The sequence below is a fragment of the Hibiscus syriacus genome, unplaced genomic scaffold, assembly GCF_006381635.1.
Source record: "Hibiscus syriacus cultivar Baekdansim isolate YM2019G1 unplaced genomic scaffold, ASM638163v2 tig00006570_pilon, whole genome shotgun sequence".
Taxonomy (NCBI): Eukaryota; Viridiplantae; Streptophyta; class Magnoliopsida; order Malvales; family Malvaceae; genus Hibiscus; species Hibiscus syriacus.
The window spans coordinates 499,351-556,512 of NW_024062102.1; the positions used below are offsets into that span (position 1 = coordinate 499,351).

Genomic DNA, 57,162 nt, shown 5'->3' on the forward strand with positions numbered 1-57,162 from the left:
AGGCCAATCATTTGAATGGACTGAAGCGGCTCAAAGTGCCATGGACCATTTGAAATCACGCATTTGTTCTGCTCCAATACTTGGGCTGCCATAGTTTGACAAAGAATTCCAGGTCGAAACTGATGTTTCAGGGACAGGTATAGGAGCGGTTCTAACTCAAGAGGGTAAGTCGTTAGCCTATTTCAAAAGCTCATATCCAATCAAAATGCATTCCACGGATGCAAAGTGCTTCTACTTAAAATCGAGAAATGTTCGCCATTACTCAAGCAATGGGGAAGTGGCGTCAATATTTGGTGGGTCGTAAATTTGTCATTATCACTGATCAACGCTCAATGCGTGAATTAAACCAACAAACTATTCAAACCCCGGAACAACAACGATGGTTATCAAAATTGATTGGGTATGATTTCAAGATCCATTATCGATCTGGAAAACTCAACAATGTTGCTGATGCGCTATCCAGAGAATCTGCAATTACTCTTATGGCTTTTTCTCGACCATTGTTTGGTATTTTTTATGATATTCGGGCAGCAAGTAGAACAGATGTTAGATTCAACATATTCGAGCAAGTATTCAGCAAGGACAAACTAATTTTGATGGGTATGAAGAGCAAGATGGGTTACTGTTAAGGCGAGGGAAAATTATGGTACCTCAAGAATCTGCACTAAAATCACTATTGTTACGAGAATTTCATAGCTCGTTGATGGGAGGACATGCTGGTATTACACGCACTTTTCAACGATTAGCTGCAAAATTTTTGGAAATGTATGCGAAAAGAGGTTCAATAATTTGTCAGTGAATGTGAGGTTTGTCAACGAATGAAAAGTGTTAGCTTGGCCCCGGCAGGGCTTCTTCAACCACTTCCGATTCCGGATAAGGTATTTGAAGACATCTCATTAGATTTTATTGGAGGTTTATCGAAATCTAATGGGAAAGAGACAATATTGGTTGTGGTCGATCGTCTCACAAAGTACGGTCATTTTTTGCACTTCCGAAGCATTTTGATAGTAAATATATAACCAAGATTATGGTCCAAGGGATTGTGAAACTTCATGGGATACCGAGATCTATTGTCAGTGATAGAGACCGGATTTTTGTTAGTGAATTATGGACTGAGATAACCAAACTACAAGGGACTGAATTATGTTTCAGTTCAGCCTACCATCCACAGATTGATGGACAAACTGAAGCTTTAAATCGATGTCTCGAGATGTATCTTCGTTGTATGGCAGCGGATGATCCGAGCAAGTGGGAGCAATACTTAGCATGGGCAGAATATTGGTATAATACAGCATATTAGACATCAGCAGGAATGACCCCTTTTCGAGCATTGTATGGGCGTGATCCACCCACCATTCTCAACTACTTAGAGGGTAGTTCTTCCAATGCTCAAGTAGATCATGATTTACAGAAACGTGATGCATTATTACGAATATTAAAAAGCAATTTAGTTCAAGCGCAGGTCCGTATGAAAAACCAGGCTGACAAACATCAACGCGAAGTAGAACTCGAGGAGGGTAGTTGGGCTTTTGTGCGTTTACAACCTTACCAACAACTATCACACGTCTAAGGAGACATCAGAAGCTTGGGCCACGTTTCTTTGGTCCTTATCCCATTCTGCAACGTATCGGTCGAGTGGCTTATAAGCTAGAATTACCAGAGTCCACGCGCATTCATCTAGTTTTTCATGTGTCTCAACTCAAGCCATGCAAGGGTCATCATCTTCAACAAATTACACCTTTGCTATTGATGATGGATGAGTTTCTTCCATCTACACCTGCTACGAACCTTGAGGACAAGGTCCTTTCAGGAGGGGGTAATGTCAAGGAAAGGGTAGAGTTAGCCGATACAGGGAATGAGAGCGTTACTACAGAGGGAGTTGGCAACCAAGAAACGACCACCAAGGATAACCGAATATTGCGCATAAGCTTGAGAGAAAAAAGGACGCCCCAAGCCTTAACCGATTTTTTCCGGTTCTAAGGAATCTAAGGATTAAAATTATAAATAAGAGAGCATGTGAAACGTGAAAGATATCTGTAATCCTGAAATATTTAAAAAAAGGCTTCTTAATCTACTGCCTATTCTTCTTTTCTATTCCTATATTCTCTTTCTAGTTACTGATACATAACAGCTTCTCTATATATGGAGAATTTGTAGAGAGAATTTTCTCTCTAACCCTACGCCAGATATATCGCCACCATAGAGAATTGCTACAGTGCCGCGACACATCTGGCGCGGTACTGTAGCTCGCACTACATTTGTTTTTTTAAATTAAAGTATATTAAATTATAATATAGATAAAAATATTGAAATTAGATAAATAATCATACTAATTTTTTGTAATTTTTCTGATTTTTTGTATTTTTTCTAATTTTTTTAAATTAAAGTAGATTAAATTGTAAGATAGATAAAAATACATTGAAATTAGATAAATAAACATACTAATTTTTTTGTAATTTTTCTGATTTTTTTAAATTCAAATAGATTAAATTGTAAGATAAAATATATAATTATGTAACTTATTTTTTTTTGCATTATTATTATGAATTGTAATTTTCTTATTTATTTGTATTTTCGTAAAATTATTTATGAATGTTTTATTTTTGATTTTTATCTTGATATTTATTAGAAATGTATATGTTTTATTTTATATTTGCAAAATTAATATTATAATAGTTAAATATTGTGAATAAAGTAGAGTTGATGGTAATATAGAAATAGTGCTGGAGATAAATTAATGTTTTATCTTTAGAGTAGAGATAATGATACTGTAGAGTACAGATGATGACTGGAGATGGTTTAATCTCTCAACTGGAAATTTACTTTAATTATTTTTTTAGTATAATTAACTTTTTGAGAATCCGATGCAATCTTGAGGTAAGCAGCAGAGAACAATTACGAGGGTGTAAGCAATTCAATAGTTAGACAAGAAAATAGAAGTACTTTTTATTTAAATATACTTCATTTCGAAATAATTTATCATTTTAATATCCATTTTAAATTATTTCCCAATCTAGTATCCTTTTATGTCATACTAAGGAAGACACTTTCTGTAAGAAAACATCTTTTGCTTGCGTGACACAAAAAAAAAATTAAAACTTTCTAAGTTGAGTTGAAATAAAAAAAATCAATATTAAAATATAAAAAAATTATACGAATTTCATTTAAAAGAAATAAACATGTACGATATATGTTCAAGACACGTAATTATATAAGTATAAACACGAGTTGAATCGAGCGATCACGACGATGCATGTGTATTAATCTATATTGTCGTTGCTCAGCTTGCTTCGTTCTCGTAGTCGTGTAATAACATTTTCCTGACAAACACCGTGTGCTTGTTTTTTTTAATTTAAAAATCACATATATTTATTTTTTCATTTTTCTTTTTAATTTCAGTCCAAATTCATCGAAATCAACAAAGGTACCGTCTGCCACTGTCACATCAGCATAAAACACTTTCTACATAACACTCCTATACCTACATAACAGAAAAGGAAGCTAATTCAAGAATTAATCATATTGGTATTAAATGCAAAATAATTTTCTACCGGGTGATATTTGAATACTAAAACCGCAAACTTCCTCTACCCCGTTGGGATGAAAAATTACAAATTTTCTTTTCTATCCATCTTTTCATTCAAACAAACAGAAATTATTTCATCTTCTAAAACAAGATTTGTAATTGGTCCTAATAATGTAATATCAAGTTGTTGATTAATTTTCAGAAATATATTCAACCAAATGAGTGCTTGAACTAGTCCAACCAAACACAAACCAATCCATTTCAACATATAAAATATGAAGGCCAGAAATTTATTTCTCTGAAATGCAGAAGAAACAATAGACCCAAGTCCACACACTTGTCACAAAAATACCATTCCACTCCTTTATGCATACACTATGTTTCACCACATTAAATTCAACAAAACGATGTTAGCTCTTACAAAAAAACACTTCAAACATCTTTAGCTAAACCTGACAAATCGATATGCCCGGATTCGTCTCGTTTAGGAGAAGCTTTCTTCTGAGGATAATCTTCAACAGGTATTCCTCGCCTTGTAGATGGTAGTGATGAAGATCCCCTGCCATAAAAGTCTCCGAATGCATCAAAGAAACTGTTTCTCATCTCCTCAGCAGCATCAAAGAAACGATTAACCCCACCAAAGAACTCACGTTCGATTGCCTCCAAGTCACTGTGTATCCCGGGAAATTCAAATGTGCCTTCCCCATGTGATCCAGATGAGAAATTCCCTTTTAACATTTGCTCTGTGACATCCTCCTCGGTATACTCTTTGTTGGACTGCAATACCTCAACGGACCTAGTTCAAACATACACAAAGATGTCGTAAGAAATCACACACTATGATTAAAGATAAAGAGTGAATGAAAAAATTGCAGCGAACTCTATAAATCCCTGTATCTAATTCCAAATGTAAACGACAAGATAGACCCATCCAAAGAGAAGAGATATTATCCATTTCCGCCGATGCTCTGCAGCAGTCTCTAAAGAGAATAATTAATTTTGCAAATAATACTAAATCATTCCATGAATCATGTAAGAACATGAGAAGGGGAAAAACACAGTGCACACAAACTAATAGCATAAATGGTGATGCAGGAACTTTTTTAATTATTTTTTTATTTCAGTGATATTAGTTAATTATATGGATGACAAAGGCAATCTAGCGCTACGATTATAAGATATCTTAGGGCTTAAGTCTAAGTCTAGGATTAACACTTAATTTGTAACCCTACTATAAATAAGAAGTAAAATATTACAGCCACAACATTTTTAAATATGTTCTTTGGATTAATAAAGAAACTATAGATTTTTATTGTTTCTAGTGTCTTCCCCCAAAACCATACCATATTGTCATCAATAAACAAGTTAAATAAGCCAATAAAGGAATTATATATATATATATATATATATATATATATGTCTGTATGTATGTATTTAGTCTATCTTGAAGTAATACTAATTTGGTGGAGACACATATGCAGTTACCACTAATGTCAATTAAGCTAGGATCTTATTCCATTTTCTAGTGACAAAAACAGCACAAGCTATTTGACATAAAATATACCGATATTTAGCATATCCTTTGTAATCAAACCATCACTAAAATTTCTACAAAACTTCACCAACATGTCATATACTTCAAATTTCATCATTTTTATTGTTGCACTTCTTACCATTTCTTATAGATGATGAAGCATAAAATCTTTTAGATAGTTTGTTAAGACCAAATTTAGCTAGAATTTTCACAATCTCAAAGCCGAAGTTCAAATAACAAATATGAAAAGAAGAAACAAAGTTCTAAAAAAAAAGCTACAAGCACAATTTTTACACAATTCCACGAGTTCAATCAATAATCTCTCAAAAAGTTCCACATACGCAATGTTATAATCTATAAAAAGGCCACCATCTCTCTAGGCCAACAAAATTAAAATGAAATTGAAGCAAAAATGTCTTAAATGCATTTGTGCCCTATGATTGGAAATGTGAAATGAAAATATAGATTTGAATTTCATTGGCTCAATGAAACATGCAATGTACATATCAGGTATAATTAGCTAAATTCAATATTATTATATATTTTGGCACTGTAAGAACTTGTATCTCAAAACAAAAATATTTATAAAACACTAAATTCACCACTGAATATAAAAATTCATGATTCATTAATGTTCTATTTATTTATCACACAGAAATATTATTTTTAAAATCTAAGTTCTCCAAGGAAGCCTTATACAACTAAATCAAGTTCAAGTTAGTCAATTTTTGGAAGCCAAACAATTTAATCGAATGCAAGCTTTCTAAACTAAAAGCAGCTAACTTTGCAGCGAGTTACGATTTTTTAGTTCTATTCCAAAGCTAAAATAGAGCCAGAAATTCAATATAAAAATTAAGGTAAATTAGGGTTCATCTCTGATGAGATGACTACAACAGATTATGGATATCAACATTGAAAAAAATTCAAAAATTATCAAAAAGAAAAAATTTTAAAAAGAAAAAAGGCTAAATGTTCGATGAAGTTACCTCCCAACGCATTCTCTGAGAACTTCTTCGGTTTTCTCGCACTTTCGAACGAATTTTCCAGACTCGATTTCTTCCGTCTTGCATTTCGATCGCACCACCTACCTGGTAGAGAATCGATCGCCTTCGCGAGCGGTTACTTGTACGGAGTCGTCTGGTTCTTTTCCACACCCAACCCATTTTAATTTTTTCTTCTTCTTTGCGATTCTGTTCTAGGTGTGTGTATATATATATATATCTATACTTGGCTGTCACGTTTCTCTGCGCAAGGTATGGGCCACACGTAAGGCCCAATAACACGAATGGTGAGATTTAGACAAAGGCATTTGCCCAAATATTTTATGTAAAATTTATATTTAGTAAAATTTATTCATCTATAATTATAAGTAGAGCAGTAAAAAGTTATACATAAATCTTATATATATGCGTTTAATTCTTAAAAGTAATTATATTGATTAAATTCAAAGTAAAATAGTTTTATAATTTCCAAATGAATTAGTGTTAAATTAACTGATAACAATTTTTAAAATAATTATTTCATATTTTAACAATTTAATAAACTAAATTAGATGAATTGAAAAATAACACAAAAAGAACCCATGAAAGATATTCTTTAAAATTAAAAAAAACAATTAAAAGACTATCAAGCAAAATATATATTGTAAATTGATCATACACAAAAAATTATATAAATATAAATATAAAATAAATTATTAAAAATAAAAACAATATAAATACAAAACACACTTTTCTCTCTCTCCCAATTCCTTTTTACCTATTTTTTTCTCTTTATATTTCTTTCCAAACATTAGTGACTGTTGTAGTTTATTCTTACTTTTATAAACGTTATTTATTAAACATTTATCCGAACTCCTACTTGGAATAAATGGATATTTCAATTTCGAAATAACCAGGTTAAAAGTTTAGGCGATTTTCCCGATATCACCGGTGAACAGTATATTTCCCGATCTAACATCGGTCAGATTATATTTCTCGATCTAACACTCTTAGCAGCAAAGCGCGCCCCCTGCACCGCGCTATACGATGATTTGGCGCCACGTGGGGTATAACACGCCTCCTGCACCGCGCTATACGGTGATCTGTCATACACGTGGGTATAGCACGACCCCTGCAGTGCGCTATACCTAGATATCTGACACGTGGGGTATAGCGCGGTGCAGGGGCGCGCTATACCCCTAATTACCCACCCCACCCCCTATAAATACCCCCATCCTCAATCACTTTTATCACACCAAATTCTCTCAAATTCTCTCTATTTAAGGTATTTTATAATATTTTTACTATTATGTTTTACTTTATTAATATTTACTAATATAAATCTTTTGCAGATATAATGGAAGGCGGTCTACTTCGCTCGGATGGAAATCATATATCTCTACACTTTGCTGATACGGTAACATTTTAACGTTTTAATTTAATTTAAATTATTAGTAATATTTAGTTATTTATTTAATGCATGATTATTAGATTAAGAATTAAATATCTCGACACTTTGCTGATACGGTAACATTTTAACGTTTTAATTTAAATTATTAGTAATAATTAGTTGATTCATTTAATGCATGATTATTAGATTAAGATTAAATTTTGTAATTATTTATTTTTAAGAGAAGGACCGTGTATTAGATCATTTTATTAGGAATCTTAAGTTAGTGATACCCAGCCGTGTCTTGCCGTATTTAGTAGAGACTGGATTCGGTTACATAGGTAGATATCAGGGTCACTGTAAGATAAAGCAGACCTGATTTCTGCCTTAGTAGAGTGGTGGAGGCCGGAGACCCACACATTCCATCTTCCGTGCGGAGAGTGCACGATCACGCTTGAGGATGTTTCTATGCACCTGGGGCTTCTGGTGGATGGAGATGTGATATCGGGATAGCTTTCGGTTCTTGGACTACTTGTGTCGGATAGTCTAGGACGTGTCCCGAAAAATTTTATTGGAGGTAGGATACCGTTAAATTGGTTAGATGCCAATTTTCGAGAGTTGAGCGCAGAAGCCTCTGAGGATGAGGTTAAGATGTATGCACGGGCATGCATACTGTAGTTGATAGGAGGGTTGCTGATGCCGGACAAATCGCACAACCTAGTTCACTGTATGTGGTTGCGACATCTTAGCGACTTTCGCCTCGCCAGATCATTCAGTTGGGGCTCGACAGTTTTGGCTTTGCTGTACAGGGAGATGTGTGGAGCCACTGACTACAGGCGTAATGCTATCGGCGGATGTCTCCTGCTGCTGCAGTCTTGGGTATGGTATCGATTGCCCTTTTTATGTCCCGTTGTGAAGAACCCATTCGTATTTCCACTACTTCTGAGGTAATTATAAACTGATTTTGTATATTAATAATTTTATATAGCGTATAACAAATTTTTGTCCTTGAATAGGTGGTCTACTAATAGGAAAAATTATCAGGAGCTACCTAATGATTTAGAAAAGATTAGGGTGCTAATCGATCAGAAGGCTGGCACACAGGTATGAATTTTAATGTTTAAAATCGATTTTAGATTATAGTTATATAATTAGATTATTATTTTGATAAAAATTATATATATTTGTTTTAGTTTGAATTGGTGTCATTAGATGTTTGGATGGCGATGGTCCCTCTGATCTGTTATGCGATCGTCGAGTGGCACTCCACTGATCGCGTGCTCCGACAGTTTTGTTGTTTTCAACCGATTCCGGAAGCACCTCGCAATATGGACGAGTTGCATAGCTTAGATAGACGCGTCAAGACAGATATAGATTGGCTGTTGAGGCATCATGGGTGGGTCGTGTTGTGGGAGGATCGACATCGGCGCCTTCCCCGTAGAGAGCCCATTTTTGATGACCTCTTGATATATGCTGAGGATTATTATGAGTGGTTCAACAGAGACGTTCACCAACACAGCACCATCGTCCCCCGACTCGTGGACGGAGAGCAGATGCTTCCGGTTCATCCTCAGCTGTACAAGCAGGACCTTCCCAGCAGCCACCGCAGTCATATATGATGCCGCAACCATATATGATGCCGCCATCGCCTTTCCATTACCAAATGTTGCCGCCGTCGCCTTCACCTGGTTTTATGACCCCGCTACCGCCACCGTCACAGATGACCCCTCCTGGAGGCTATTATGGGTCTATGTTTGCAGATCCAACATGGGGTTCATATGATGGATATTTGACGGGTTCAGCCTCATCACCCATGGCCGCAGCACAGACACCGCCTCCTGTACAGTTTTCACACTCAGCGATGTCTGGGTTTTATGAGTTTTCCCAGTTTTCGCAGGCCGGTGAGATAGTCAGTTATACACCTCCAAGGTCTTTATTCTACGGAGGTGCTTCATCGTCATCAGCTCCTCATCAACCTAATGTACCTGCGCAAGACGACGACGACGACGATGGTGATGATGATGATAGCGAGGAGTCAGAACCAGTGATACGAAGAAATCCTCCTCGAGACCGATAGTCACCGCCCTGCGGAACACATTTGCGTCGCAGGCATCGATAGATTTTGTTTTTTATTATATTTGTATTTACTTTATTTGTTAAATTGTAATTTTTTTATTTCTCATTTAATACTTACTTTATTTTGTTAAATTTGTTGGACTTTTTTAATGTATTTCAGTTCGTTTTGTTTATTACCATTTAATATCAGTTATTGTAATTTGGTTATCATTGCACACTCCATTCAAGACTGCACACTCCACCGTTGACGATTTGAATGTACCAACAATTGCTATAAATCTGCTGTGAATAAATTCTTGTTTAACTTCAAACACATCTTCATTCCACATGCATAATAATCCTCCTCCAGCGCCCATAGCTAGAGAAAAATTAAAGCCTTTTAACCGTGACCCCTAGTCTTCTTCTTAACTCTTGCTGAAATTGTTCACACTTGGTCTCCTGTATCAACAAAATAATGGGGCTGCTCTTTTCACAAGTCTAGCTACTGCTCTGCATTTTTCATGTCTACCTAAATCCCTAATATTCCATGATATCAAGCTAATTTTTGACATTTAATTATCTGAGACATTTTGCACATCCCAACAGAAAAAAGAGAAAGCCTAAAACTTCTTCAAAACCCTCTTCATCTATAGCTTCTCGATCTCCTCCTCTAATAATTGTTGACCACCTTTAAACGTGATCCCTAACATATTACAAACCTCCCGAGTTGCTGCAACTTCCTCTTTTGCTTTAATAGATGAATGGGAGGACATTGGAGAATTCAATTCTTGTTCCAAAGACTCCCTGACAATACTTCTGTAATTCATCCTATAAATCCTATCAAAAAAGCTTATAGACTTATCACCCTATTGATCTTCAATAAGTTAACACCACCTCAAACCAAGGGAATCATATAGTCAAATACATGTCCTTTTACAATAATGAAAAAAATAAGAAATTCTGATCTTTTTGCATAAAGGAGTCATCGACAAACAAAACCATGACAAATTGAAAAGAACAAGTGAGCATTACCAACTGTTGAAAATACTGATACAAAAGCGTTGAGATACTTGCAAAATGTGATCTCCACAATCTCTGATAACTAGGCAGCTCACCTGCATAAATATGACAAGTACTTTTTTCATACTCGAATTAAATTCTCTACTCATACAAAGAAGCACAAAAAAATATGCAATTGGCATCTCTTCAGACGAACCTGCTAGTAGCTTCCTTGAAGTGGAAATTCCCTATACATGGAAAACAAAAAACAACTTATTCAATGATACAAAAACATGAAAATAAGAGTAAGTGAAATTTTTGTGAAAAGATTGAGATGAAAATCCAAATATTTCAGAACCAAATAAGAAGATATTGGATATACAACTGCCTTTGGATCAGGATAAGAACACAAGATAAGAAATTTTGTTCATAACGTTGTAACATTGTTGAATTTTTGTTTTTTATCAGTTAGAAGCATCTTATTGATCTTCAATAAGTTGATACCACCTAAAACCAAGGGAATCGTATAGTCAAATGCAGGTCCTTCTACAACAATGAACAAATAAGAAACTCTGATCTTTTTTGCAGAAAGGAGCCATCGACAAATTGAAAAGAACAAGTTTGCATTACCCACTGTTGAAAATATTGATACAAAGGCGTTGAGATATTTGCAGAAGGTGATCTCTACAATCTCTGATAACTAGGCAACTCAAATAAATATATCAAGTATTTTTTTTCATACTTGAATTCAATTCCCTACTCACACAAAGAAGCACAAAAAATAGGAAGTATCAAAAATATTTTTTTCTCAATCAAAACTTTAAATTAAACTTTAACTTCACACAGGCACACATATAAAAAAAGATACTAATCAAAAAATTAACCAAATAAAGGAAAATGATCTTGTTCGTGAAACAAGTTAAATCGAACGGAGTATTAATAAGTAAGTGACTTAAAATTCAGCTTTTTTACATAAAATAAAAAATACCCATTTTTCTTTTTCAAACTCAAATTTAACCTTAAGATTACCCAATAAAAAGAAGAAAGAGAGAAGAAAAGAAATTAACCACGTAAAGCATGAGAGTTTAAGCGAGAACTAGAAAAAGAGTAGTTGACAGAGTGAGTATAGTTATGTTTTAATCTTCTTCCAACTTGAAGAAGAGCACATTGTAAATGTCTCTGTCACCCCAATATGTTTAAAAGATTTTCTCTTTTAGGACTTTCGTCAAAACCCAACAAACAAAATGCATTATTAGAAATGATAATTAAAAACACATTTAATATATATATATATGTTTAAAGATCAAATGTAAAAGAATTAATAAAAAAATTGAAACTTAAAAGAAATGAGATTGGAAGAGAGATAGCAAACATATTTGTTTGATGTTGTACGAAGATAAGAATGAGAGTGCGGAGTCGGATTTGAGAATATGGTGAACGGGGAACTTTACCAGAAATAAAAACCTTCTGCAAGTATCTCAACGCCTTAGTATCAGTATTTTCAATAATTGGTAATGCCAAATTGTTCTTTTCAATTTGTCATGGTTTTGTTAATTGATGGCTCCTTTCTGCAAAAAGATTAGAATTTCTTATTTGTCTGCATTTGGCTATACGATTCCCTTGGTTTGAGGTGGTGTCAACTTATTGAAGATAAATAGAATGCTTCTAACTGATAAAATACAAAATTTCAACAATGTTATGAACAAAATTTCTTATATTGTGTTCTTATCCTGATCCAAAGGCAGTTGTATATCCAATATCTTCTTCTTTGGTTCTGAAATATTTGGATTTTCATCTCAAGCTTTTCACAAAAATTTCACTTAGGGGCTTTTTGTTTGCCTCTTAATGGAACCATTCAGCGCTGAATGCTGAACCGTTCAACATTCAGCGCGTTTTTTTCGCACCTCTGAATGATTCAGTGCTGACTGATTCAGTAAAACAGTGCTGAATCATTCAACACAGAAGTACATTCTGAATCATTCAGAGCCGCTTATTAAACAACATGTCACATTCAGAGTCAAACCATTCAGAGCCTCTGAATCATTCAGCATTTGAATCATTCAACGCTTAATCATTCTAAAGTAAACAAACAACCCCTTACTCTTATTTTCATGTTTTTGTATCCATGAATAAGTTGTCTTTTGTTTTTCATGCATAGGAAATTTCCACTTCAAGGAAGCTACTAGCAGGTTCGTCTGAAAAGACGCCAATTATATGTTTTTTTTTTTTTTTTGTGAGTAGGGAATTGAATTTTGCTTTTTTTATAAGCGAATATTGTAGCCTGGAATGAAATTTTGAAAGCATGCAGGCTGAAACTCATTAAAATTTGTCAATTGAATCATGAGTTGATTGATACCAATTTCAAACTAAATAATTTTCATACAAAAAATTAGAGAAAATATTACCGATCTAGCACCTTTTGCTAAAACCTTATGCTTTTTATAAAAAAAAAACTTACGCTAATATGGCGCCACGTATGCAAAGGCACGGATGATTCGTGCCTTACGCCAGCTGGCGTCACATCAACGTAAAGCGTGTATCATCATCCGCACCTTTCTGCCAGCCTGACACACGTGCTAGAAAAACGCGGATGATGATCTACGCCTTTCATAATTGTATCTAAATTTCTCGGCTTTTATACTTTCCCCTCGGCTATAAATAAGGCCCTCTCAACCCGGAAACATCACCCATCAATTCATCTTATCTTTGCTTCACAAGTTCGTTCGATATTTCGTTGTAAGATAATTTTTTTAATATATAATAATTTTTATATGATTATTTGAAAAAAATTATTGTACTAATTATTTTCTTCTAATTTTTGTAGTTGTATCATTAGAAAGCTAGATCATACGTCGAAACATTTTTATTGATACGGTAATAATATTAAATTATAGTATTTAAATTATTTACGTTTATTTTAATTATTTTATTTCGTTATATTTTAATTCATATATTATTTATTTAATTAGGCTTATTTCAGCTTTTTTTTTTTTTTTTTTGCAAATATAAGATTGTTTACTTTTCAAGAATGACGCGAATTTCAGCAATTATTTACTATGATGGAGAAATTCGGAAAGATGAAACCGGAGTTGTGTTCGTATCAAATCATTCTGTTAAAATATCCTTCAAGAAAAACATAACTCTTGAGGAGATGATAACGAAGATTTCAAGAAAGGTTCATGTTGAAAGTACTAGAAGACTGTTATCGCTTCAGTACAAATTTTCAACATCAGTGTTTCAGTTAACTTATACAGTGTTCGAACTATCGAATGATGATGATGTTGAAATGATTGTTGATTCTCAAAATCATTATTCATACGTCGATACGGAGATATATGCAAAGTTTGTTGAAGTACATGTTCTGGGTATGTCATTAAACTCCCACTATGGGTTGGCTAAACAAGCTGATCAAGTTGACAGCCCAACGATAATAATGTGTATTGATTTTAATGTCATAATGGGAAATACGCATAATGATATCATCCCATAAAGTTCAATGGGAAGACATTAATCAGCAACTCTTTACGATCTGTACCGATATGGATCCATAAACAATCCGTATGACAACATTGCGTCCACTTCAAGGGAAGGCATTCATCTGCCAATTTCTGACCTAAACATAAAGATGTCATCGACGCAACAATCTGGGTAGTTTCCATTTGACACGATGGCTTCAAGCTCTAGGGGGAGACATTCTACTGCGAGCTTATTTGATCTCAATGTCGAGATGTCTTCAAATTCAAGGGGAAGGCATGCAAGTACCAGATTGTTCGACCTAAATGTGGACAATGTGAAGGAACTCTCATCTCCACCAAAAAAATCTCTTCGTGAACCAGGTGCAGATGGTGTTGAGACTGGACTATTTGTTCACTCACAATCACTGCAGTTCAACATAGACTCCGATGATGATGATAATGATGATATAGATGAAGTTCTCTCCAATGTGCTACACACTAAACCTCCAACACACATGAATGAAATTGACTATGGTGCAATGTACATGTCAGAATTTTCGGATATGTCAAATCTAGGTGACTATGGATTTAACTCATCAATAATTAATGGGTATTTTTTGTTTTATGTAAAAAAAATGAATTTTAAATCACTTTATTAATACACCGTTTGATTTAGCTTGTTTCATGAAAAGATCTTTTTCTTGTATTTGGTTAATTTTTTTATTAGAATATTTTGTGTGTCTGTGTGAAGTTAAAGTTCAATTTGAAGTTATGATTGAGAAAAGAGCATTTTTTATACTTCCTGTTTTTTTTGTGCTTCTTTGTGCGAGTCGGGAATTGAATTTGAGTATAAAAAAAGTACTTGATATATTTATATAGGAAAGCTGCTTAGTTATCAAAGATTGTGGAGATTGAGAACTCTTTGTCATACCCGAGACTGAATCTGATTTAGAGCTTGTGAATTTGGAGCCTCTTCTACAGCTTCCCAGACTTCCATAATCTGTGTAAATAGAAACTCAGAACTCGGAAACATGGATCATTTAAAAAAAACCACCGAGGAAAAATTAAGCATCTAAAGAAAGAATAATTTTTAAAAAGTTTCAATTACAACAGTGAGCAACTCTGGATCTGCAACTGTCTGTTCTTCATCAACATCTACTCCTTCAAGCCTCAACTAATGAAACAACAAATATCAAATTCACAAAAATATTCAAATACCAATTTTTTTTCTGTTTGAAAAGGCAAATACTGGAAAATCAACATACAACAAAGGGGGAAAGAGACAATGAAATAGAAGGGTTTGAAAGAAAACATGATCAAGAAAATCTACTAGCACAATTCAAATCAATTGGACCATGAAACAAATTCTTTAATGTCAATTGACCTATTAGTGTTATAAAAAAAAGTAAGACTCAACAACAAGCACATTTTATCTTAGGTTGTATTCTAAAGCCATTTCTCAATTACACTGATAATATTCAATCTAAATCACCTCAATTATATTTACTATGCAAAACAATCACTTCAAGTAAATTAAAATATCATGACTACAAGTGCAAACAAAACTTCAGAAACTACATATCCAAAAAAAACTTCAGAAACCATATAACTGTACCTTACTTAAGATTTAAAGTAACACTTACAATGTATACCGCCCTAGACAACGGCTTGCTAAGTGTGCGATCCGCATCGATAAAACGTCCAGATTGTTCAGCAGCATATTCTCTCTTTCTAACAATTACAAAAAAAAATATAATTCTAAAAACAGATATGAATCCGAAACCAAATTATTTGTTTGGAATGACCAAACCTCCGATTTTGAATGAACAATGTCAGGATTCAGTTCTTCTGACAATCCTTGTACCTCCTCTCTAACCCATAAACCTCAATTTCATACTTTTTCAATCTGTTAATAGTTTTAAAAATTACCGAACAACATGGAAATAGAAGCAATAATTAGGGGGGAAATGAAACTAGCGGGAAAATGCACTTACAGTCCAAAAATTTGAAAGTAATCGATGGATAAATCAACAGGCTGAATGCTCCGGCAGGAATCACAATACAAGAACGGCGCCGAGCCAGGAGCGTCGGCAACGCAGTTCCAGCACCGTCGTTGTAGAATCGAAATTTGCGGCGGATTGCGAAGAGAAACTTGGAAGGGAAATTTTTGAATCAGGGAAAATTTCAAGGCGTAGGGGAGCCCTAGAAGAAGATTGGAGGTGAGAGGATAAAGATGGAATTTGTGAATTTGCAGAGAAAGGAGCCAAACGACATGTCGTCGGAAGAAGTCTGCGGAAAACGGCGGAGAGAGGAGACCAAAGCTGCTTCGTCTTGTACATCTTTCCTTCCGCTTCTACTTCTAAACCCTAAAAGTTGGTAAAGAAATTATTGACCTTTTTTTTCTCTAAATTGCGTTCGGTTTACGTAATTTAAGTTGGTTGGCAGTAATATAAGAGCATCATTTTTAATTAAAAGAATAAAAAATTATTGTAATATATATTTAATTAAATTTTTTTATTATATATTTATTTTTTAATAAATTAAAAATATTTATATATTTTTTTAAAATTTTAAAATAATAAAATTTATATATATATATATATATATATATATATATATATATATATTTTATAAAATTAAAAATATAAAAAGATTTAATGAATGGGTAAAATTTTATTTTAACCCCTGAACTTCATATAAAATTTTAATTATAATTTTTTTTTGTAAATCTAAAATAGTTTAAAGATAAATTTATAATTTAACCTTCGTATAATTTTTATTATTCAATGATAAAAGAATGATATTTTTGAAAGAAATAAATTAAGGATATTTTAGTCCAAAACGCTGGTAATCCAACAATACTCAAGAAAATAGAGGTAATGACATTCCAGTAATATGTCCCAAAAAATCTACTATTAATAATAAAACATTACCGGGAATGAGATTCCTGACCAACCAAACATGGGAATATGAATTTCATTCCCATGAGAATCCCACATTCCTTGATCCAAACACCTCCTAAAGGCTTTAAAGTTTTACATATTGAATTAGAATGTCTATTTAATTTACTCAGATTTAGGAGGATTTTTTCAATAAGGATAACAATTTTTTATTTAGTCTATTAAGGTATTGATTTTGAGATCTATGGTATTTTTTACAGAGTTATTAAAATTTGTTATTTTGAAGTGATGAATTCTAATAAAATATAAATATTTTATTCTTCCAATATTCTCTCTTTTTTCTCAAGAAATAACGGATAATGAAAGGGGGGAACAGCCCAAAATTCAACATCTTAAAACTCATTTCCGGCCACTGAAAACTATATCGTAGCACCCATTTCCAGAGCTTTACTTTTCTACAAAGTTAAACAAATAAAGACTACAATCTCATGCAGCCCTGCCATTTGGTTCCCGGTTGCTGCCTTTGCGATTCCAAATAGGAGTGGTTTCAATAAGCTCATGGGGTACAAGTCGTTTTTCGCGCTTAGTAAGCTTGCGGAATTTTCTTACCCTTAGCCTGGCTATCTCGGCCTCCTCTTCTGGGGTCGTTTCCCTCACTACTATGGTTAGCCGGCACTCGGGTTTCTCTCTAATTCCGGATCGCCCTTTACCATGATAGGAAACTCTCTTCAAAAATAACCCCTTTCCGACAAATGCCTCCTCTGTTTAACATTGAAACGAAATGAAGAATGAATACAAGCACAAGAATTCAAAGTGATACAAGCATGCTCATTTCCACTTCTTACCAACTAGCAGACGCTCAGGAACCAATCCATGATTATGGGTAGCATTTGCTTTAGCCGAGTGAATAACCTGCATTGCAAGGTGTTATATAATTATAAAAAATGTTAGAACTCTATTGTTCGCCGACAATGCAAAAGTATTTTCCTTCTAAACAATACCAAAAATATAGTTGGAGCAGTACAAATTTCGGATTCTTTTCCAATTTTCTTTTTCCGGATTTCCTTTGGGGGTAAATAGCTATAGCTTCTTACTAAGATGAGTTTAAAGTAGATCAAGTGCAGAAATTTCAACGATAAACAACACAAATACTTCAAAAAAGAACTATAGCTCAGCAATAGGGTCGAGCTGTTGAATTACCTGATAGACAGTTTCAGCAGCTCGCTTTACTGTCACTTGCAACTGCAACAAAGCATCCTCAACTCTCATACCACGAACTAATGCAGCAACCAAGTTGACCTTCTTAGGACTCTAAAACAAGCAAGTCAGCCAAAGTTAATTCTACTAGATAGGAACATCAGGAGCATGGCAATACAGCATAACAACGGTAGTACAAGGTCCCATATTAGTTAAGTAATCATTTTTTCCCCTTTTTTGGTTAGCTCTGAGTACACCATTATTTACAAGTAGGGTCAACTGATTTAATGCTAAAATTTCACCAGCTTTATCATTGGGAACTAACTTGAATGCAGGAAAGACATGGCTAATTTACCCCAAGCAGAATTTAGGCAAGTGGTTGTAATATTGGAAATTCAGAAACTAGCCTCCATCAGTTTTAGTAAAGATATATTAACAAGTAGTTGAATGGACGTTCTATGATATGTTCTCAAGCATGATATCACAAACAGAAGTTAGCAACAAGTCTGTTTAAGCGGAATTTCTCTCTAAATCTCCTAAAGCTTGAGAGCAAATGCATCTATTTCACTAATAGCTTTAGATCCCAAGAAAGATCCCATCCGCTTGACTATGTCCTATAGAAATTTTATGCAAAGTTCATCGACTAAAGGACTCATAATATAATTTATTTCAACTGATCAAAAATAAGATTTATGTTCAGAAGTGTAAACCGAATATGGTGTTTTCCATATATTAAGCTAAAAAACTCAAATAAAGATGGAGACGAGCCTTTTTCTTAGCATGCTTATGTAAATTTTCCAAATTGAAAACGTCTCATGTAATAGGGTTTTCTTGTTATTTAAGATTGGCAACTATTACATGTAGAGGATCATGCATCCCTAAAATTATAAAATTTTATCATATCTCTGTATTTTCATTACATAAAACTGATATTTTATAGCTCCCAAGTAGTCCCTACCAATTAAATTACCTGCCTCTTTTCTTACCTTCAAGTAAACCGCCTTCAAATATTGAAATAAGCAAAAAGTTCAAAACAATAAATTCTGGGTTACTGTTCAGGAGGTAACCTGTTTTATCTTCTTTAACACTGCTTGAACTTTTGTGCGATTGGGAGCAACTTTCTTCTCTTCAGTCTTTCCACTATTTATTGCCAAAACAGGAGTTAATGGTGATGCAATTGCCGTCTCTTCAGACGAACCTGCTAGTAGCTCCCTTGAAGTGGAAATTCCCTATGCATGGACAACAAAAGACAACTTATTCAAGGATACAAAAATATGAAAATAAGAGTAAGTGAAATTTTTGTGAAAAGCTTGAGATGAAAATCCAAATATTTCAGAACCAAATAAGAAGATATTGGATATACAATTGCCTTTAGATCAGGATAAGAACACAAGATAAGAAATTTTGTTCATAACACTGTAAAATTGTTGAAATTTTGCTTTTTATCAGTTAGAAGCATTCTATTGATCTTCAATAAGTTGAGACCACCTCAAACCAAGGGAATCATATAGTCAAATGCAAGTCCTTTTCCAACAATGAACAAATAAGAAACTCTGATCTTTTTGCAGAAAGAACCCATCGACAAGCAAAATTATGACAAATTGAAAAGAACAAGTTGGCATTACCGATTGTTGAAAATACTGATACAAAGGCGTTGAGATACTTGCAGAAGGTGATCTCCACAATCTCTGATAACTAGGCAGCTCACCTGCATAAATATATCAAGTACTTTTTTCATACTCGAATTCAATTTCCTAGGTTGTTGTTTGTTTTTATATTATTGGTATATCGGAATGATTTGGAAATGGTATATGTTTGTAACTAGGTGATTAACCTAGGAGGTAGTTTTTGTGTAGGGTATTATCATATACATGTCGGTAGTGTTGTTTAGCGCTGTGTTGAGTGCGCTACCATCATTTTTGGGTGGTAGTGTGATCTTATTGTATTTGGTTTTTAACGAGGCCTTCCTTTTTATCAAAAAAAATTCCCTACTCACACAAAGAATCACAAAAAAAATGCAATTGGTGTCTCTTTCAGACGAACCTGCTAGTAGCTTCCTTGATGTGGAAATTCCCTATGCATGGAAAACAAAAGACAACTTATTCAAGGATACAAAAACATGAAAATAAGAGCAAGTGAATTTTTTGTGAAATTCCCTATGCAGGTCCTTTTACAACAATGAACAAATAAGAAACTCTGATCTTTTTGCAGAAAGGAGCCATTGACAAACAAAACCATGACAAATTGAAAAGAACAAGTTGGCATTACCAACTGTTGAAAATACTGATACAAAGTCGTTGAGATACTTGCAGAAGGTGATCAAGAAATATACTAGCACAATTCAAATCAATTGGACCATGAAACAAATTATTTCACGTCAATTGACCTATCAGTGTTAACAAAAAAAAGTAAGATTCAACAACAAGCACATTTGATCTAAGGTTGTATTCTAAAGCCATTTCTCAATTAAACTAACAGTATTCACTCTAAATCACCTCAATTATATTTACTAAGCAAAACAATCACTTCAAGTAAATTAAAATATCATGACTACAAGTGCAAAAAAACTTCAGAAATCATACAACTGTACATTACTTATGATTTAAAGGAACGCTTACAATGTATACCGCCCTAGACAACGGCTTGCTAAGTGTGCGATACACATCAATAACACGGCCAGATTGTTCAGCAGCATATTCTCTCTCTTTCTAGCAATTCCAAAAAAATAATTATAATTCTAAAAACAGATATGAATCCGAAACCAAATTATTTGTTTGGAATGACCAAACCTCCGATTTTGAATGAACAATGTCAGGATGCAGTTTCTTCTGCCAATCCTTGTACCTCCTCTCTAACCCATCAACCTCAATTTCATGTTTTTTCTCTCTGTTACTAGTTTTAAAAATTACGGAACAAACAAGGAAATAGAAGCAATAATTGGGGGGTGAAACTAGAGGGAAAATGCACTTACAGTCCAAAAATTTGAAAGTAATCGATGGATAAATCAACAGGCTGAATGCTCCGGCAGGAATCACAATACAAGAACGGCGTCGAGCCAGGAGCGTTGGCGATGCAGTTCCAGCACGGTTTCGTTGTAGAATCGAGATTTGCGGCGGATTGCGAACAGAAACTTAGAAGGGAAATTTTTGAATCAGGGAAAATTTCAGGGCGTAAAGGAGCCCTAGAAGAAGATCGGAGGTGAGAGGATAAAGATGGAATTTTTGAATTTGCAGAGAAAGGAGCCAAACGACATGTCGTCGGAAGAAGTCTGCGGAAAGCGGCGGAGAGAGGAGACCATAGCTGCTTCGTCTTGTACATCTTTCCTTCCGCTTTTACTTAGAAACCCTAAAAGTAAGTAAAGAGAAAACTGACCTTTTTTCCCTGAAGGATTTAAATTCTATTTAATGTACTCCGATTTACTTGAAATGAATATATTTTCAAATTGAATTAAATATTTTTACAAAAATTATTAGATATTAGTTTATGATTTAATAAAAAATTAATTTTAAAAAATATTCTTAACCTTAGGATGATAACCTGTTATAGATTTAATTTTTTTTAAATTTTTTTTATAAAAATACACATCATTATTTTAAAATCATTTATGAAATTATTATTTATTTTATTGGTGGTGTACCAAACGATAACCTAATTTTTTATATGAAATTATTTAGTTTGAAATTGGTATCAATCAACTCATGATTCAATTGACAAATATTAATGAGTTTCAACCTGCATGCTTCCAAAATTTCATACCAGACTACAATATTCGCTTATCAAAAAAGCAAAATTCAATTCCCTAGCCACACAAAAAAGTAAAAAAAAAAAAACATGTAATTGGCGTCTCTATAGACGAACCTGTTAATATCTTCCTTGAAATGGAAATTCCTTATGCATGGAAAACAAATGACAACTTATTCAGGGATACAAAAACATAAAAATAAGAGTAAGTGAAATTTTTGTGAAAAGCTTGAGATGAAAATCCAAATATTTTAGAACCAAAGAAGAAGATATTGGATATACAACTGTCTTTGGACCAGGATAAGAAATTTTGTTCATAACAATGTAACATTGTTGAAATTTTGTTTTTTATCCGTTAGAAGCAATCTATTGATCTTCAATAAGTTGACACCATCTCAAACCAAGGGAATCGTATAGTCAAATGCATGTCCTTTTACAACAATGAACAAATAAGAAACTTTGATCTTTTTGCAGAAATGAGCCATCAACAAATTGAAAAGAACAAGTTGGCATTACCAACTGTTGAAAATACTGATATAAAGGTGTTGAGATATTTGCAGAAGTTGATCTCCACAATCTATGATAACTAGGCATCTCACATGCATAAATAAGTACTTTTTTCATACTCAAATTCAATTTCCTACTCACACAAAGAAGCACAAAAAAAAACATAAAGTATAAAAAATATTCTTTTCTCAATTATAACTTCAAATTGAACTTTAACTTCATACAAACACACACATAAAAAATATACTAATAAAAAAATTAACCAAATACAAGAAAATGATCTTATTCATGAAACAAGCTAAATCGAACGGAGTATTAATAGTCAAATGATTTAAATTTCATTTTTTTATATAAAACAAAAAATACCCATCTTTTCTTTCTCGAACTCAATCTCAAATTTAACCTTAAGATTACCCAATAAAAAGAAGAAAGAGGGAAGGAAATAAATTAACCAGGTAAAGCAGGGGAGTTTAAGCGAAAAATATAATAAGATTATTTGGCAGAATGAGTATTGTTATGTTCTAATCATCTTCCAACTTGACGAATAGCACAATGTAAATCTCTCTGCCACCCCACCGTGTTCAAAAGATCTTCTCTTTTAGGCCTTTCGTCGAAATCCTAACAAAAAACAACAAACAAAATACATTAGTAGAAATGAGAATTAAGAACCCATTATATATATATATATATATATATATATATATATATATATATATATATATGAAGATTAAATGCAAAAGAATTAATAAAAAGTTGAAATTTAAAAGAAATGAGATTGGAAGAGAGAGCTAACATACTTGTTTGATGTCGTATGAAGCTAAAAATGAGTGTACGGAGTCGGATTTAAAAGTGTGGTGAACGGTAAAAACCCTAAAAAAGGTTTTGCATTGAAGGTGAGAGGGTAAACCCGATTGAACATGGAGCAGATTCTTGGGTCTGGATAGTAATCAAAGAAGAAGGAAATTTTAATTTTTTGAGTAAACTACACCCATGGTCAGTTAATTATGGGTTTGTTGATGAATAAGACACTTTATATATACATATATAAGGTTACAAACATGTTACATAATTAAAATATTGTTATAAATAAGTTATTTTAACATTGAAATTGAAACATATGGCTAGTGTGGTATGATATATTAATATTTTTAATCTTTAAAACATGTATATTTTATTAATTTTGTCTTAATTTAAAATAATCTTATAAATTTAACATTTTATATTTAGAAATTTCATCAATTTAGTCTTTTTTACGTATTAATAAACCAAGTGAGTCTATCGGATTAATGCAGTACTTGGATATGTCTAATGTGATATGATATAATTGTATTTTTAATCTTTAAAACATGTACATTCTATCAATTTTGTCCTAATTGAAATAATCTAATAAATTTAACTTTTTATATTTAAAAAATCTATCAATTTAATCTTTTTTAAATATTGATAAACTAAGTGAGTTCATCGGATCAAAGTAGTAGCTGAAAAATTATATGTTGTCATAAAAAATAACAAATTATTGTCAAATTGTTAGAATACTAAGAAAGTAATTTAACATTTCTAGTATTATTTTGAACTTATTTTAATTTATATTACGTATAAAATTGCTTGATTTTTGTAAGAATGTTTTACAATTATTATGGATATTGAAATTTTGGTATTAGTTAATAAATTGACGTCTTGATCATGAGAAGATAAAAAAATTTAAATAATGATCACTTCAATGTCCAATATAATATACTAGGTTCATCCTGTAACGTATTAAGTTTAAGATATTACATAAAAGATAGAGATACAAATTTACAACATAAAAATAAATGACTCGTGTCTTAAACCCTTAGGGGCATTTGGTTAAGGTCATATTGGATTACCAGGGGAATAGAATGTCATTCCCCCGTTTGGTTGGTAAACATTCTCAATTCCGGTAATAAGTTATTCTCAACAGTGGTATTTTGGAGTATATTATCGGAAATGTGATTACCCCTTCCCTTAGGTATTGTTACATTTTAGACTAAAATGCCCTTAATTTTTTTTTCAAAAATATCCTGTCGTTGAATAAAAAAATTCTACAAAGATTAAATTACAAATTTATCCTTAAACTATTTTAGCTTTACAAAAAGTCTATAATTAGAATTTTATATGAAGTTCAGGTGTTAAAATAAAATTTTACTATTTCATTAAACCTATTTATCTTTTTAATTTTGTAAAAAAATTATATAAATTTTATGAATTTAAAATTTTTAAAGAAAACATATAAATTAAGTATAATAAAATTAGAGTAGAATTCAACTTGTTAAAAAATAAATATATAATAAGGACAATTTGGTAAAATATACATTCCAATAATATTTTTTTTCTTTAACCAAACACTGCAATATTATATTCCTGCTAAACGAACCAAACACAACAATGCAGCATTCCCAGTAATCTTATTCCCGCCGGTAATCCTATTCCCACCGGTAATATTATATTTCGTGAACCAAACGCACCCTTAATTAACTTAAAGATACTCTTATGAAGAAATAATGAATTTGTTATAGATCTTTAGGGATGATAGGAAAATATATATTGCATTTCCAAAATTGATTTGCTTTGATTCACAAAACTAATTTCTTCTCAGCAAATGCTCTAAGCCTGAATGATGGAGAGAAAGCGGACGAAATGAAAAAATAGAGCTAGGGGAAAGAGGATGACACCATCACCATGCCTAATTACCTTTTAAACCCTAAGTCTACACTCAACAATTGAAAGAGTAAATTAGATTTGATTTCCCTCAAGGGGCATATTACACTTTTGGTCCTTTCTTTTTTACTCGCAATTTTAAAATCTTATTCTTAATATCAATTAGATTTGATTTTTATTCGATTATACTCAAATCTTGATTAACAAATTCAATATTTTATATTAATTATCAACATTTTAATTGAGTCAATGTCAAAATATTGACTCCAAATTTTGAATCGATACAAAAATAAATTTTATTATATAAATATTTTTTATCAAAAAAATCTCATAAATTAAATAAAAAACATATTTATGGGCGGATGTAGGCATGGACCTATCCAGGCGGCCAAGCCATGACATCTTAAATAAAGAGATAATCTCGGATATCTATCCTCTTTTGACGAGGTAAAAGTTTTGGTTGAGGTTCAGCAGATGTCGATAATCCCGGATCGTCTTGGGTTGATGGTGAATGGTCATTCTTAAACGATTAAAATGAGATCGGAAGTGTATGAGGGGGATCGACAGTTTATTGACGGGATCTTTTGCTACACAAACGAGGAGTTTCACGTGGTGCATGGGGTGGAGGGATTCCAATGTAATGATGAGGTGCATACTATTGCTATGAGGATCGAGGAAAATATGGATAATGGAATTCAATTTTGCCTGGTCGGGGTGACAAAGTTGGAGCCGTTCAATCTTTGTTGATTCCCGAGGATAACTATTGTCATGGATAATTGATGGAGACCAACTGTAATATTTTGCATGATGTGCCTGCTATTTCTGATAGTGAGAGTTTGGGTGATGGTCTTGGGCTGAAGCGTGGTAAAATCAAAGATGATAGTGATGCGTATATGAACCCATTTTTTTCTAGGCATAATGCAAACAAATTCTCCTAACGTTTGACCATATATGCAATTGTGCCCAAATCATTTTTTTTGAAGCATTTGATCTCCCCACGTTTCATTTTTGGTCAAAAATCACCCTTGTTGGATGAAAACCGTAAGTCAACTGACGGTCAACAGTTCCAGCTGACTAAGCAAGTACATGTGGACAACAATGATGATGTGGCGTGTCCACGTCACCAATATATACTGACATGGAATTGACACGTCAACAATTTTTTTTTTGTTTAAAAAATTAATTTCAATTAGAATTTTGCACCGATAAGGAGAGTGTAACTCTCCTATTGGTGCGTATTAGCAAGCATAAATTAAAGGTTGCTATTTGCGTGAAAGAGGATTTGAACCTGGGGCAAAGGCATGATATAGGATTACCCTTGCCACCAGGCCAAGCATGCTATTTAATTTTGTAATGAAACAAAAGCTTATTTAACCCATATTAAATCTTCAGTTTAATTAAACCAAATAAAACACGTTTCAACTATCTCAGAGGATCTTCAAACCTAAAACCAAGTATCTCCAAATTCAAATTGATCTAAAACCCTAATTTCATATCCCCTTTCAATTCCATCTCCATCAAATTCGAAAAGAACAAATTTTGAATCTTTTCCCCTTTCAATGAGTCCATCTCAAATGCAATAGAAGGTGAGTTTAGTTTTTAAAGAAAAACCTTGAATATTTGGGTTTGTTTAGGATTAATGGGTTTGGCTAAATGATTTGGTTTATGCCTTTGTATCTAATCATTTGTTAAATATTTGGGTTTTCTAACTTGTGGGTTGTTAATAACCGTACAAATTGATGTGAAAATTTGTTATGGTTATTTTTTTCGAATTGGGTTTTGTTTGGGTTTTGCACGAAAGGGTATATATTTGGGTTTGTGCATCTATTATTTGAGTTTCCAGTAATGAATCGAAGGTGAAAATCATAATTTTGATGCATATATCATCGGTGGGGATTGCATTTTGTAGGGTATATGAGTGGTGGGGACTGCATATTTGGTTTTTTTATATTGGGAAAGTGGTCCCTCCATGTTCATGCATCCATTGTTTGTTTTTTTATTGCGAAATGCAAGGCAAGCCAACTATCTTTCTTGGGTTCGGTTTTTTCAGATGATGATGATTTCTGGGTTTTTGTTTGATTCAGTGTTGTTTCATAGTTTTATGATAGATCAGTTCCTTTATATGATTAGTTTTAGATACTAGTGTTTTTTGGTATTTAAATATATAGATTCTCGTTCGAGCTTGTTTGCTTAATAGTTTTGGAGAATTGAAGACCCGATTTTGCATTTAGTCAAGCAGTTCAAAATATGTATTTTGTTTTTCATTTTTTCCCATTGTGGTTTGCTGAGGAATGCTTCGAATTGAACATACATTTCCCAATGAAGTTTTTGATTTGGATAGTTCAGTGTCAACTCTTGATTTAACTCACAATAGATTAGGTATGACCTTTCTCAACTTTAATTTTTAATAATTACACTCTTAAACAGCTTAGTGAATCCTTAGTTTTCCCCTTTATCTTTTCATTCCATGCAGTTGAAATTCTTGTGGATATGCAACATTTGGTAAGAAATATGCAAGTTTTGTTTGCAATATTTATAGCTTCTTTTGACTCGTAAATGTTGAATAATGTTGTTCTGATGTAAAGACTTCATTATTTTTGGCCACTTTTTGTACATTCGTAAGTTTTTGGGACACTAAATGTGTTGTTATGTTTGGAAAATGCATTTGATTAAAATATTTTATCGAGCATTTGTATGTCCTTATTAGCATATTGGCTTTTTGTGATGGATGAAGTGATTTTATTTCTTTTCCTAAAATAAAAGATGGTGAAAGCTTAGCTACCTTTTAAAGTATCTCTTCCTTTTTCCCTGCACAGATTTTAGCCACTAATCTTATTGAGCGACTATCAATTAATCTTGGGAAGCTTCAGTCTCTGAAAGTTATGATACTTGATGGGAATCAAATTACTACCTTGCCAGATGAATGTAATACCCTTTCCTAGATAAGTAAGAAAGATCTAATATATACCCATTTCTTTGCCTCATGACAATGTCTGCAATCTTCGTGGTTTAATTAAATTGAAGATTTAACATGGGTTAAATAATCTTTTGTTTTATTACATAACCAAATAGCATGCTTGGCCTGGTGGCAAGAACAATCTCGTTTCACAACTTTGCCCTAGGTTTGAATCCCTTTTCATGCAAATAACAACCTTCTCTTATTGGTACAAAATTCTAATTGAAATTAAAATTTTAAACCAAAAAAATTGTTGACGTGTCAATTCCACGTCAGCATATATTAGTGATGTGGACACACCACGTCATCATTGTTGTCCACCTGTGTTTGCTTAGTCAGCTAGAGCCGTTGACCGTCAGTTGACTAACGGTTTTTATCCAATGAGGGTGATTTTTGACTCAAAATGAAACGTGGGGAGGTCAAATGATCCAAAAAAAAAATGATTTGGGCACAATTGCATATATGGTCAAACGTTAGTGTATTTGTTTGCCTTATGCCTTTTTTCTATTGGGTCTAGTTTCTTAGAAGTACCCATTTCGATTGCCCTCAACGTGGGCCTTATCTCTTCCTTTGTTAATCGGGATGAGACTATAAATAAGCAAGTAGTGGGTCTTCCTTCAGCCAATCAGGTTATTAGTCCTAGCATGGAATTTCCTAGAGCAGGTGTCCTCGCCTCCAACTAAGAGAAATAATAAAAAGTCCAAATCAGTCATTAAAAGCAAAAAGAAAGTTAGGTCTAGAGAAGAATATTGTAGTGTTTCAGTTGATGGAGTTGGACGAGAAAATTCGTGCCTGGTAGCTGTCAATGGTTTATCCTCTGAAGCAATGGCCACTTTTGAAGTCGGTTCCAGTTTGGGCATCGAGTTCAATGCCACAGATCGAGTGGTAATGGCCAGATTCGAGAAAATAGAGAATGATCCCGAGCGCTAAACCATATCCAGGTTGAGTTTCAAGGTACCTTCTGTGCATTTTTTACTGATTCATGGTTTTACCTATATTTATCTGGATATTAGGAATAAGCAAAAAAGTTAGAGCCAATAAAAGTGCTATTTCACAGTGCAAAGCTAATGTTATTCTACTGAAAGAAACGAAAATGAAAGAAGAAAAATTGATGATTCTGAATCGGCTTAAAGGTAGTTCGTTTGATGAGTCTGCATTTGTTCTGTCTATCAGATCTGCTGGTGGGTTGCTATATTTATGGAATTCTAAATGTTTCTAAGTGCAAAGAAAGATTCTGCAAAACATTTTTGGTACTGGTTGGCAGATGTAGCAAGTACAATCTGGATTTCAGGGTGATTAATGTGTATGCCCCCAACGATTAAGCTGAAAGAAGAGATTTTTTTTCTCTCATTTGAAGCTACTCCAAATAGGTTCTAGGGTGGTTTTTTAATGAAACCTTCCGGTATGTCCGGTTTTTGTATGTTTCTCTTATTTTAAATTATACGAAACCACCCTTTTGAAAAATAATAATATTTTTATTAAACTTAAAATTTAGCTGCAATCATATTTTATTAAATTAATTTAAATACAGTCCTACTTCTAATTTAATTTTGCCTGAATCCTTATAAAGCTTGAATATTTATCTTTCACTTATTTTGGATTTTTAGCATTCTTTCATTGGAATTTATTATTATTTTTGAACTTTTATGCTTTATTTTTTGTTTCGCTTCTTAAGTTCTTGTGAATTTGTAGTGTTGTTAGCACTCAGCAATTTTTATACGTTCAAGATTACAATAAAAATCTAAAAGGTATTTTTCATATCGTATTTTATTCACTCAATTTTTTTATTTATATCTTATTTTATTCATTATTTCTTCAAGTGCTTTATCATATTAGATAAATATATATTGTTAATCTGTTATTACTAATGAAATTATGACACTTTTCTTATGCTAAAATAATAAGAGGAAAATAATAAATTCTTACTTTTTAAAATTAAAACTTACATCATAATTAAACGATGAAAATGCACACCGTAACATTCCTATTGAAACATTTGTCGGTACAAGTCAAGAGGCATCTACTCAAATTTTATATGAAGAATCTTCGAATACATGTAGAGAAAAGTCTACCACTAACATCAATTTTCGATAACACTCTTTCTGTACGCGATCTAATTTTGCGCAAGTCAATTAGTTACTCATTAAGAAAACGAGATGTTTTAAAATATTTAATTAGTTGAAGTATTCATCGACTATTACTTTTTTTTTATTTATATTAATTCAGTTGATAATATTTTTTTCGGATTCGCCGTATAGCATATTGATTTTTTAAGTTTAGTTATTGTGCACGTAAGTTGAGCACCTCAATTTAATTCTTACAAGTCTTATCATATGTAATAACTTATAAGCAAACATTTCATGCTTTTATTAACAAATGAGAAAGTAAATTATTTTGAAATATATCAATTTTTCTAACAGTATTTTAAGGAATTGTTTATATATACACACTTACCCATCATGCATTAAGGACAAACAATATATGGTTAAACCAAAATGACATTGGCCTATTACCATATGAAAGAAATACGTACAAGTGGGCATTGCATCCACTGCAAATCTACGTGGCTAAGATTGAATGGCATCCAATGACTAAAAAGATTGAATCTCTTTTCTCGATTTTTTTATTAATTTTGGGTGAATATAAAATACTATTTTTTTAAAATATCTTAATCATTTGACATTAAACGCTCATATGCTTATGTACATGTAGTTCTCTAATCCGAAACCTCAATAAATAAGAACAATTCATTAACCAATAAGATCGCTTGGGTCATGTTGGTTCAATATTTTAAATATATGAATTAAGAGAAACCTAATGTCAAGTGTTTAGTTATAACTAATTTTGAAAATGAACCCTAAATATTAAGCACGATCTAAACTTTTATAATCACCACCAATGGCCATACAATACACATTTAAAATTTCCATTTTTGAAGTTAGGAGATGTTGAACCCTCAACATCAAATCATTTGCCCACCAACCTCATTGCTCTACAAAACTCCAAGAATTTTGCAAAAGCCAAACTGTCTAGCCAAACCATTTATCTCATTAGTTAAATAACACGTAATCTAAGTGGTAAAAAAATTATTATCCCTTTAGAATATATAAATTTAAATAGTTACGTTATTTGTATGGTATGTATATGTTTTCCACAAGTTAATTTTTTTTTTTCTAAAAATATATTATATTATAAGCACTTCATACTATTAAAAATTTAAATTTAATTTTTTTAAATAATTACATTATAATATTCAAACACACTTTAAATTCAAATTAACTTAAATTTTTTTATTCTATTCATAATTTTATGACTAAATTTCGAGTCCTGATAAGAAAAAAGCATGAATGCTTGGTTTTTTCAATTTCATGGTTGAATTATATGTATGTACGTAAACATTTTCTCTAGTTGTTCGGAAAGCTATATAAGAAACAGCTTAATTATTTTAATAAGTTTCAATGAATTAAAATCTATTTTTGAAGAAGTGCATTCAGAAAATAACAGCGTAATAATAAATTAATAAGATCCAGGTAGTATTTAATCAAGTATTAATTAATTTGAATCCATCCCCTAACTAAAATTAAAAGTTGAATGGCATGAGTATATATTTGAATTAAAATTAACTTTAAATAATAATATTAAATTTGTTATAATCTTATAATCTGCGACTTGGATTCGAATTTCGAAATCTTATTATTAATTTTGTAAAACTAAATTTCTATAATAAAAAAGATTAACTTTATTTCCCGTAAGAACTGTTGCGGAAGACGGCTATCGGATAGAGCAAAATCGCAACTGATAATTTGAGAAAATAAAAATGAAGATAAAAAGAGACACAAAATTTACGTGGAAAACCCTAAATAATATAGGGTAAAAACCACGGGCAACGGTAGAAGAATTTCACTATGAGAAAATAGGAATTACAACCTCTCTCGATCTACCAAGGAGAAAACAATGATAATTCTCTCTTGATAAAAAGGAGAAAACAACTCTCAAGAAACTCTCTAAATTCTCTCTAGTATTGGAAGAAAGCTAAAATGATTTGAGATGGTTTTGAAGCTAAATGAGCTAGGGTATTTATAGTTGAAACTTAAGGACTAATTTGTAAATACCTTAACTTACAATGGCTAAAATTAAGGTTCTACCATTGTTGAAAAATCAACAATTTCTGCAGCCCTTTCTAAATGTCAACAAATGCTGCCACCAAATAATTTCCACCGAAAGTTTGGTTTACTTTCGGTGATGCCACTTATTTTCAACAATCTCCCACTTGAATATTTGATTGGAACAATCATATCTTCACACAATTCTTTCTACCTTGTACCATTATGTTGCTTACGTCTCTGACAGGCCACAAGAAGATCGACACCAGGTAAATTTATCAGCATTGATCGCCTTTGTCATGAAATCTGCTATATTGTCTTTGGTATGGATCTTCTGCATATCTACCGTCCCTTCTTCCACCTTTTCACGAATTAAATGGTATTGAACTCGTATGTGTTTTGTCCTTGAATGAAATGCTGGATTCCTTGCTAGATGCAAGGCGCTTTGACTGTCACAAAACAGAGAGACATACTCTTGATTGTGCCCAAGCTCCTCCGATAGCATCTTCAACCAAATTGCTTCTTTACTGGCTTGTGTAGCTGCTACATATTCTTCTTCTGTTGTGGATGTAGCCACAACTGACTGTAATTTTGAAACCCAGCTTACAGCTCCACCAGCAACTTTAAACACATATCCTGTAGTAGATTTGCTTTTATCCAAATCGTCTGCATAGTCAGAATCTACATACCCATTGATTAGTAAGTTTGATCCTCCGTAACATAATGCAACATTTGAGGTCCCTTTGATGTATCTCAGGATCCTCTTTACTGTATTCCAATGCTCTTTGCCTGGATTCGCCATGTACCGACTAACCACTCCCACTGCTTGTGCAATGTCTGGTATTGTGCATATCATAGCGAACATCAAACTTCCCACTGCTGATGCATACGGTACTCGAGACATCTCCATCCTCTATTCTTCACTGCTAGGACTCATACTGGAGGATAATTTGAAGTTAATAGGAAGAGGGGTAGAAATTGGCTTACAATCTTGCATGTTGAATCGTGACAAGATTTTCTTCAAGTAATTCTTTTGTGAAAGCCAAATCTTCCTATTACTTCTGTCTCGGTGAATTTGCATCCCTAGAATCTTGTTTGCTGATCCCAAGTCCTTCATTTCAAATTCCCTAGCCAGTTGTGCCTTCAATTCTTCAATATGATCTTTGTTGGGTCCTACAACCAACATGTCATCTACATACAACAACAATATAACAAAATCGTTATCACCAGACCTCTTGAAATAAGCACAAGGGTCTGCATTAAGTATGTTGTATCCAAGGCACATAATGAAGGAATCAAATCTCTTATACCAACACCTCGGCGCCTGCTTTAGACCGTATAGAGATTTGTTCAACCTGCAAACCAAGTTCTTCTTTTCTTTTTCTTCAAAACCTTCAGGCTGGAGCATATAAATTTCTTCTTCAAGATTTCCATGAAGAAAAGTTGTTTTAGCATCTAGCTGCTCTAGATGTAAATTCAATGTAGCACACATTGTCAAAACTACTCGAACTGTTGTTCGTCGAACCACAGGAGAAAATATTTCATTGAAATCAATACCTTCTTTTTGAGCATATCCTTTGACTACCAGTCTTACACGATACCTCTCAACTTAATCGTCACCATTTCGCTTGATTTTGAAGACCCATTTGTTACCAATTGGCTTCCTTCCTTGTGGTAGTGGCACAAGGTCCCATGTATTATTTTTATGAAGGGCTTTGATTTCTTCTTGCATCGCCATCATCCAAAGTGAAGCATCTGAGCTGTTTATTGCCTCCTGGTATGTTGATGGCTCACCGTCCTCTGTTAAAAGGCAGTATGCAACATTTCCTTCTATAATATAATCTGAGTGCCAATTGGGACGTCTTCTCACACGATCTGATAGACGAGTTGTTGGAGCTTCAGAACTCCCTGGTTCTTGTTCATCATGTGCTGGTTCTGCTTCAGAAGAATCTCCTTGTTCAACCTCATTTTTCATATGTATCTGTGTAGTCTCTGACTTTTCAGCGCTATCATCATCTTATTTTCTTTGTAACTTATCTTCTACAAAGATAACATCCCTGCTAATGATCACTTTGCGGGCAGTAGGATCCCACAAGAGATACCCCTTTACACCATAAACATACCCCAAGAATTTGCATTTCCTGGATTTTGGATCCAGCTTTGAAATTTCTTGGGAGTTGTACATCACATACACAATACTTCCAAATACATGGAGGTTTGAATAATCAGCTGGTTTACCAGTCCACATCTCTATTGGTGTCTTCAACTCTATTGCAGTTGATGGAGCTCGATTCACCAAATAACAGGCGGTATTGACTGCTTCTGCCCAGAATGATTTTTCTAGGCCTGCATCCCTCAACATTGCTCTTGTTCTTTCTAACAAGGTTCTGTTCATCCGCTCTGCCAGTCCATTTTGTTGAGGAGTATTCGCCACTGTGAACTGTCATTTGATGCCTTCTTTCCTGCAAAAGTCATCAAATTCTTCACTTGTGTATTCTCCTCCATTATCTGTTTTGAAACACTTGATTTTATTTCCAGAATCAAGTTCCACCCGCGCTTTGAAGTTTTTGAAAGTTGAAAACACATCGGACTTCTTCTTAATAGGGTACACCCAACATCTCCTAGAGCAGTCATCAATAAATGAGACAAAATATTTTGCTCCGCCTAGGGATGTAACTGGTGCTTGCCATACGTCAGAGTGAACCAGTTCTAGAACACTTTTGCCTCTAGAATTTGATGTGTTGAATTTCAACCGGTGCTTGTTATGCAATGCTCACATAAAGTAAGTGATACCTTTGTTAAGCCTGGAAGTAGCTTTTGCTCCACAAAGACTTTCATTCCTTGTTCTGACATGTGTCCAAGTTTCTTATGCCACAGCATTGTAGAATCTGAACTACATGAGGCAACAGAGGCTTCTGCTTCTAGCAATGTCTCTCCCTTAAGCATGTACAAGTTTGCAGCTATCTTTTCACCTTTCAGCACCACAAGCGCTCCACAGAACACCTTCATGATTTATTTCCGTGTTTCAATCTTGCTAGCATTATTATCCAACAATCCGTAGGATAATAAATTTTTCTTCAGACCTTTCACGTGCCGCACATCTCGAACAACTTTAATTGTTCCATCATACATCTTCAATTTGATGGTTCCCACGCCAACGATCTCTAAGGCATGATCATTGCAACTATACACAGATCCTCCTGAGACAGGTTCATAATGATGGAACCATTCTCTTCTTGAGGTCATGTGATATGTTGCTCCCGAATCAATGAGCCATATATCTGTAAATCATTTTCTGCCTTCCACGGTGGTTGACGCTTCACAACATAGAACATCTCCATCATCTGAAGTGTTTACGGTATTGCCTTGTGGATTAGAGTTTTTATTTAGACTCCAACAATCATTCTTCAAGTGACCCTTCTTTCCACAATTGTAGCACTTTAAATTCTTCTTGCTCCTCGACTTCGATCTACCATGTTTGTGATTGCTGCTTTGGCCACGTTCTGTTGATCTCCATCTCATCGTTGTCATCGTTGTCAATGCTTCTGCTTGTTGCATATTTACTTGCCTGTCTTCCTTGTTCTTGTGCCGATTTTCTTCTTGTAGAACAGCAGATGCAACGTCATCGAAGACTAGACTAGTGACATTACTGTTTGTCAAGTTGATGATGAGTTGATCATACGAATCCGGTAGACTTTGAAGTAGAAGTTCAGCACGTTCTTGTTCTCCTATTTTACAACTTAAGGATGTAAGCTGAGAAAATAAAGTGTTCAGTGTATTTAAGTGCTCCGTCACTGAAGTAGATTCTGGCATGCGGAGAGTGTACAATTTTCTCTTAAGAAAAATTTTATTGTGCAACGATGTGGCCTCGTACAATTTGGTGAGATGATCCCATATCTCCTTAGCTGTCTTCTTCTCCTCGATGCTTGACAATACTTCATCTGCTAATGCTAGATGAAAGTTTGCCATAGGATTCCCGTCCATCTCGTTCCATTTGATGTCATATACGAAATCCACCGGCCTTTCATTGATAGCCGCTAGACACCCGTCTTTCCTTAGGATGGCCTTCATCTTCAATTCCCACAATGAGAAATTTCTCCCATTGAATTTTTCAATATCAAATTTCGTTGCCATAGCTTCTTTTACGGATAGCTCCCACTATTTCACTATCGTGAATAGTTCTCTGGAACCTTCAAAGAATGAGTAATAACTTCTTATTTTCTTATGTGTGGAGGATCCACCTTTTTGTGGCAACCATAAAGACAATAAGCAGATATTACACACTCTAATCTAGCTCTGATACCAATTGTTGCGGAAGACGGCTATCAGATAGAGTAAAATCGCAACTGATAATTTGAGAAAATAAAAATGAAGATAAAAAGAGACACAAAATTTACGTGGAAAACTCCTAAATAATATAGGGTAAAAACCACGGGCAACGATAGAAGAATTTCACTATGAGAAAATAGGAATTACAACCTCTCTCGATCTACCAAGGAGAAAACAATGATAATTCTCTCTTGATAAAAAGGAGAAAACAACTCTCAAGAAACTCTCTAAATTCTCTCTAGTATTGGAAGAAAGCTAGAATGATTTGGGATGATTTTGAAACTAAATGAGCTAGGGTATTTATAGATGAAACTTAAGGACTAATTTATAAATACCTTAACTTACAATGGCTAAAATTAAGGTTCTACCATTGTTGAAAAATCAATAATTTCTACGGCCCTTTCTAAATGTCAACAAATGATGCCATCAAATAATTTCCACCGAAAGTTTGGTTTACTTTCGGTGATGCCACTTATTTTCAATAAGAACTGACCGAAAAAATTCCCGTGAGAAGTGCAAATAAATTAAAACATCAATATAAAAATATTATTAATTAGGATTTGAAAAAATAATTATTTTTAATTGAGCTGATATTTAATTATTTATAATTTAATCATGAATTTTATAAAAACTGAGACGAAGATAATTATAATTCTATATTTAATAATTTACTAAATTATCATATATTTAAACGGATAAAAATGAGAATGGATAAAACGGAAGTCAACTAAATCCCGTTTCATCTGGATCCCGTTGATCTCTCTCTTCTCTTTCTCTTTCTGTTTCTCTGGGTCGCTTCAAGTTTAACCCTTTTGTCTTCGTTTGTCTCCAACTCTTAACCCTACTTCTTAGCCTTTTTAACGCACGAGTCGCAACATTCTCTCTTTTTCCTTCAACTTTCTTCATTCATCAGAACTCTCTCTCTTTTAATTATATAAAGGGACCCATTCCCTTCTGTATCTGTCCCCCAAGAGTTATTTTTCCCCTTCAAAATCCAATCAGCTTAGCCATTTTTCTCTCTCTTTCAACTAGCTGTTTCTTTTCCTTCTATATTTTGATTCAAGAATCCCAAGATTGTTTTGTTTTTGGTATTTTGGGTCTTATATTTCAATACATCCAGGGAGGTTTCATATAAAATTTCTGGGTGGTTTGGGTTTTCCCAGAAAAATTAGCGATTCGAGGAGTTTAAGGTTGTTTCTTCTCGGTTTTCCTTTTCCGGGTTTGGACAATGGTGGCGAAGATGATGAGGTGGCGACCGTGGCCGCCTCTGGTTTCAAAGAAGTACGAGGTGAAGTTAATTGTAAAGAGTTTAGAAGGGTGGGATCTGAAAGGGGAAGGCGAGGAGAAGCTGGATAAATTAACGGTGGAGATTCGATGGAAAGGTCCAAAGGCTTCCCTTGGTTCTTTAAGACGAACGGTTAAGAGGAATTTCACTAAAGAAGTCGAAGGCATTTGTCAGAATGGCGTCGTTGTGTGGGATGAAGAGTTTCAGTCCCTTTGTAGCTTATCGGCTTATAAAGAGAACGTGTTTCATCCATGGGAAATCGTTTTCTCTGTCTTGAATGTAAGTCTCAAAAGAACAGATTCTTTTATTTTCTGGGTTTTATGGAACCAATTTTTTCTTTATCTTCAAAGAAATGATAAATTGTTTAGAGTTTTAGGGGACTTGAATGTTTTAATTTTATATTTCCTGCATTTTGTTTGGTATGTTCTTTTGATTGGTCTGGAATTTAAATGAGGAATTTATGATCTGAACTATATTTTTCTTTTATACAAATCCATAGGATTGAATTTAGCTTAGAACAACTTTTTTACGAATAATTCGGTTGTCTTGTTCCCGCATGACAGTCGACTATAGGAGAGTTTGACACGTTTCGAAAAATTGCTAATTCTATTCCATAGAAAACATCCGAAACAGCTGTTTCCATCCTTGTTTTTCATGTTTGACTTATTCTTCTGTCTGAATTTCTTGATCCGTTGAAACTATGCTAGGTTAGGTCTTTCTTTTATCACCATATTGTTGTCAACATTGTACTGGATTTCGTTTCAACAAGCTATCTTTCTTGACGCAGGGCTTGAACCAGGGACCGAAGAACAAGGTTACAGTTGTTGGGACTGCATTTTTGAATCTCGCTGAATATGCATCTGCTGCTGAAGATAAAGAGTTTGAGCTAAAAGTACCTCTCACGCTCTTGCTCGGTGTTGCCAAGCCTGGTCCCCAACTCTGTGTATGCGCCTCTTTAAAAGTTAAACTCTTATATGTTTGAATTCTAGGTTTCTTTTATGTTTTCTGATATTCCAATTATTAAGTTATCTGTCATCACGTAGATATCACTTAGCCTTTTGGAACTAAGATCTGCTCAAGAAACCACTGAGCCAGAACAGAGAGCTGTAGTGCCGATTGCATTGCCTTTCCAGTCTGGAGAAAGTGTCACAATGGAAAAGGATGAGCTTTCTGCGATTAAAGCTGGTCTTAGAAAAGTGAAATTTTTTACGGAGTATGTTTCTACCAGGAGAGCAGAAAAGGCTTGTCGAGAGGATGATTGCAGTGAAGGAAAGTGTTCTGCTCGAAGTGATGATGGTGAGTATCCACTGGACACGGATTCACTTGATGATTTTGAGGAAGGAGAATCAGATGAGGTGAAAGATGACACAACCATAAGGAAGTCATTTAGTTATGGTACTCTTGCACATGCAAATTATGCTGGGGGATCATTTTACTCCTGCACGGGAACCAGTGAGGATTGGGTGTACTACAGCCATCGGAAATCAGATGTAGGCTGCTCAAACTTTGAGGATTCTGCTACATTCATGTCAGAGGTATCCCTTCTGCAGACTTCAAAGCGCAGCATTTTGCCTTGGAGAAAAAGGAAGCTGAGTTTCAGGTCTCCTAAAGTGAAAGGGGAACCACTGTTAAAGAAAGCCAATGGAGAAGAAGGTGGAGATGACATTGATTTTGACCGCCGTCAGCTTAGTTCTAATGAATCATTTGGGGTAAGAATATTTTTTTATTTAATTCACATTTAATCTTTCTGAACATCTTCGAATTGCTTAGATGAATATTTCTTTCTATTATTAATCTTGTAAGTTTTCTATTTATCACGTTGTTTTCTCACGAATTCATGCATATGTGAAGATGCTATTTTTTCTGTATCAAATTGGGGATTTGGATATCTTTCGTTGACATAACAGCTCATATCTTTAGAATCTCTTCTAGTTTGGAAGGTTCCCTTTCTTCATTGACTTAATACATTTTGAAGGTCATCGTTGGGTTCTATGTTAAGAAATAATGTAGTATTATCAACTCCAATTGTTTGTTCTTGCACAACTGTTACTGGATTGAAGTGCATTAGGATCTAAATAGAAGTTCGTTTGTTTTGGCAGTGGCACAAAACTGATGAGGATTTAGCAAATCGTTCATCAATTTCTGAATTCGGGGATGACAATTTTGCCATTGGCAGCTGGGAACACAAAGAATTGGTAAGCCGTGATGGACACTTGAAGCTTCAAGCCCAAGTCTTTTTCGCGTCTATTGATCAACGGAGTGAACGAGCAGCTGGTGAAAGTGCATGTACGACCCTTGTTGCTGTTATTTCTGATTGGTTTCAGAAAAACCGTGATTTGATGCCTATTAAGTCTCAATTTGATAGTTTGATTAGAGAAGGCTCATTGGAATGGAGGAACCTCTGTGAGAATGAAATCTACAGGGAGCGGTTCCCTGACAAGCACTTTGATCTCGAGACAGTTCTCCAAGCTGAAATACGTCCTCTTTCTGTAGTGCCAAAAAAGTCCTTTATCGGGTTTTTCCATCCTGAAGGTATGGACGAGGGAAGATTTGACTTTTTGCATGGTGCAATGTCTTTCGATAACATCTGGGATGAGATTAGTCATGCAGAATGTCCGAACAGTGCTGAACCTCAGGTTTACATAGTTAGTTGGAATGATCATTTTTTTATCCTGAAGGTTGAACTAGAAGCTTATTATATCATTGATACTTTAGGAGAGAGGCTTTATGAGGGATGCAATCAAGCTTACATCTTGAAATTTGATCGCAATACTGTAATGCACAAGCTACCGAATGTTGCTCAATCATCAGATGACAAGTCAAATGGCAACCAGTTCATAACAGCAGCTGCTGCTGAACCAAAAAATCCACAGGTTCAACAGGTCAATGCTAAGGAGGGTTCCATGTCAGAGGCTGTAGTTACCAAACCCGAGGAATCGCTCAAGAGCGAAGGTACCGATGAGGTTGTTTGCAGAGGTAAGGAATCCTGCAAGGAGTACATAAAGAGCTTCTTGGCTGCTATACCTATTAGGGAGTTGCAAGCAGATATCAAGAAGGGTTTAATGGCATCTACACCGCTACATCATCGACTACAGATTGAATTTCACTACACCAAGTTCTTGCAACCACTGCCGGGGACTTCTGCTATTCAAACCACAACCACCTTGCCACTCTCAGATGTTCCATTCTCCGAAGTTGCTGCATAGGAATTACTGTAAATTCTAGGAGAAAGTGTGATTACTCTAACTTGTTCTTTTTTTTTTTCTGTGAGAATCTTATGATGCGAATTGGGTTTAACAAAGAGGAACCGATTTTAGCCTTTTGTTGGGTTTGTCCCAAGTTTGCTGGAAATAGAACATTAACCTTTCTGGTATTTTGGAGACGATTTTCTTTTTTCTCATATGATTAAGCTGTTGATCAGGGGTGAATATTTGATCTAGTCGAGTTAAAAAAATTTGAGTTATTCGAATTTGATTAATCATATTTTATGACTCAACACGAAATAAGATTTTGACTTGTTCTTGTCAACGTTCTAGCTTCGTTGGTTTGACTTTTAAAATCAAAGCATGTAAACCTCAGAGCTAAATTCCACAGAAAGGAAGACAATGAGGGGCGCAAAGTCTTTGATTAAAAAAGATTTGATGTGTTTCGTCTTTTATCAAGATCCCATGGTTTTAAGATATTATGAACATATTTTTAGTGTAAAATTTGCAGCTATATTGAGTAGGGTGTAATTGAGTTAAGCGTAAGAAGTTTGAGTTAGAGATGTACTTGAAGCTTAAGCTATGTTTTCATAATGCACGTTGAAAGGGGAATATAATTCATCTATAAATTAGTTTGCAGTCCCACCTGTTTATTTGTATAGGAGAGGGTTGATTTTACCTCATGATTTTATCAGTGTACTCGTGTATTTCCAAAATAAAATTATAAAAATTTATTAAAAAATAATTTAGCAAAATATAATTTTAGATAATTTTTTTATTCCTTCTACCAAACATCGTAATTCATATATATATGACAAATTCTGGGCATACTTGCACCAAGTAGACAAGAATCAGATTTAAGTTGTAGAAATCGGTCGTTTTCTCAACCGCAACATCTCTCGAAAAGTCAGTATCCAAAGAATCTAGGATGAAATCGCCACCAAGATCATCATCACTATGAAAGGCTAGAGTCTTATATCTACCCTCTTGACTATGATTTGATTACCAAACATAGTGAAGAACTCTACAAGAGAAAAAATACAAGAAAAAATTATCAAATACAATCTTGGATGAGTACAACTTAAACTTACGAGTTTGTATTCAACAGACATATTTTTATGACCACTAGATTATCTATAATCAACTCAACCTAAGTTCTGATACCGTTAAATGTGACACTTAATTTTGATTCGGTTAAATTCGATGGATCTAAGGGCCACACAAAATTACTAAAGTGATTAACCATTTTTGTTTTGAGAACTTCTTTACTTAAAAATCTTTAAAACATAATCTTTTCGTTATATAACTATATCTAGTTTTTGATACCACTAAATGTAATACCTTAATCCCGATTCGGTTAAATTTAAAGGATACGAGTGTCACACAAAATCACTAAAATGATTAATCAATTTTGTTTTGAAAAATTCTTTACTTAAAATATTTAAAACATAATATTCTCGTTATATAAATATCATAAGTATTAAATAAATTATACAAAATACGACGCTCTATAATTTTAAAATTGTGTATATCAGAATAATAGAGTTACTAATTATTAACAAAATACATAAGATCTTGTGAATATATAGCACAAATAATTATTAAGGTATTGTACTCTAAAAGAGGCTTGATGCTGAAATCTCTCTATGATGAAACTCCACGGATAGTATTCAGTCTAGCCACCTACGAATGAAAACATCTGAATGTTGTGTTTGACAAGCTCAATAACACACAACTACACTACAATAATCTATGCAATCCATAATATAAGCATGCGATACAAGTATAAACATATAGATACAAGTAACAAGTATGAATCATCTCAACATACATCTCATGATAATAAACCTATCATACATCACTATTAATATAAACATCACACAACACATTATAAAAGTAGTTGGATCAAAGATTTTGGACAACACAACATCAAACCAATGATCAAATCCGATGCTTGAATCACACAATATCAAGCGTTAGAATGTATGGTGTCTGAACCACACAACATCAAATTAAAGAGCAATGTGGCTTCCGAGCCATACAACATCAGACCATGTGTAGCATCGCAATGGCGCATGTGTGATATGATATTCATCTAGTGTAGGCAATTTTAACTTTAAATCCTCCATCATGATAAGAAATCTGAGAGGATCAACTATTTCGAAAGAAATTTAAAAGAAATATTTGAAACAAACGAAAAAAATAAAGAATTTTCTTTTATGATCAAAACGTTTATTTAAAAATTTTAATAATAGAGTAAATATGTTTGACTGATTAGTTAAATTGCTCATCTTTGTTCTCTCGTATTTTCTTAGGTCATGGGTTATAAACATATTAGGAGCACTCATCTTCCTTCTCATAGAGTCCTCTAAATATGATTAATATCGAATTTAGAATTTGTCAAAAAAAAGTGAAGAGGGTTTTTTTCCTTTAAAAAATAGAGAGTAAATATATATGTTTAGACTTCATTAATGAATAACGAACGAGATTATAGAATTAATGTAATTTGTGAGTTTACTTCGATATTTAAGGTCCCGCTTTGGTGTTTGCTTATTGCGCTGAAGCGAATGCGATTATAGTAAAACCATAGTTGACTAAAATTGAGAAAACAATTAAATTAGTACGAGATTAAATCACACTTACTGAAAATAAATTATGCTTGTAGCAAGTAGTAAAAGGGACAACAAAACATTGCTTATGTCAAATTTTTTCTTAACAAGTCAAATCATGAATTCGGAGCATTACCTTATCTTGGGAAGTCACAGACTTGTAATTCTATCACATGAATATGATATAATGTCTGAAAGATTTGGAATTTTCAGGACTCAGTTGGTGGGTATATGGTTGCATTTGCTGGTCGAAAATATGCTGCAAGGTCCCTGCCTGCTTTTGTTGCAAATGGAACCTACACTGTAACAAGCTTCACTCTTGTAAGGAGCTAGGAAGAAACACTTTTCTTTATCTATGGTATTGATCTTATACCTTGGTTGAGGTCTTCAGAAACTGATGGTGGTTTCGTTTATGCAGGTCCTTGAGTTTAAGAAAGGCAGGCTGCAAAACTTGTTTTTGGAAAAGGGATGGTTGTGCACAATGTTCGGGGAAATGAAATTTTGTGTGCCTAAACAAACAAGATTGTGCAATTAACACAAACAACTGCAAAAACCGTGGAGGTTCCGTTGATTGCAGTATTGGTATACAGCTAGCATTTTCTGGAACAGATAAGCACCTTTCTGCCCTGAATTCATGGTATGAAGTTGAGAACATTCGGCAGTACTCACTGTTCGGCCTTTATTCTAATCTCAGAGATTCTCTCACTACCCAATATAACAAGATCTTTTAACGGTGCTTTTGATAGTTAGTTGCATTTTCTCTTAGGTGGCGTTTGGTTGGCATGAATCCCTTGGAATTAGGGAAATTGAAATCTAATTCCACCATTTTCCCATGTTTGGTTCAAATTTTACAAGGGAATTGGAATTCCTCATGGCTTCAACTTTCCATCAAATGAGAGAAAGTGAATTCCATCCAAGAATGGAGGGAATTGAAATTTGACCATACTACCCTCATCAGTCTTTTGGTAACATATTCATATATTGAATAAAAATATTTTTTAATTATTTCGGGTCGGGTTTCTTATTCATATATTCGGGTCGGGTGAAATTTTATTTTGGTCGGGTCGGGTCGGTTTTTTTTAAGTGTGATATTCGGGTCGGGTCGAGTTCGGGTTTAGGGTGAAAAATACCTGACCCGAAAATATATATAAATTTACCTTATATATTTAGGAATAATTACAATAATAGCCCTCTATATATAATTTTTTTCAATTAAGTCACTGTTTTTATTGAATAAAAATAATTTTTTTATTATTTCGGGTCGGGTCGGATTTCTAATTCATATATTCGGGTCGGGTCGGGTGAAATTTTATTTTGGTCGGGTCGGGTCGGTTTTTTTTAAGTGTGATATTCAGGTCGGGTTCGGGTTTAGGGTGAAATATACCCGACTCGACCCAAAAAATATATAATTTTACCTTATATATTTAGGAATAATTACAATAATACCCCTCTCTCTATATATTTTTTCCAATTAAGTAATTGTTTTTATTAAATAAAAATATTTTTTTATTATTCGAGTTTCTAATTCATATATTCGGGTCGGGTCGGGTGAAATTTTATTTTGGTCGGGTCGGGTCTCGGATGGAGGTTCTCTTGTTCTCGGGTCGGGTTGGGTGGACCAAAAACCCGACCCATGACCATCCCTAATTGGGATGGTTTTAACTTATGATGTTTATTAGCATGATTTTTATAATTTATTGAAATGAATAATCAATCAATAAAATTACTTTTTTTAAATTTTTATAATATATTACTACATGTAATTTATAAAACAAACTAAAATTAAGCAAAAAAATAAGAAGGACAATCCTGTCATTTTACATTACTGAAATCAAATTCATCTGATATGTCTGCGAACCAAACAGAATATGGAATTGGATTCCAATTCAATTTCCTGCCAACCAAACAAAATATGGAATTGGATTCCAATTCCTGACAGATTCTATTTCATTCACAGATTTCAATTCTCTCAGAAACATTCCAGCGAACCAAACGTCACCTTAGTTATTCGTATGCTGTAATTCTTTTCCCTCGTGCTTTTCAATTGATGTTATGTCTACATCTATCATTGCCTCTATTCCTTTCTGGTGAAACTGCTGCTCTTACAGTTCAAAGAGAGTTATGTGGGTATATTATGTACAATTGTGTTTTCTTTTTGTTTGTAATTACAAATCTGATTCGTATGGATGCTTTGTTCTTCATGCTATCTAGCTTTTAACTTTTGATATTGTTAATGTTAGCTAACTTCTTGAAAGATTTTTTCTGTTGGTTGGATTTTGATATTCTGTTATTAACTGATTTTGCAATTAGCCTATATGAAGCTGCTCTTTTCACAAAGCTAGCATTACCTTTTTTGTTTTATCTGTATCTGTTTTCTCCCTTGTTCAACGTGGACATTTGCAATAGGTTTCATCTTTTTATATGAGCAGCTGTGGGCGCTGGTCTCTCTTCTTGTCAGCTTATTTTTTACCATTCATTTTTTCATTCCTTTTCTCCCAAAATCATTACACTGTGAGTTTTATCTTGCCATCTAATTCTCGCCAGAGCTCAGTTATAAAGTTTAACCCCCTCGGGCCCCCGTCTCTCGCTTTCCTTCCTCTTCTTTAAGTAAAAGGGACCTGCCTAAGCTTCTCACCCACAATTCAAGGTAAATGGTAATAAATACTAATAGCACCAGTAGTATTTTACATTCTGGAGAATACAAACAGTAGTATTTTACATCCGAGGACAATACAAAAACTTCTAGTTTACATTGCATTAGAATACAAGCACAACTGGTATTTCACATTCTAGGACTACAAAAGTTAGTATTTTACAGCGCTGGAGAACAAGAGCAGTAGTGGCATGTTACATCCTAGGAGAAGAGAATAAAAGGGAACTTTGCATAAGTACTCGTTCATCTAACCTGGTTAAGGTTTTGTCTCTCTCCTTCTCTTTAGTTTTATTTTGCAACGTGCTTTAAAGTTCTATAGAAATCTCAAGAAGTCTATGGTTGTGGGTTCTTTCTCTTGCATAGAAGTTGGTTGCAGAGTCAATCCCAAGTCCGAGTCTAGACTGGGTGTTTCAATATTGTAGCACCATATATCTTGAGTATGGCTGTGGAAAGTTGGTGTTCGCTTCTTGTCAATGCTGGAGCAAGTTGCAGCTGTCGTACACCTGGTCACTGTTGGTTCCAGAGTCAATTCTAAACTCAAACTCAGTCTAGGCCTTTTTGTCATGTATCCTGCTATATCCTGGGAAGTGCTATGGGTGGCTGTTATGTGCTCCTTCTCGATCCTGGACGTTGTAGTTTCAGTGGTTTGAATTAGTTCATGGTTTAGGACATCTGCGGAATGATCCTCAGAAGGATGGAAGGTAGCCGTTGACTCATTGGAACTGTTGTGGCTGGTTGAACCCTTGTTTCCATCAAGGTTTCGGTACATAAAAGGAGACCAACGAGCTTCATAAGGACTGGTACGTTTCTTCACTTTAATCCTGAGCTGCATCGAACCTGTTTCATCTTGCTCTTCATAGATGATCACTCTGTCACCCACACAAAGCTCCTTGCTTTGAGCAAATAGAATCCATTCTTTGATGAGAACAGGCTTAGGATGTTTTGGCCGATCCAAGTCGTCTCCAATATTACGTATAGAGCAGCAAAGGCTCCAATGACGTCCGCTCTCATCTTTGACATCAAAATCCACCCGAGGATTGCCTTCTAAACTTGGCCTTGGCCTTGGGAAACCTTCCATTTTGTAGTACTTCATCGGAACTGCACATCTCCTGCAGATATCCGTCACGCTGAGCATTTTCGAGAATATTATCATTTCTAAAGAGATATCTCGGACTTCACTGCAAAGCTTCCTTTTGAATTAGAAAGATGCAGTAAATACTTTATTTATAGAATTTGGATGGCCATCATTAAGAGGTACTGTTGTAGTTGCGCGAGTGAGGCTTGCTGGGCATTTCTTTATTTCCAAACCATAGCAAAAACATATGAAGACTACTTTCAAAAACACTCGAGAGTGTGGTTTTCAATTGTTTCTCCCCCTTGTACTGGCGCGCGCACCCATCACTGGCGTGATTTTCTGATATATTCCCGTTTACACACTATTATAAATTTATAATTCTTGAACCAATTAAGCGACTTCAGTAGTTCAAGAAAATATTTCTTTTTATATGTTTTGAATTCAATCAGTTATATTTTTAGGACGTGTACGTATTGTCAAAAACTGGAAAAAATCTAAACAAATATAATCTTATAATTATTTCATATTTTTTTAAAATAAACCTATAATACTCTGTAAACAGTGTCAATATATCCCTGGATGACGTGTATTGGGCTCGAGTGTCGTGTTGTAAGAATTTCAGATTGCTTGTTTCTTTATTATTTCTTCTTTTTAAGTTTTGGTCACACATAAAAGAGATTTTTCATTTTCTTTTGGGTCGCGCGGCTTTTCAGTGATTAGCGTCTGGATCAGTAGAGCGGTGGTGCCGCATCGACCTTAATCGTGCGGTTTGCATTGCATTTCGAACGCTTGTTGCAGCATTAGAGTTAGTCAATTCAACTCCAGTATGTGCAGATTTTGGAGATAATATGATTTTAGTAGAATAGATATATGTTGACACTATATAATCATTTAATACAATTTTGTGTGTTCTCTCTCTCTCTCTCTCATAGTTTACTGACATTGTGGTTTTTTCATTATAATTAACTTAATTGATTTAAGAGTAAGTTACATGATTAATCACTTTTGTTTAAGTTTTGTATATTTTTCTCACCGAATTCACAAAAACATAATATTTGATCACTTTTGTTTTATTTAATTAAGGTGTGGTCATTGAAGGTTAACTGTCGTTAGACCTTTAACGAATTATTGACATGACACAATGAATATATAAAATTTAAAAGATAACTTATACAAATGATCACTAATATTTGAATAAATTTTTATTTTCTCTACTGAAATTTTAAAAATAATAAATTGATCATTAAATCGACCCCACAAAATGTATAACTGTGTAAAACCACTCTCGATGACCTCTGCTCTTACCCCACAAACTGGGTATCGAGGGGATTCAATATTTTTTCCGTAAAACATCAGCAGTTCGTACTTGGCCTTGGGTTCTTCGAATGATTGGAAAATTCCAGGATGGTTAACAAGCCGAGTCTTCAGCATCATCTTCATCAATTGCTCAGAACATAAATTCGAGACCGAATAGGGAATATTCTCATTTCCATTTTCAGGAAAATGGAGTAGGGGCCTTTTCATCAAGCTTCCCCATTTGGATTCTGCTCCTGTGAGCATAAAAATAGAAATAAACACAAAGATAAGCATCCAAAAATGTTGTTCACCACAATATTACAAACAGAAGCTCACCAGAAAATCCAGGATATAATGGTCGCTTGAGACCTGATGTTAAATAAAGAGGCTTTCTGGAGTTTCGATTTCCCATGCGCTCATCCTATTCTGCTTATGGCTACATCCAGGTTCATCCCATTCAACCTGTTTCGAGAATGAATCCGAGATGTTCCATGTTTAAACCATCCTGCTAGAAAATCCAGCTTTTCCATTCCAAATTACGTTTGAAAACATATTTATGTTTTTACCCTTATGTCACGTAGTTCCATTCATTTATAATGTCTAAAATGGTCATTTACCTACTTAAAAGTATTTTTTAATAGTAACCTCAAACACTCAAAATTTTAAACTAAACAAACAAAAATACTTCTAAAAATATTTTTTCACCATATTTTTCAAAAACTATACCAGACTCTCCCTTAATCGGTCAGCGCATTTCAAGATTTTAACTCCGCTGAAAGAATGGACAATTAATTGCGAATCTCTCAAAATTAAATTAAAAAGTATTGTCATCTGGGTTTCATACAAGGATTTACCTTTATTTCCCTAATAGTAAAAATATGAGATAATTGAATTCATAAAGTAATTTTAGTGATAAATGAAATGTTAATTTTTCAGGAAATGTTAATTTTCTTAGAAATTTTAAATTCTAATAACGGCATCTCGAGGGTGAATGCGCATTGTCAATTAATTTAAAAAATTATAAACAAATATTATGCATGCATTTATATTGTCCATGATTTATACTCCTATTTATGTTGAGATTGAAAGATCATTTGTATTGATTGGTGGGAATTTTACCAAAGAACGTGTGACAATGGGTTCCTTCAATTGTGATTAGACATCATGATTATGGTGACATCGGGTGCTATCATTGTGTCGTGTGATGTTTGTGTATTGAATAGGATGATGCATGGTTAGAGACTAAGGATCCGTTTGATAAGCGTAATTTTTTTTTAGGAGTTTATTTTCCTATTTTATCATGTTTGATAAGATGAAAATGTGTCAGCCAACACATTTTATTTTTCAAGTCAAACTTTTAGCTTTTACATTCTCTCGTAAAATATTTTACCATCTTAACTTTGGTAAAACACTTTTCCTTTTCTTTAACTTTTACTTCTCCCATTTTCTTCAACCTTGAACCCTTAACTTTCTGATCTTCTTGCGACACCAACATTCTCCCATCGACGACGACGACAAGGTGAGTATATATATTCAGTTTATTTCTTTGTGACTTTTTCTTTTCTTTTCTTGTTCACTCATGTCTTGTATAAATTTCTTTCAAAATTTTTTTTTGGTTTTCATACTCTTATAGGTCTGAAAACTCAAGTAGCTTGTATTTATCTCTATTTCTTTGGTACCGTTTTTCTTTTCTTTTTGTTACTGTTATAGAGGAAAATATTTTACACAACATCAACCAAATACCGAAAAATTATTTTTGAAATTTTTTTTCTTCCATAAATGTAATTTATTTTTCAAAATTCATTTTTTGGAAAATATTTTCAGTCTATCAAACAGACCCTACACATATTTATATGTTTATGACTAGGCCCTTAGTTAAAGGTTAGAAAAGCATGAGACTATTTCCTATATTGATAGAACTGTTGAACCTTAAGAATGTAACATTTGATTATGATCATGCATGTACTTATTGCATATTACCATATCTACTAGCATACTTATGTTTATGAGATTCATCATGCTGCTCTAGATTAACAATTATACTATTGAGTTTTGTAAGCTCAGCGTTTAGATATTTCCGTTCACATGTTGTAGCTTGAGTCGTTCGAGGAGCACCATCCAACAAGATTTTCAGTATTTTTCAGAGTATTGTACAGTTACTTTTGGCGGGCATATGTATTCATATGATCCTTACTCATGTATTGAGTTTGTAAATTTTGATATTGTATTATTTTAATTTAAACTGTGTCGCCGAATTTTGATTTATAAAAGGTATTTTTATAACTGTTATAAATGTCTATTTTAGTACACATATAAAGTTTTGAAATGAAAATGAAAAATGTTTTAACTTTTAACCGATATCTCAATAATTTAATGTGACACTTTAAGCCTATTCAGAGGCAGGATTTTATAAAGAACGAGCTACACTCATTCAAAACCATATCAAAAGAACGAAAAACAATTGATATCATATTAACTTTTGCTTATAAAACAGCTCTACCTTTCGATTCACATCACATAAATATATATAGCACAAGCCATGCTATGAGTACACAGTTACATGGTTATGATAACCCTAGCTCTATTTTGCACCAGCTCATAATTAACTAACCTACCAACCTTATACATTAATATTCTAGCACGGAATCATGGCTAATCCGACCACGGCTGTTTACCCTTCCGTTACTAATGCAATTCCCATTTGATATCGCAAAACTGTTTTTAAATATAAACTAGATGTATTCCTGTACGTTGTCTTATAATGCTAATGTTGAGCTATGAATAATATGATGATGGTAAAAGAAGAACTGAAATGATTCGCAATTTACAGTGAGACTTCCTTTTCCAAGCAAATTTATACAATTTTGAGGTGGTTATGGTCTAATTTTATTTTGAATAGTCTGATAAGAATTCTTAATTTATTGACAATACACACATATCCTACATACACAGTTACTTGAACTCGGATTCTCTAAAAAGAACATTATTCCCTTCTATCACTGATGTCACTCAATGAGTTATAAATTAAACAAACTCATAGCATAGTCCAATGGTTAACTCTCTAGTATCAACAGTCGTTTTATTTTCTCTTGAATTTATGTGTTTAATAAGATGATGACACATATCACATCTTATTAATCGGATAAAATTAAGCTTATATGTCCGATTAATAATCAAAATAGAAAAAAATAATATTAATTTAGGACTAAGGTTGTAGTTTACCCTATTTTTATTGATTTGCATTCATTTATATCTCCTTAATTCAACCCGTTAACACATTAAGCAAGCCAACTATCCTAACTTGCTTTATTGGCCTCTCAAATAACAAAGAAACTATCTCCTATTCTAATAAAGTTGGAGAAGATTCAACTCTAGATTTTTTAAACTAATTAATTAAAATTAGCCATCATGTTTAATTAAGATTTAATCTCACCACTAACTTGGAAAAGCTAATCCATGATTTTCTTAGTGGTAATCCCATTTACTCCACCATTTTAACTTCTCCAAAAAGCGCAGGAAAAGCCTTTACCATTTCCCACTTTTAATAATTGAAGCCATTAATCTCGTTCATTGAGCTTTTAATTATTTCTAAGTACATTTTATTATGTCATAATCGTGTTTGAAGTATTTTAGATCCATAAAATAACTATATTAATTGTTACTATTATTTAAATTATGATTTATCTATGTTGTATTTATTTGATTTTTTATTATATCATTTTTAATTAATTTTTTATAGTATATAATTATGTCATATTCTATTTACTAGGTTTGGGCATTCGTCAAACTTTCTACCTTACGGTTTTAATTTTTTATTTATTAACAAGAGGATTATATGTGACTCACTCCTCATTTCTAGTTTGCAAACTAGCAAAACCCACCGCATGGTAAAATCTTAATTGTATTTGTTACTAAGAATTCTTTTACTGCAAAAGCGGTAACTTTGGACGACAAAGTAAATGGTAAGATTCAAAAGTTAAATTTACGCAATATCTTAAAACAATATAATGAAGGATGAATTATATGGATGATCACTTAATTATTTAAATGATATCAATCAAATTATAAGTTGTTAATATTTGATGGAAAAACTGATATGGTAATAGAAAATAATATAATTACACGTTTGATTCTTATTGCTTAGATATTTTATCTATTTCGTCGTAATTTTAATTTTAATTTAATTTAATAAGTTTAATCTCATAATCAGATGATGACATGTGTCACTATTAATATAATCATTAAATTTAATATTTTTAACTTAATTAATAATTTTTTTCTCAAAAAATAAAATGTATTGTTCATTTATATTTTGATTACTTTTTTTTATCAAATTGTATAATTCGAAATGCGTAATTTAAGTTATAACAATAAAATGATTAAAATTGATGGTAGGAGAATGAGAAATAATTCTCAAAGAACCTTTTAATAGTAAAACTAATTAAGATTCAAAATATAAATTTATTTTATCATTTGAGTTGTGTTTGTGAATTTAGGTTTGCTAAATAATTTTTTTAAATATAATTTCATATATATATATATATAATCATTGAATTATAAATGTAAAAAAATAGATTTAATTTAAAAATATAAAAATCTTAAACACATTTTTATTTTAAATCTTACATTAACTACAATTTAAAATATATATGAAATGTATTCAATTATAAACCAACTATTAAATTTGTTTCATTGGCTTAGGTGCTACCATATTGACTTAAGTTTGAGTCTACATTTGGGCATATATATATATATATTTGGTTTTAAATATTGTAATTCAAATACCAAACATAGGATGCGACCCAATGGTTAGGGTGTGCCCCATCCTCTCAAACTCCCAATGTTGATTCTCCCCGATAAGCATTCTCCTTCAATTTATTTTCTTTTAATTAGATGGTGATACGTGTAAATTTATTTAATTAAATTAAAATTAGATCAAATTAATATTATATGTTATTAATAAAGATAAAATGTGTAATTATATCAATTCTTTTAACTACAATATCAATTCCTCCATTAATTATTAACTATATATGACTTGATCAGCTTAATTTTTAATTGAGAAATAATAATAAATCAGGAATCATATTAAAATTCATCCATAATTGACCCTCCATAGTTAAAAATTAAATTTTAAATTGTAAAATTACTTCGATCTATATTTATGTCAATGATAGTTGTCTAGTGAAGACACGTGATTGAGGTCTAGAGAAGCACTAATTAAACTTTGTAAGGTTAACCATGAGATCATTGTATTCAAGTTGATGATTGAAAATTGATAAACAATTGCACTTGTACTAATAACATCAGCTACCATATTGAAGGTGCACATCTTTTTTTTTTTTTGCAAGCTTGCTTCTTTTTGTTTCTCTAGTAAATAAACATGCAATGAAGGGGGAAACAACCATTTTTTCACATATTGACAATGAGCCCCCAAGTTTATAATATATCACAAACAAAGTGCAAAAAAGCATCTGATGTGGAATGCAAAATCTAAAGGAGGAAAAGTACTTTGCTTTTTCTATGAGCACTTTGGGGTAGTTCTGCTATGCGGCGCTTAAAAACGGCTAATATACAGCGTGATCGGTTAAACAAGTAACCGGTTAAAATTTAGATCGGTTATGTTATATTATTTAACCGGAAATATTATCAAGTACAATAACATATTAGGTAACGCTTATATAATGTAATAGATAGCGCTTATATAATAAAATAGGTATTTAACCGGAAATATTATCAAGTACAATAACATATTAGGTAGCGCTTATATAATGTAATAGGTAGCGCTTATATTGACCTATTTTATAAGTAAATCGGTATATTTATACCGGTAACATTGCAAATTTACCTATTACATTATAATTATCGGTTTCGATATTTTTTGGATCGATACTTTTTATAAATGTATCGACACTATATGCATTCACCTTTTGTCATTTATAGATCGGTTTTATCATATTTTTACATGTTATATTATTATGGATCGATACATTTTTATAAAGTATCGACACTTTATTGGCGCTATAACTTCTTCTCTTTTAAATTCCAAAAGTGTCGACACTTTCAACATATCCGGTAGCGCTTTACCTGTTTTGTCATTTCGAGACCGGTTTTGTCATATTTTTACCTGTTATATTGTTATGTATCGATACATTTTTATAAAATATCGACACTTTATTGGCGCTATAACTTCTTCTCTTTTAAATTCCAAAAGTGTCGATACTTATAATAAATTATCGACACTTTCAACATAACCGGTAGCGCTTTACCTGTTTTGTCATTTCGAGACCGGTTTTGTCATATTTTTACATGTTATATTGTTATGGATCGATATATTTTTATAAAGTATCGACACGTTATTGGCGCTATAACTTCTTCTCTTATTAATTCCAAAAGTCGATACTTATAATAAATTATCGACACTTTCAACATAACCGGTAGCGCTTTACCTGTTTTGTCATTTCGAGACCGGTTTTGTCATATTTTTACATGTTATATTGTTATGGATCGATACATTTTTATAAAGTATCGACACTTTATTGGCGCTATAACTCTTCTCTTTTAAATTCCAAAAGTGTCGATACGTATAATAAATTATCGACACTTTCAACATAACCGGTAGCGCTTTACCTGTTTTGTCATTTCGAGACCGATTTTGTCATATTTTTACCTGTTATATTGTTATAGATCGATATATTTTTATAAAGTATCGACACTTTATTGACGATATAACTTCTTCTCTTTTAAAAAAGGTAAAATTTACCTGATATGTTGAAAGTGTCCATACTTTTTATAAAAAGGATCCATACTTTTTTTAAAGTTATGTAATTTATGTTTCAATTTTTTAATAGTGTTTCATGTTTTCCACCAACAATATTAATTTAATAATTTCATTTACACAAAAAATTATTTGATTATTTTGATATTTTATAAAATATTATTTAGAATTTAAATTTAACAATATGTTTAGGTAGAAAATGTATTGACACATATTTAGGTAGTTATTGTACATACCTAAATATGTACTGCGAATTTAATGTTGTACCCACCCTTTAACTACCATTACCAATACCACATCCTATTGAAAGTAGCACGACTGAAACATGTTCAAAATGAACCTTTGCTTACATCTCCATCAACTCTGGGACCACTGAACTTGCACAACAAAATTTTTGCCATGGATCATACTGATGTAGACAATGTTAAGCCAACCGAGGAATGCCATGAAGTACATAATGTTGATGAATCTGACAGATTGGTTGGTCAGCTCTTCTGTTCACGTGATCAAGCTTGGTACTTTTACAAGGGATTCGCACGGGAACATGGGTTTAGTGCACGTAAGGGAACAACACGGCTTGACGTGGAAGGGAATGTGAAGACACAAGAATTTTTTTGTTCCAAAGAAGGGTTTTGAGGATCAAAAGTCAATACTGTTGATCGTCAACGTGCTCATACGCCAGTCACAAGAACAGGATGTAAGGCTAAAGTCTTAGTTACATCAACAAATGCAAACGATCAGTGGGTTATAAGTAAGTCTGATCAGAAACATAATCATGCATTGTGCACACCTGCTATGACACCATTTATGCGTTCTAATAGAGCTGTAGGTAAGGCTGATATCGATGAGGCAACAACATTGAAAGAGGTCGGTGTTGGCACGTCACAAGTAATGAACTATTTAACGCAGCAGGCAGGGGGCTATCATAATGTTGGATTTACACATAAAGACCTCTACAATGCACTTCAAAGAGGTAAAGCAAAAGAAATCGTCGATGGGGATGTGAATGCGCTTATTGCCTACTTTGATTATAAGAAACATGATGATCCCGGGTTTTTTATGACATACTCGGTAGACGAATTGGGGGCATTGTATAATCTTATTTGGTCGGATTCTACATCGAGATCGGATTACACATGCCTCGGTGATGTAATTGCGTTCGACACAACGTACAAAGATAATTTGTATAGTCGACCAATTATGCCTATTGTCGGTGTCATTTATCACCATAACACAATTGTGTTTGCCACTGCCATAATCGCTGACGAGACGTCTCAATCTTTCGAGTGGGTGCTACAGAATTTTTTAGAAGCCATGATGAATAAATCACCTATTTCAGTTGTCACCGATGGGGATAGGGCAATGCAGAGGGCTATCATATCTGTTATCCCTTATGCTAAGCACAGATTATGTTCTTGGCATCTTTCTCGCAATGCACAAGCTAACATTGGTGACCCAAAGTTTACAGCAGCATTCTCAAAATGCATGGCTTCCTGGTGGACAACCGAGGAATTTGATATTCAATGGCGTTCGGTTGTTTCAGAATTCAACGTCCAAAAGCATCCATGGGTGATTGAGAAGGGAAATACACGACACTTATGGGCACAAGCATACCTATCCGGTCATTTTTTTGCCAATATTCGCTCAACACAAAGGTGCGAGTCTATGAATGCTTCACTAGCGATTGCACTGAAACACAAGAAGACATATTTAGATATTGTTCGTGAAATTGAAGATGGAATTAGTAGAATGCGTATGAACGAGTTGAAAGCGGATTACTTAAGTTCCCATACAAAGCCCTTCCAGATCACAAAACTGGTCGACCTTGAAAGCCATGCCGCTGCGATTTTTACCCGCGAATCTTTTCATGCGTTCCAAGGTGAACTTATATGGGAGACATTGTACCAGATTG

The 57,162-nt window shown here is 33.4% G+C and overlaps 2 protein-coding genes and 3 pseudogenes across 2 annotated transcripts; 2 read left to right on the plus strand and 3 right to left on the minus strand.

Annotated features, from left to right (window-relative positions):
* Positions 1 to 3,760: 3,760 nt before the first annotated feature.
* LOC120200756 lies at positions 3,761 to 10,312 on the minus strand (annotated as a pseudogene).
* A 4,552-nt stretch (positions 10,313 to 14,864) lies between these two features.
* Positions 14,865 to 16,341, minus strand: LOC120200757 (annotated as a pseudogene).
* An 844-nt stretch (positions 16,342 to 17,185) lies between these two features.
* LOC120200819 lies at positions 17,186 to 42,111 on the minus strand. Its single transcript, XM_039201567.1, has 11 exons — positions 42,101 to 42,111; positions 30,903 to 30,909; positions 21,008 to 21,408; positions 20,826 to 20,922; positions 20,655 to 20,744; positions 20,080 to 20,110; positions 19,662 to 19,744; positions 19,104 to 19,265; positions 18,040 to 18,150; positions 17,685 to 17,751; positions 17,186 to 17,600 (listed from the first exon to the last, which is right to left on the minus strand). The coding sequence occupies exons 3-11, from the start codon at positions 21,352 to 21,354 to the stop codon at positions 17,326 to 17,328; spliced, it is 1,263 nt and encodes a 420-aa protein (XP_039057498.1). The 5' UTR covers positions 21,355 to 21,408; positions 30,903 to 30,909; positions 42,101 to 42,111; the 3' UTR covers positions 17,186 to 17,325.
* LOC120200817 lies at positions 37,130 to 40,982 on the plus strand. The gene is made up of 4 exons (XM_039201566.1): positions 37,130 to 37,915; positions 38,424 to 38,579; positions 38,680 to 39,345; positions 39,736 to 40,982. The coding sequence occupies exons 1-4, from the start codon at positions 37,580 to 37,582 to the stop codon at positions 40,840 to 40,842; spliced, it is 2,265 nt and encodes a 754-aa protein (XP_039057497.1). The 5' UTR covers positions 37,130 to 37,579; the 3' UTR covers positions 40,843 to 40,982.
* Positions 42,112 to 43,643: 1,532 nt separating the features above from the next.
* On the plus strand, positions 43,644 to 45,675 carry LOC120200758 (annotated as a pseudogene).
* The last annotated feature ends 11,487 nt before the right edge of the window (positions 45,676 to 57,162 follow it).

Excerpts from the sequence above, each read along its gene's own strand:
- LOC120200819 (XM_039201567.1), bottom strand. The coding sequence starts at position 21,354 with ATGTACAAGACGAAGCAGCTATGGTCTCCTCTCTCCGCCGCTTTCCGC. Across the intron at positions 19,745-20,079 it reads ATCAAGGAAGCTACTAGCAG|GTGAGCTGCCTAGTTATCAG; the intron begins GTTCGTCTGAAA and ends ATATTTATGCAG. Across the intron at positions 19,266-19,661 it reads ATCAGTATTTTCAACAATCG|GGAATTTCCACTTCAAGGGA; the intron begins GTAATGCCAACT and ends GTCCATGCATAG.
- LOC120200817 (XM_039201566.1), top strand. The coding sequence starts at position 37,580 with ATGGTGGCGAAGATGATGAGGTGGCGACCGTGGCCGCCTCTGGTTTCA. Across the intron at positions 38,580-38,679 it reads AGCCTGGTCCCCAACTCTGT|ATATCACTTAGCCTTTTGGA; the intron begins GTATGCGCCTCT and ends GTCATCACGTAG. Across the intron at positions 39,346-39,735 it reads GTTCTAATGAATCATTTGGG|TGGCACAAAACTGATGAGGA; the intron begins GTAAGAATATTT and ends TTGTTTTGGCAG.